Source organism: Rhinolophus sinicus, chromosome 5 (genome assembly GCF_057876585.1).
Source record: "Rhinolophus sinicus isolate RSI-liver-muscle chromosome 5, RSI-T2T, whole genome shotgun sequence".
NCBI classification, from domain to species: domain Eukaryota; kingdom Metazoa; phylum Chordata; class Mammalia; order Chiroptera; family Rhinolophidae; genus Rhinolophus; species Rhinolophus sinicus.
Genome location: NC_142505.1, coordinates 33,907,430 through 33,978,743, shown reverse-complemented (window position 1 = coordinate 33,978,743; position 71,314 = coordinate 33,907,430). Strand labels below are relative to the sequence as shown.

The window sequence follows — 71,314 nt, the reverse complement described above, 5'->3', positions numbered from 1 at the left end:
CTGCACATCCCGAGGTGAGGTCACCGTCTCCCTTGACCTTCACCACCACTGTCTCAGTCACCGGGGGCTTTGTGTCTTGTCTTTTCTTTCCTCACCAAGTATGCTTAGTTTGTCACCTCTTTCTAAAAGGAGGTAGACTGGAGAAGGACCAGAAAGAGAGGGAAGGGAACCAAACATGGCCTGCTCTGACATTCCTGTTCCCTGCCGCATTTCTGAAACCCAGGGCACACCACCAGGCAAAGCAGACCTGCCCCTCCATGGGGTAGTCTGAGCTTCATGGTGAGTCTCACTTGCCCCAGGGAATCCTGGAAAAACCAGGAGAGGGTGTGAGAAAGGCCAGGAGAAGACACCTTGTCTGAGACAGCAGGCAGTGAAACACCTGCTTGCTCATGGCTGTGGCTAGACCAGCCGTGGCTGTGTACCCAGACAGGTCTACCCACTTAACTATCAGCCTGCAAAGAAGTCAGGCCCCACTGCAGCTGGATCAGCTCAGCGGAGGCGAGACCTGACCATAGGCCTCAAGTCAGAGAACATGCTCAGACCCTCACGTCCTAGGATGATGTTCTCGTATCCCAGGCCTCTTTGACTGGGAAAGGTCTTTAGAAACCCGCGGTTGGTTTTTCCCAGAAAGCTGCCTGCAGGTACTTGGCAGTAAAAGGCTCTGTGTTCTAGTAAGGGTGGGCAGCCTAGCCTGGGTGCAATGTAGCACAGCTGACCTTTCACCCTCAGGCCTTCCCAGGATGCTCCTAGAGGCATCAGCAGCTCAAAAGCTCACTGACTGAAGTACTCGTGTCCCAGTGCATCTCATGGGATGCTATACACAGGTAACATTTGAGGGAATGCTGATCTATGCCAGTCCCCTCATTTTATAAATAGGGAAACTGAGGCCTGGGTCATACTGGTGGTAAAAGGCTGAGCTGGACATGAAAGTAGAACTTTGGTTCCAAAATTTCCCTGTGAACTCCCAGATGGTGGGCCTTTTCTCTCTTCACCCTTATATGCCCTCTGATGCCGGCACCCATGTGTACTCAATGATGAATTATAGGGACCTGCCCCAGAGTGGGGGCTTGAGAGGGGGATTCTAGAAGGAAGAAAAGGATAAAGGGGAGGCTTTGCCATAGAAGGAAGGTTGTTTTAGACTGTGTTCTCCCAGAAAAAGTAAGCAGTCCCTCTGAACCCCTCTAGCCCAGCAGAATTAATCAAGGACATTCCCGACCTTGAACTTTTAACGTGCTAGACAAGCATCTCCTACCTGGAGCTATTCATGATTAAGTGAGAGAGTACAATGGGACAGAGTACATACATATTTACAAGTGAAAGAGTATGGTTTTCTTAAATTTTTTTTCCTTATCTTTTTTTAATCAAAATAATTTTTTCTTCTTTTTTTCCTTGACTTTGCTCTATATTTTGGAATTGCTTTTTACACTCTTTGGTGGATAAAATAAATTCATGGTGTTAAGCTTCATTATCACAAACAAATTTTGGAGAGAAGCTTGACCCTTGATAATCAGTGTGGTAGTTTCAGAGAATCTCTTCATTTCTAAATTGAAAGCTCTGTCCAGGAGCAGCTCCCAGTCCCAAAAGGGCAAGGCCCCAGTGAGAGAGCAGCTGCCTGGCACCAAGGGGAATGCCCACGGTGGTATCATGCACATCTGTTTCTGTGCCTTCCCTTTGCCACATACCAAACTTCTTCCTCTCGTTGATGCCCTGCCATCGCTGAGTGCTCAGTGCCTGGCCCGGGGTCTGCAAGAGGTGTGGTGGAGCGTGAGAACAAACACAGCAAGGCTGGGCGAATGGCCAAGAGAAATGGTGAGGGTTCCCCAAGGGGGGTTTATGGGCATCCTGAGCATAACAGTGGACATGAAATAGCCTAAGGAAGGTGGAAAGAAGAAATGTAGACGAGAAGAAAATTAGCATGTGTTCAGAACCTTGTATCCTGTAATTTACCACATGCTTTCCCATAATATCTCTCTCTCTCTCTCTCTCTCTCTCTCTCTCTCTCTCTCTCTCTCTCTCATTCTTCATAGCCCTTTCCACTTCTGAATTTTAGATTATATATGCATCTATTGGTTTGTTTATTAACTGTCTCCCCCGGTAGAATATAAATTCCATGGTGACAGATTCTGTAGGTCACTGATGCTTTCCTAGCATCTAGAATGGAGCCTGGCACATAGTAATTTATAGTTTAATAAATGTTTGTTCAATGAGTGGATGAATAAAATCATCATCATAACAACTGTTTTTGAGAGGGATTACTACTCTCATTTCACAGACCGGTATGCTGAGGTCAGAGAGCCTACAACTTTACCCCAGATCAGACAATGACCAAGTCCAAAAACCAGGTCTTCTAACTTCTTTCCATGATGCAATAGCTGCCTTATGTCCAAACATTATATCATCTAGTCTATACCACACCATTACAAAGATAGAGCCTCATTCTTAGAGCAAGGAGTTTTGGTCTCGGAGAAGAAAAGTGATACTCAAGGTTGCTCAGCCAGCAACCACCAGAGTTCAGATTTGAACCCAGGACTTTCTGCCATCCTTCCCCACAAAGAGACAGAGTATAGTTCAGAGATACACTGAGAGAAACCAAGGCAGTGGTACTATTGCCCCAGATGGGGCCCAATGCAAGAGGCCTGGCCATTCCAGATTGGGCTGGGAGAGGCTCTGCAGCAGTGGGCAAGAGCATGCCAGTGGAACCTGAAGGTCTGGGGGAGTCCCTCAGCCCTGAGCCCCAGCCTTCTCATCTGCGAAATGAAGGCTTCACCTGGGTGAAGGCTAAAATCCTTCCAGTTCTCAGGTACTACTGTGTTTCCCCAAAAATAAGACCTAGCCGAACCATCAGCTCTAATGCGTCTTTTGGAGCAAAAATTAATATAAGACCCAGTATTATATTATATTACATTACATTATATTACATTACATTACATAACACTACACTACACTACACTACACTACACTACACTACATTATATTATATTATATTAGACCCGGTCTTATATTATAATAAAGACCCGGTCTTATAATAAAATAAGACCGGGTCTTATATTAATTTTTGCTCCAAAAGACACATTAGAGCTGATGGTCTGGCTCGGTCTTATTTTCGGGGAACACAGTAATACAATGACTCCTTTGTGACCCTTAGACCTTATCCAGAGAACTTGGGCACCAAATTCTATCTTCCCCTTTTTTCTGCATGTAATGGCAGGAGTATTCTGGTCCAAGATTCGCTCATCAGGACCTTTGTCATATAGGGCACAGTGGGTTTGGGGACGCTAAATCAGGGGCTAAGATTCACAGCAGCCAACATATGGAAACAACCTAAAGATCTATTTATGGATGAATGGATAAAGAAAATGTGCTCTATACATACAAAAAAAAGCAGGAAATCCTCCCACTTGCAACAATACAAATGGATGTGATGGTTAATTTTATATGTCAACTTGACTGAGTTAAGGGATGCCCAGATAGCTGGTAAAACATTATTTCTGTATGTGTCTGTCAGGGTGTTTCTGGAAGATATTAATATTTGATTCAGTAGACTGGGTAAAGACCTTGTCAGTGTGGGCAGGCATCATACAGTCCACTGAGAGCCCAACTGGAACAAAAAGGTAAATATTCCCTCTGCTCTTGAGCTGAGATGTTCATATTCACCTGCCCCCAGATATCAGAGCTCCTGGTTCTTGGGCCTATGGACTCCAGAATTTACACTAGTGGCCCTCTGGTTCTCAGCCCTTCAGAATTGGACTGAATTATGCCCCAGCTTTCTCAGTTCTCTACCTTGCAGATGGCAGATTGTGGGACTTCTCAGCCTCCATAACCTCCGTGAGGCAATTCCTACAATAAATATCCTTTTATATGTATCTATATGTGTGCTGTTGTTTCTGTTTCTCTGGAGAACCCTGACTAATGCAATGGACCTTGAGGTCATTATGCTAAGTGAAATAAGCCAAACACAGAAAGACAAATACTGCATGATCTCACTTATAGCCACAATCTGAAATAGTCAAACTCATAGAAGCAGAAAGTAGAATGGTGGTTGCCAGGGGTTGGGGGGAGGAGCTAATGGGAAGGTGATGGTCAAAAGGTATAAAGTTTCAGTTATGCAAGATAAGTAAGTTTTGGAGATCTGAAATACAGCATAGTGTTTACAGCCAAACAATACTACATTGTATACTTACAATTTTGTAAGAGGGTAGAGCTCATGTTAAGGGTTCTTACCACACACATCATCATCGTCATCGGCACCATCATCATCATAGAAGGGGCAGAAGGAAACTTTGGGTGGTGATGGATATATCTATGGCCTTAATGGTGGGGATGGTATCATGGAAATATACTTGTCCGCAAAACCATTGAGTTGTGTCCATTAAATATATATAAAACATTTTACATGTCAATCACATTTCAGCAAAGTGATTTAAAAAAACAATCAGGGTCTGAGAAGTGGGACCACAGTGGGGGCAAGGATGAGTGCTGAGTCAAGGGCTGATAGGGATCCCAGCAGAAAGGAAGGGGCGGCAGCCAGGGAGGTAACGCCTGGCTGAGGGGCTCTGGGTAAATGGTGACCTCCTCTCCTCTCTCAGGCTCTCTCCATGTCCCAGCAGGTAGCGCTTTCCTTCCCTTCCCTTTTGCTGTCATTCTCTCCTTATCACTCCACTGCACTGGACAGAATATAGATCCAAGTATATTCCTTTGGTTTATTAAAAGAGGCTTGCTAGTCCTTGCTCTCTAGTTCAGAAGTGATTTGGTTCTACATTTTTCTTTCAAGCCCACTATTGACCCACATGGTTTACTCTCCTGCATATGGACCTGTTGGCACTTTTCCCCTAGTGGGTCAGGATCCTTGGCAGGGAGGTGTCTCCCCAGCAGGGTCCCTGATGTCTAAGACCCCTGGGGACTGTGCTGCACAGTGTGAAGAGGCTGTCCCCCGACGGCGCTCAGCACAAGCCTCACACCCCTCGCCCCACCCTCATGAGCACAGTCTTGGACAGCGCCCTGCCGTGCTTCACCCCTCCTCCACTTGACCCCTATAATGAGTTTTGATTTTCACAAGAGTCTGGGGGTTAGGTGACTACACTGTGGACTGGTAGTCCTGAGCCAGTGCTATCTGTTGTGGTCTGTAACCCAGTGCCCAGCCCTCGCATGGGGTGCGAGGCAAATGTCCCTCTGAGCCTGCTTTCTGGACATCCATCTTCCACCAGGCCACAGAAGTCATCCTCCAGGGGGCAGACCCCCAGGCAGGCACACAGGCCTTGGTTTCAAAGCATGGAGCCAGGCATAGTGCCCCCACACCACAGTCGGCACTCTACCAGCTCTGTCCCTGCCTCCCTGCCCCAGAACAACTGGCCTTCCTGAGGTGACCATGAGACAGGTTAGTGAGTATGATTGTTAGGTAGATAGGTAGGTCCCTGGTAAAATAAACAAAGACAGCCATATCCTAAAACTTCAGGTTTTGAAATCACTCCTTTGCTCCAGGACATAATGTAACAAGGCCTTGAGGTTAATCATAAAATTCGTTTTGGCCTGACAAATGGAACAGATCTGATAGATAAGAGTGGGTTGCGTTGCTAATTCCTTTAAGATGGGCAAGCAGAACCAACCTGGTAGACGAATTTCATTAGAAGGCGCCTTCTTCAAATAATTCCCTTCTCCAAACCGTTCCCCTTCCCCAAACAGGCAAAGGGAAGGTATAAAGGTAGGAGCTTTTGCCTCAGTCACGGGCACCCCCCATTCGGGATCCCCTCCCGCTCAGGAGCTGCAACCTCTTCTCCTGCCTCTAATAAACTATCCTATTTTTAAAACTTTTTGCCTCTCCCTGGTCCGTGTTTCCATTCCTCAGCTTCACGAGACACGATCCCGGCCCACACTCAGAAACTGCCGGCAGATCCAACATCAGCTACATCAACCAGATGATAAAGTACCCAGGAGTAACCCAGCTCCAAACGGCATTCCAGAGCCTCCAGGAACTGGACCCTGAAGGACAGGAGAGTGAGGGCTGTGAGGCTTGGCACAAACAGGTCCCGTGGCTAGAAAAAGGAAACAGAGCTTCAGGTGTGCTGGTGTGGAGGAGAGGGGCTTCACAGAGGCCGCGGCTGTGGCACACGGGAGAAAGGGGACCTCAGAGTTGAGGTGTTCACAGGGCAGGAGGGAGTGCAGTTGTGCAGGGAAAGTGGCTAGCTTTAGAAAGGAGGGCCTGTCTGAAGAGTAATGGACTTGGAAGATGGGGCCAATGGGTGTAGACATTTTTCTTATAGGAAATGGTGCACCGTCTCCGGACTCCCACTCCTTCCTCCAGTCTTTCTAAGAACCCAGGTATAGCAAGAACTCATTTCCCAGCAATGACTTGTGTCCATGGATTTCACTGTTCTTACCATGTGCCCCATCACCCAGAAGCAGCAGGTTGATGGAACAGTGGAAGGGCCTGCTGAAGACACAGTGACAGCCCCAGCTGGGAGACGACATCCTCAATGAGAGGATGCAGCATGGGCTTTGACTTAGCACCTAATATATGATGCTCTTTTTCCCATGGCCAGGATTCATGGGTCTGGGATCAAGGAGCAGAAGTGGGGGTGACTCCTCTCACTTATTAGAGCTAATAACCCACTCTTGGAAATTTTGCTTCCCATACCCAGAGCTGTGCTGGTTTGGAGGTTTTAGTCCCCAGAGGACACAAACACTGATTCCATTGAACTGGAAGGTGGGACTGGTCATTTGAGGATCCTTGTGCCACTGAGCCAGCAGGTAGAAAAAAGGGTGACTCTACAGGCTAGGATGATTGATCCTGATTACCAAGGGAACTAGATTATTGCTACACAATGGTGGTGACAAGGAGGACTATATCTGGACCCTAAAAGATGCTCTAGGGTGCCTCTTAGCACATCCATGTCCAATAGTAAAACTCAATGGAAATTTTCAGCAACCAAAGAAAAGCAGAGCTATTGAGCACTCAGACCACCCAGGTGTGAAAGTTTGGGCCAGCCCACCAGGACAAGAACCACAGCCATCTGAGAACATGGAATGGTTCAGAGAATCAGGAAGTCATAAATATCAACTATAGCCTCACGACCAGCTATAGAAATGAGGGCCCTGGCAGCTATGCCTGTGTGTGTGTGTATTCCTCCATTCTTCATCCCATTTTTATTTTATGTAAGGATTTCTGTAGGACATTACCTGTAGAATTTGGTTTTTGGTTAGCAGATCATCAGGTGGGACTATGAAGGAATTAGAGAAATAATTTATACCACCCAGAGATAGATATTATGACTAGCGCCCATAGATGGATCCAATAATGATGGGACATTTTTGTCTCCCCATTTTGATGGAGGGTGAGAACATCTTTGTTTTTATGAAGGATGATTGCACCTTGTTGTACAGAAGCATAGAGTTGTGATTGTTGTATGGGAGTAAAATTATTTATAGAAGGGTATGTGTCAATGTTCAGTAGCCAAAAAATGACAGACCTGTGTTTGTCACTAAATGTTCGTCATCCATCTTTCTGCATTCTGCTCTGCCATGCTGGGATGAGTCCTCTGCAAACATCTTCCCTTGACGTGGTCCCCCAATTAGATTCTGCTAACAGGAAGTGTTAGATAGAGACAGACTTGCTCCTTCCTCTTTGCTTCCTGTCTCAGAAATGGCCCTTCACCCATGCAGCAGCCTTGGGGGTCCAGCCCCCACTTTCTTTCGAAACTTCTAGAACCAGCCTCATTGCAGCCTCCCTCAGAGGTCTGGGGAGACCTCTGGTAGGGCCCCTTCTTCAGAGCCCTGCTTCCCAGCTGCATGGGACCCACACCCCAACACTGAGGTTATGATAACCTCTATTTCTCTTTATTCTCCTGCCCAAGGGATGGTAACTGCTCCCTACCTACTATCTGTTAGGAGCCCATTCTCCCTGCATTTCTACACATCCTGTGATAGCTTTTGTTCAGGACTATCTTTACAAAGAGGTTTGCATAACAAACAGCTTTGGGAGCTACAGATACTGTCTCCCTTTGGGGCACAGGGCAGGTTTTCTGACCAGGATAATAGAGATAATGGCTCCCTCTGGGACAAAGTTTGCACAGGTGTTATGGGCTGATTTGTGTCCTCCCATAATTCATATGCTAAAGTCCTAACCCCCAGTACCTGGAATGTGACTGTGTTTAGAGCTAGGGTTTTTAAAGAGGTAATGAAAATAAGATGACTTGGGTGGGCACTAGTCCAAGAGGACTGGTGTCCTTATAAAAAGAGGAGACTAGGACACAGACACACACAGAGTGAAGACCATGTGAAGACACAGGGAGAAGACAGCCAGGAGAGAGGCTTCAGAAGAGACAACCCTACCGACACCTTGATCTTAGAATTCTAACCACCAAAACTGTGCGAAAATAAAGTTTTGTTCATAATATTCTCATTAAGCCACCCAGCCTATGGAGTTGTCACAGCAGCCCTGGCAAACTAAACCCCACAGGTTTGTTAGCAGCCCCCTTATAAGACTGGGATGCAGACCCACTGTGTGTGGAGCATCCATGGAAACCCACCTCTGCATCGCCCCCCACCCCGTGGGAGACCAGGGAAAGGGATACAAATATGAAGCTTGTGACGCCTGCTGTTGCTGTGAGTAATGAATTATCTAAATCCATTTAAGCTCGTTGTCTCCTCACAGGCAAATCTACAGATCTACAGCAAGCCAATCCGGCCGCTGCCAGCAGCCTCCTGCTTAGGAATCACTTGTCCACTTGACATTACCTCTAAATTACCTCATGTTGCCTTTTTGTGTTGTCAGCCCTCCAGCACCTGGGTTAGCAGTTCCCTATATTAATTCCCCTTTTGAAATACCCACTGTGGCTTCCCTTTGCCCAACTAAACACTGACTGGCATCCCACACCTGTGCTTTCTATTAGCACAAAAATCTCAGTCTACCCACTGATCCCATGAAGTCAACTGAGCGCCAGCTAGGTAAAGGAGCTGGTGAGGACCGAGAGCCAGCGGGGGCCCAGGCTCAGAAGCACACAGTGCTGTTCCTTCTGACGGCCCTGCAGGGAGGTGAGTGAGTGGTGAGCGGTGACACACAGGTTGGCACCCTGATCGGCACTGTCAGGAACGGGTCCAACAAGCGTCAAGGGTGGTGTTTTCATATTGTGGGTCACTATCCATTAAGTGGCCATCAAATCAACTAAATGCAGAATGTTCAAGCATTTAAAAAAAAATGAAATAGAAGAGAACAAAATAGCATAGAAAATAACCGAGTGTATTGCATATAGTGAATGCAAGTTTTATTTCATTAAACTTTTATATCGGGTGTGTGTGTGTGTGTGTGTGTGTGTGTGTGTGTGTGTGATTATACTACCTGGGTTGCAATATAAAATGCTTTTTTTTTGTTATAGATTGTGACCAAAGAGTTTAAAGAAACCACTGGCTTAGAGATCTTACTTTCTTATTATCTTTTCTTTTTAGAGATGTGGGAAAATCCCAACTGAATGTAAACATATTTTATTCTATCAGTCAAGTAAGTATGCAGTGAGCAGCTGTTCCTGTAGAGATTCAAAAAAAGTTGTGCCCGCCCCTAAGGAGTTTACATTGGGGCTAGGACAAGAAACAACATAGGAAAATACGGGAATATCCTCCTCAGTATAGGAAAGGGGGTACCCTGTAAGAGGGCAAGAATGGGGCTGGACACAAATCTGGATTTTTTATGTGACTCCTCTGATGCTACCCTCTTGACACTTTGACAGGTTATGTCAAAGTGTAAAACACTTTCTTAAAATCATCAATCAGGGTGCACGACAGACTCTTATAAAACCCTTACTCCATTCCTGACTCACCCCACCCAAGGGGGTGAGGGCTCAGGAATAGCATAAGGGTGTCTGTGTACTGTTCGTTTTTTGTGTTTTCTTTTTTTTTTAAGACTAATGGTTGGGTTTTAGGCTGAGTCAAAATGTCCTTGCATCAAAACAACTGCGTGTAAAACAGCTGCTGCAGTTGCAGTCAAAGTGGCTGCAGGAAAATTCCATGGACCTTCCTTGTGGGAGCCCCTCACACAAACTCTTATTTCTCCACTCTGCCAATTTGAGGTCAGTATGGCTTAAAAAGGGTGGCATTTGTATCAGCCCATCCCGGCCGCCCAGGCGAGAGCTAAGTAAACAGTAGTCCTGGGGAAGACCATTTCTTCACGAGGGCCCCGTGGTGGATTTTTCCAAGGGAATGAAAGGTTGTCTTTGTATAGAGCAGAGGGGAAAGAAAATCTGCTATTTCATGGTTGCCCATTCTCCATGACCTCATCAATGTTGACTTTCTCACCATTTCATCTCTCTTGGAGCTGGAGAAAAGGCAGGAAGGAGACTGGTGAACAGTGCCACCTTTGCTAAGAGAATGGTCAGGAAAGGCCAGGAAGTCACTGACTGCCACCCCTCATGCCAGGTGACAGGAGCTAAAGGAAGGAGGGGGGCAGTCGTTAGACCCTGAAACAAAGCTGCCTTGCCTTGGACGAGGTGTGCCCAGGTTTTAAAAGTCCACCAACCAGCCTTCGACTTTTCTGGACTGTATTATTTTTCTCAAGAGGAAGCAACATGGAAATGACACTTGCCCTGTAATTTGGGCACTTCCTGGAAAACCATAATTACCTATCACATTGTAATTACCCGCCACCGCTCTCTTCTATTTGAAACGCTTGCTTCCTTGAGTTCTATTCTTAAATTCTTTCCCCGCCCTGAAAAACAAGACAAAGCACTTTAAATGATTTCTTGATGAACACTTTTCTCCTCCAAGGACCTTTATATATTCCATGCTACCCCTTCAACATCTATTTTAATTTTAATATAAATGAAATTCTTTTTCTAAGTGACTGAAAGGAAAGGAGAAAGGAGTTATTTTCCCTGACTAGCAAAGAATAGAACTAAACGTCATCTCCGGAGTTTGTTTCTTCTTTAAAACGTCTAGAGGGAATTCTTCTTCAGGAAGAGCCAGCCTGGTGTAGCAGAAAAGGACATGCTGCTATCCAGATGTTTGACCTTGCCTGAGGCACCCATCTTTCCAAGGGTTGGTTTTCCAATTGGAAAAGATTAGATAAATCAGCATTTGCCCAATCTGACACCAGAGATTTGGGTGGCACAAGGGCAGGAATCAAATGACATGGAATCAGGCACTGAAAGAATTCTTTCCCTTGCAGTTATCTTTCAATGTTTACTGCAGTAGGGAAAGTCTCAGTTTGGGCCTTTGACGTCTAATAACTTAAATTTTCCTTCCGAACAGATTGTGCAGCCCTTCGGTCCAAGCCATCCACTGGCAATAACAGCTAGAATTTAATAACCTCATTTTGATTTTATTATTTTTTCTGATACCTTCAACTTAGTTTAACTATATCTAATTTTCTATGTATGGTAAAACTATAGTTTCCTTTTTAATGCGTACATTTTCATTAAAAAGAGTTTCTCATTTTAACATTGGGGATGCAGGGGAAGCAGGGGTTGGGGTAAGGAGTGCTCTTTAAGTAAATCTTAGGATTCATCTTTCCAGGTATTGGAAAAGACCAAGGAAATCTAAGGCACTTGCAAACTGAATTAAAAATGATCAATTCGAGTACGCACCCTGCAAATGAACTCTGACTTAACACTGCCTCGTTATCCATCCAGATACTCAGCAGAAATAAACTAAGTGCAGATAAATACCTCTGACTATTATCAGGAAATCAGAGGGGTTTGTTTTGTTTTCTTTTTCTCTTGTTTACTCAAAAAATGATGATGGTTTTCTTCCCTTCTTTTTCTTTTTTAAAAATTTCATACATTTAGTGACATTGGCACTATTCGCTCCACAAAAACGGAATCATGGTATATATACTGTCCTGCCTTTTGCTGTATTTATTTAAAAATACCTCTGGGAAGTTCCTCCAAGTCCACAGCTATAGCTCTAATTCATTTTTTTAGAAGCTATGCATAGCATGTTTATACCACTGTATGGATGTGTCACAATTCTTTCAACCATTCCTTTACTGCTGAACATTCTCACCGACTCTGAATCTTGTCCTTTGTCAAAATGCTGCTGTAAACATCCTCATGTATATATCTTTATCCATTCGTGGTTTAGTATCTAACGGATAGACCCTCAGGAGTGAGACTGCTGCTCAAAGAGGAACTGTATTTTAACTTTAACAGATGTTCATAGGTTATATTCCAAAAAGATCACATTTTCACCAGGGCTGTCTGATAGTACCTTTTTCCTGAATCTCCATCAGCAATCACTGCTATCTATACTTTATACATTTTTGTTGTCAAATGAGGAAAAAACATTATTTAATTTTTAGTTTAATTTGCATTTCCTTGATGGCTGTTTTTTTTTAAGCATCTTTTGTTTCTTGGCCATTCTAAATTTCTTTTTCATACCCTTTGCCCATTTTTTTATCAAAAAAATAAAGTTGTATTAAACATCATAAAATATGATTATTTAGGCATCTTTTATGAACATATAAGGTGAAAACAGGACACTTAAGTAAATGTTGTACTGATTTAATTAATATTTAAGAACTTGAACAGAGAATCCAACACAGAGATAGCATGTCTTCCTTTAAAATATGGTATCAATGCTAATACATACTGTTGAATGGGGAAAATATTCAGAGTGGCATAATGCTGTGTGCTAAGGGCAGATACAGAAGGTAATAAGAAAACTCACTTTTTGTACATAATCAGGTGAGTCACATCGTCACTATTGTAATTTTTGTGGATTTTAAAATTCAATAAGTAGGTGACAGACATTTCTGTATTTCAAATTCTGGCTAAAAATAGGGATAGGAAACATCGAGCTTGTAGTTGCATAGTGAGCTAATCTGACCTCTGAACAACATAATACATTCCAAACTATGTCTCAAAGTTCAGGAAAGTTCCACAGACTTGACCTAGGTAATTTGCACAATTCACCTTTTCACCACCTTTTGCCAATTTTTTTTTTTAAATTGAGTTATCTTTTACTTATCAATTTTAAAGAGCTCTTATCATATTATAGATATTAACCCTTTGGCCAATTCTCAGGCATTCTACTATTCTTTATAATCATTACAGTAATTTTATCCAATTCAAAAAATTCCTATGGAAACTTAAAACTTTAGATTTATATATTAATTTTAGAAGAATTGATAGTTTATTATAGTACTGCCTCCTCAAAGAAGAATATGTATTTCAATAAGATTTCAGAATTTTCTACAAATAGGCCTTGTGCTTTTCATGCTAAATTTATTCTAGGGCACCATAGATCTTTCTTTTGATACCCCTGTATTAAAGATTTTCCCTATTTGTATATCTAGGTGTTTAGTGCTAAAATTGGGAAAAGCTATTTTGAAATATATATCATCTATCAAGACACCTTCCAAATTATCCTATTATTCCCAGCAGGTTTTTTTTCTTGAAGTCTTTTGGATTTTCTGGGTGAACATGACCAGGGTAGAGGGGAGGGGAATGGCAGTTTTATTTCTCTTTTTCCAATGTTTATAGCAATTATTTACTATTCTTGTAATGTTAGATAGCAATGATGATAGCAAGCACCCCTGTCAAGTTCCTAATTTTAACTGAATTCTTTCAGTGTTTTACTATTTAGAATAACATTTCCTATGGATTTTGGCAAATACTCTGTTTCAATGTTTAAGGAGTTGCTTTCTATTTCAAGTTCACTATGATTTTTTGTTGCTTTTGAATATTACCAAGTCTTTGCAGTATCTATTAATATGATCCCATGATTTTTCTCCTTTACATACTGATGTAATAAATTATGGTGAATGGAGTTCCTGATATTTATTCCTGGAAAAAATTCCACTTGGTCAAAGTATATTATTCTTTTGATATTTTCCTGGGATCTATCTGTTACTTTCTTTATTTATTTGTTAGTAACATATGGATAGCTTCCTGTGTTGTAGGCATTGTTTAGATCTACAGCAATGAACAAAACACAAAATCCCTAATCTCATGAAGCTTACTTTTTAGCAAGCTGTTTAAAAACTTCAGTGACCTTCAATAACAAGCCATTTATTTCTTGCTCATAGGTCTGTGAGTTGTCTGTATTTAATTTTCTAGTATACATTTAAGCTTTTTATTAAAGAATATCACACTTATAGAAAATTGCACAAATCACAAGTAACTCAAATAATTACATCCCCAACACTCAAGTCAAGACAGAGAAGGAACAAGGGAACTTAGCTCACTGGTTTAACAACTTCTTACCTGCTGGTATGAAGTATAGGGGACCAGGTGTCTTCATCTGGCCCAGTGTCAGTCTTTCCCTGGGTCCACAGACCTCCCCAGGCTCCACCTTTTCTGAAACCTCGTTTCAAGGTCCCCAGTATTTGGCCAACGATGGAGGAGAACAACTCTCCCTCTTTCTTTTTTGACTGGAGAGAGGGAGGGAGGGAGGGAGGGAGGGAGGGAGGGAGGGAGGGAGGGAGGGAGGGAGAGAGAGAGAGAGATTCATTTGCAAGTGGATAGAAAGGAAACGACTTCAGGTTAACACATCCCCAGAATCACTTCTAAAATATTTTTTTTAAATAAACTTAAGTTTGAAAAGCAAGAGGCTTTATAGAAACATATTAAGTAAATAATAGTACAGGTGGCGCATACTATGACCGAAATCACAAAAGTGGTATGTGAATGACGAAGCCTGAGAACTAATGCAGCGGAAAAATGTTGAATTTCCCTTCCAACTCTGGTGTGTTATTACTCTGCATATAAGAATTACCCAAATATTCTTCTAACAGGGTGTTATGTGTTGTTTTAAAAGGCGGAGGGGGGGAAGGAGAGATTACAATCAAGATTATGACTTTCCCATGGTCAGACAAGTCATATTTATATATAATACATATGTATCATATGTATAGCATTGTCAACTTAAGAAACATCCGATATTAGTATCCAAATTATACTAAAAAAAAGTACTGTAACGGGGGTCTGCATAAGTAAATTATCCTATAATAAATTCTGTCATATTCTGAAAAAGAAGGAGAAGAAGAGGAAGAAGGAGCAGGAGGAGGAGGAAGAAAAGGAGGAGAAGAAAAAGAAGGAGAAGTAGTCCAAATCTATATAGAGTTTTAGTGAGTTTATTTGAGCCAAACTGACGACAATTGCTGGGAAGCAGTCTCAATGGATCAAGAAAATGCTCCAGAGAATGTCAGTTTTGCAGCCATTTGATTCCTTAGAATCAGAGGAGAAGCCTTAAGGGGGGTTACATGAAATCCATTGGTGGTAGATTAAGGGGGTGGGAGAAAGTAAAGCAGGGAAATCTCTGGGATTGGATAAAAAGTAAAACAGAGATACGTATTTCTTTTGGTGGGTACAGGATGGTTATTAATTAACATTTACAGTACATAGAGACGGTATGTGGGGAACAAGATAATAATGAGGGGTTCTGTGTCTCCTACTGTGGTGCAGTGGTCATGCCCTGAGGGGGCTGCATAAAGGGAATTACTCTGACATTCCAAAGGTATGTTATCTTAGATGCAAAGAGACCATAAACAGACTCACTTAAGGTAAAGATTGACCTTTGTCAAGGAAGCTATGGGCCAAGGATGTGAATACCAGCCATGACCCACTTTTAGTTAGAAATGTTTATGTTCAGACCATCCGATGTGGTTCATTTCAGTCTCTGTGTTTTTATGGCCCATCATAGAGCCCTGAGTTTGTCAGATTTAGTATATGGCCCCTTTTTCATACACAGCATGTAAACAGACAAACCTCAAAATTGAGGCAGATAATTAAAGAAAGCAAAGAGGCAGGAGTTATAACGTTTTAAATATAATCCAGTTGAGAGCTAGTGGCAAAGACACAGAACCCTGGGGTTATTGCGGAAAGGCAGGCCAGAAATTGTGACCATTAGCAGGGACTTCCTCTCACAGGGCACCCTCTGCATAGAGGGATCTGGACTAGCGAGGACCTGGAACCCAATCTGCCTTTACTACAGAGAGGAATATTTTCCAGTATAAGGGCCTCACACGTTTCTTTCGTTCTGTAGCATTTGTTATTACTCCTCCACACAGTGTGAGGGAGTGGGGGAAGGGAGGTCACTCTTAGAGGGCCCAAGGGCACATTCACACACCTCCTCTCAAAGTCACACACACACACACACCTTAAACATGCACAGCCCCAGGTCACCTAGCTGCCATTAGCTTTTAAACAACAAAGGGGTCTTGGCAAATCATACATTGGGTACCGCCTCCATTTGCAATGGACTTGCCCAACTGCTCAATGTCATCTAAGGATTAGGGCTGAATACTCCACCAAAGGGGCTCACAAAAGTGCCTCCCTGACCTCAGGAAAGCTTCAGGCCTCAGGGGATGGACAGAAAGGGGTGCTGTGGGTCACCTGCCTTGCCCCATTCAGGTACACTACGAGGAGTGCATGGTGCAAGTGGTGAAGTGAACACACTTGAAAAGGTGCTAAGCCCACCCACCTGGCCCCGCCCAGTGGCCGAGCCATTCCAAATCCAGCTGAGGACTTTCTTGGTGGCTGCCCTGCCTGAGACTCCCAGCACCATAGCTTATGATAGATATTGAGCTCATCATTCAAAACCAAACACAACTTTTTTCTGAAGTGGATTTGTGTGCCAGTGAACAAAGCCATTGTGCTCTCAATACTGTCTGGGTTCCGCACACCTGTGACCTTTTCAGGGACTCACCCGCCCAGAGCACCAGGTGAGTGAGTGAGTGAATGAGTGAGTGAGTGAGTGAATTAGTGAGTGAGTATATCACCAGCGGTTCTGACCCCGCCCCCACACAGACAGACCCTGACCCGGGGTTCTGGGCTCACGGGGTTCGGAGAGCCTGGCCTGCGTGGGACAATGGCCTGCTCGCCTGGCTGGCACGTGGCCTAGTGGGGGGAGGGGTTCGGAGAATTCGGTCATTGTTCGCGAGACTGGGCGGTCGCGGACTGCAGCCGGCGGGCTGCGATCTATTCACAGGGCAGCCGGGCGGCCGGCGCACCTGCCGGCGCCCCTCCCCTCCCCGCCCGCCATCTGTCGTCTGAGAGCCATTGTAAGCAGCCGCGCCTGGCGTCCTGGACGACACCCAAGGGGACCCGGGGCTTAGGCCAGGCGAGAGGCAAACAAGGAGGGTTTATTCCCACTCCCATTTGGAGGTGACCTTAAACAAAATAGCCCAGCCCGGGGGCATCCACCCTCCAGCTTTTGGCGCAGGGTTTCTTCGGGGGCCCCCTCTGGGACCTGGAGTCCCAGGGTCCGCAATCTGAGCCGAGCTTCCAGTTTGGGCTTCTGGGGGTTATCTGGGTTGGCGGAATCCGTCAGCCAGCAGATCCGGCCACAGGCCTCCCAGAAGAGCCCCCGAACCCGTTTCAAATGCAGATACTGGTTTTGTCTGCACTCTTATCCTTCGAGTTCACCCCAATTGTCGGGGCCTCTTGGGACACAGGGTTGAAAGAAGAATTTCTTTTCTGCAACTGCGAATGCAGCCCTTTCACGCCCCACCAGCCAGCCTGCTGCCCCAGCAGTCTTCACCCACATTTGTTTAATATTTCACATCTTCCTTTAATGTTACTGGAAGTTTCAAATGCTTTGCTATAAACCGACCAAAAAGAAAACAAACATACCAAAGAAAAACAAAACTATGGCCATTGTGGGAATTGCGAGTTTCCCTTTCAAACTATCCCTTATCCCTCAGACTTTAATCCACCCTCCCTCCTAAGCACCTCCTCAGGCCCAGCTTGTGGAGCTCACCCTCCCCCACCTCACTCCACCCTGCTGGTCTCCCACACACATCACCTCTTTTCATAGGAGAGAAACTGAAACCCAGACACTGCGGACAGACAGCTCTGTATTTAAAACAAAAGGCACCTGCCCTCAACTGGGGCTGCAATTACTAGCAGGCATGTCCATGCAAAGAGGGGTATCAGGGCTCAAGAGGGAAGATTGGGGACTGATCGTTTAGGTAATGCCTCTCCAGGCTGACAGCTTAGTCAGTGTGCATCTCTTGACCTGCTGCTAGGAAGGGGAGTGCTGGCACCCCAGAGGTCCAGACCGCAGAAAGCATGCGCACACAAGGAGGGCAGAATCCCATGCAGAATGGGGCTCTTCTTTAAAACTTTTAGCGCTTCCAGCTCATAATTCTCCGTCCACAGGAAGGCCTGCTGGGGTGAAATCAGACCAGGGAATGGAGAAGCTTTGATGATATACTGCACCTCAGGTCCCCTCCCTTGGACAGAACTAGAAACAGGAAAAATGTGCTTCTCTGAATCTCCTTTCCTGTGTCTCCTTCAACTCACAGATGGATTCTTTCTTTAGTGTGTTAATATTACTGATTATTCCTGGGCTCTGTGTGTGTGTGTGTGTGTGTGTGTGTGTGTGTGTGTGTGTGTGTGTGTGTAACACATACACATGGTACAGAATTCAAAAGGAACAAATGGTTATTCATTGGAAAACAAGTCTCCCTTCCACCCTGTTCCCAGAATGCCAGTTTGGTTTTCTGTTCCTGTTTGGCACCAAGAGGGCCTAGGCTTCCCTATCGGCCACTGAGCTCCTCCTATCTTGCCTCCAGCAGTGGGACCTGGCGCAAGATTCTCCTTTTCTCTGAACCTTGGCTGCCTCCTCAGTAAGACAAGGGTAAGATTACCTACTACGTGAGGTTGTTACGACCGTATGAGACAAAAAGTGTTCCGGGCCCCCTGAAGGGCTCATGGTCCCAAATTATCACTTTAGAAATAAAGCACTGTTCTTCACCTCACCTTGGCTAACAAGGTCCAAGGGGATAGGTATTGAAGAATTTGGATGAGAAAAGGAAAGATTTGGCAGCTGGGAGATTATAGGCTGTTTCCATGTGGAGGAGAGCTGGACTTAAGAAAAATGAGCTCAGGGGTGGCCGGATGGCTCAGTTGGTTAGAACGCGAGCTCTCAACAACAAGGTTGCCGGTTCAATTCCCACTTGGGATGGTGGGCTGTGCCCCCTGCAACTAAGGTTGAAAACTGCGACAGGACTTGAAGCTGAGCTGCGCCCTCCACAACTAGATTGAGGCACAACAACTTGGAGCTGATGGGACCTGGAGAAACACACTGTTCCCCAATTAAAAGAAGAAAAAAAAAAGTAAAGAAAAATAAGCACAAGAGGTTGAAGGGAGGCGTGTCAGTCAGGTTCTGCTGCATAACAAATAACCATAAAATACATATGACAAGAAGTATTTCTTGTTCAGAATCTGCAGGCCAGCAGCAGCTTTGCTTGAGGCTGTGGATTTGTGGGTTGTTCTGTTCCATTAGGTGAGGTTGTTCTGTTCTATGTGTCTTATTCTGGGGCTAGGTTGATGAGTCCGTAGGCTATGTTCTTCTGGCAATGACAGAAGCATGAGGTACCAAGTCAAACTACACAAGCATAATATCTGCTAACATCTTATTGACCAAAATAAGTCTTATGGCCCAATCCAAAGTCAAAGGGAGAAGATGTTTACTCTACCCACCATGAAATAGTAGCAAAGATATGCATTACCATGGAGTAAAGAATTGGGGTAATATTTCAATCACTTCTGTCTACATTCCCTTCCTAGGTAACACCCATCCCCATAGCCTTAAATACCAGGCATTTGCTAAAGATTCCTCAACTTACATTCCAGTCCACAGCTGTCCCCTAAGTTCCAAACATCCCTGACTTCCCACAACCTCCTCTGCCCCCAATATCTCCACTTGCATATCTCACACACTGCTCCCTGCCTCTACCCCAGATCTGACTTCAGCAGTGGTCCCTTCTTCTACCCTCTTGCTCAAACAAGAGGCAGAGGATCACCTTTCACCCATTTTTTGCCTTACCACCTCCCTACCATATTCAACCCATTAACAGAATGCTGCCACCAAAATGTGCCTCTTCCTGGTCCAAAACCCCCAGCATCTCCCACCTGGATGACAACCGTAGCTTCATAACTGCTGTCCCTGCTCTGCCTTTGCCCACTCCAGTCTTTTCTCAACACAGCAACAGAGTCATACTCATAAGCTGTAGATCAGATCATGTCACTCCTCTGCTTCTAACTCCTGATGGCAAACTCCAGAGAAAAGCAAAGTCCTTCTAATGCTCTACAAAGCCCTATATAACCTACCCTTACTCCTCCACCTCTCTGACGTCACTCCCTAGTACTCTGGCCCTCACATATCCTGCTGCAGGCACACTGCGCTCCGCACTGCTCTGCAAACACCATCAGGCACACACTGGCCTCAGGGCCTTTGCATTTTCTGTTCCCTCTACCTGGAACGCTTTTCCCCAAAATGTCTACACTGCTAGTGCTCTTGCTTCACCTTCCCAGGAAAGCTTCCCCTAGCCGTCTTATCCAGAACATCACCCTTTACCCAAACTTTCAGATCCCAATCCTTATTGCTATTAAACCAATAATACAATTTACTTGTTTATTTTGCTTATTTTCCATTTCTAGTAGGGGTAATGTATGCTCTGTGTATGAAGGCCATCCCCATTTGCCCAGGACTGTCCCTATTTTAGCAGTGAAATTACCATGTCCCAGGAAATCCCTGGAAAATTAAGATGGTAGATCACCCACAAGGGCAGGGATTTTTCTGTTTTGCTCACTATTTCTATTTCTAGTGTTTAAAACATTGCCTGACAGTCAATAAATAGTGGCTAAATGAATGAGTGAACAGCCAGAGTGATCATCTGAAAACTTGAATCAGATCACATTTCTTATGCTAAAAATATTTCAATGGCTCTACTTTGCACTTAAAGCAAACTCAACTCCTCACCATGGCCTATAAATTCTGCTGCCTGCATTATCTCATACCTTCTCTTCCTGCACCGTTCTTGAGCTCTGAGCAGTCTGACCCCCTGCCAGACTCCTCAAGTATACCAACCCTCTTCATATCTCTAGGCATTAGCTGTTGCTGTTTTCATGGCCTGGAATACCCTTCCCTTGGAGGCTCCTGCTCATCCTTCAAGTCTCAGTTCAAATGGGTTCTCTGAGGACTTCCCAGGCTGTCCTTCCTGAGAGGCTTTGTCTACCCTGTTTAACTCCTACATGCCACTCACCACTGTGATCGCTCTATTGGTTCGTGTGTTTGTTTATTACTTGTTTGTATAACACCATTGCCTAGAACATACTGAGTGTTCTTAAGTATCTCCTGCAGCAATGCTTTGTGATCAGGAAAGGAGGAAGGAGAGTTGGGAAGATTTCGTGCCCAGAGTGAGGAGCTCATTTCACTAGGAACCAAATGAGCTTTTTGAGCATAAAGGAATTCTTTGGACCTTCTCAAAGAAGAGAATAATTGTAATAAAAATAATATATACCATTTATTCAGCACTTAATATGGGCCAGGCACAGTGCTGAGCACCATATATACATCACATCATTTAATTCCACTCCAGCCTCATTATTACCTCCATTTTCAGGTAAGAGAACTAAGTGTAAAAGATGCTGTCTGTTGCTTACCTAATGTCCATTCTCCACATCCTCTTTGCTAGTAGAACCCAGGCTTTGTGTAGGATAAAACTATGTCTAGCCCTGGGTGATGGATCACAAAAATTTTGTTCCCTGTATTCCCAGACTCCCTTGCAGCTAGGAGTGACCATGTGGGCCTATTCTGGACAAGGTGAAGGAAGCAGGAGTCTTCTGGGGAGGAAGTATTCTGATAAATCTTCTGCTCCTCCCACATCCTTCTTCCTGCCTGCAAATGGTACATTGTCTGGAGCCCTAGCAGCCATCTCGTGACCATGAGAAAAAAAAAAAAAAATCAAATGTGAAAGCCATCAGGCTAAGCATAGCTGATCAAATACAAAGAAGTCCTTTGGTATTTTGGTCACATTGTTAACTAGCTAAACCAACACAAGCAACCACCTACATCTAGTCTTTTTGTTATATGAGTGAAATAAACCCCTATGTGTTTAAGCCACCATTAGCCAAATTCACTGTTACATGCAACTGAACACATTCCTAACTTTGAAGAGGCTCAAACCTAGAGAAGAATCCAGTTAGGAGATTGTGATTATGGAAGTCCAGCAGGGTAATGACTGAAGTTAAGTCCAGATTTTGTTGTGGTGATTGAAAATAAACAGATCCTGAAGACATTGCTCTTGAGACTACTTAAAAGAGAAAAGACAATACAAAAAGGTCGCATCCACTGCTGACCAGGATGTGATTGTGGAATTTCCAAAAGTGACAGAGGAAAATCTACAGGGAAGTTTAGGAGTAGAAGATGTAAGCTTTTGTCACATGAGAAGGTATAAAAGAACTAACATATTTTAGTTTCTATTATGCTCCAGGCACTATGTCAGAAGTTTTACATTACCAGCCCACATGGACTTCCCAATTGCCTTGTAATTAAGGAATTATCATCTCCACATTACAGAGGAGGAAACTGAAGCTCAGGGAGGAAGTAAAGAAAAATATAAAAGAGCTATAGATTCAAAGCAATCCCAATCAAAAGCTCAATCGGCATTTTTTAAAATAAATTGACAAGGTGATCCTAAAATTCAATGAAAATACAGACAACCTAGAATACCCAAAACAACCTTGATAAAGAGATTAAAATTTGGAGTACTAACTCCTGATTTCAGAAATTATTATAAAGTTACAGTAATATGACGCAAAGATAAACAAATCAGTGGAACAGAATAGAAAATCTAGAAATAAAACCATGTACATAAGAATTGATTTTTTTACAAAGGCACACAAGTAATGCAGTGGAGAAAGGGCAATCTTTTCAATAAATGGTGATGGAATAATTGAATACGTATATGCCAAGTAAAGAGTATGAAGGACGAGGATGAGGGAAGACCTTGGAGTCACTTCTTGCACTATTAAAAAAAATAAGTGGGGGTGGCCAGTTAGCTCAGTTGGTTAGAGCGTGGTGCTAATAACACCAAGGTTGCCGATTCGATCCCCACATGGGCCACTGTGAACTGCACCCTCCTTAAAAAAGAAAAAAAAATTAACTTCATAAAATTAAGATTATAGACCTTCATGTAAGAGCTAAAGCTATACAACTCTTAGAAGAAAACATAGGAGTAAGTCTTCATGGTCTTGTGTTTGTCATTGGTTTCTTAGATATAACATCAAAAGCACAATACATAAAAGATTAAATGAATAAATTGGACTTCATTGAATGTAGAACTTTTTTTCTTCAAAAGTCACTGTAAAAGCCGGAGAAGACAAGCCAATGGAAGAAAACATTGGCAAAGCATATGTCTGATAAAGGACTTGTATCCAGGATATATAAAGAGTTCTCAAACTCAACAATAAGAAAACAAATAACCCAATTTAGAAAGAGGGGATAATATGTTTGAACAGACGCTTCACAAGAAGATATACAATTGGCAATACACACATGAGAAGATGCTCAACAATAATAGTCATAAGGGAAATTCAAATTAAAATCACCATGAGATACCACTGCATGCCTATTGAAATGGCTAAAATTATACTGTTCATGCCAATGTTGGTGAGTACGTAGAGGAAGTTATACTCTCATGCATTGTGGGTAAGGATGTAAAATAGTACAACCACTTTGGAAAACAGTTTGACAGTTTCTTTAAAAGTTAGATATACACCTCCCAGATTAACCAGCCGTTCCTCTCCTAGGTGACTCTCCAAGAGAAAAGGAAATACATGCCCATACAAACACTTGTGCAAGAATGTTCATAGCCACTTTATCTATAATAGTCAAAGCTGGAAAAACACAAATGTCCATCAAAATACGAACAGATACACAAATTGGGGTATATGCATGTAATGGAATACTACCTAGCGATAAAAGGAAATGAACTATTGAGACACACAACCGCAGGGATGCTGAGTGAAAGAAGTCAGACAAAAAAAGAGTATATACTGAATTATTCCATTTATATAAAAATTTAGAATAGGCCAACTAATCTAGAGGAACAGAAAGCAGATCAGTTATTGCCTGGGTATGGGAGGGAGGAGCTGTAAAGGGGCACAAAGAAACTTTTGGGGTAACGGATCTGTTCACTGTTTTGATCATGGTGATGATCTCATGGGTGCATATATTAAGTCAAAGCTTAGCATATTGCTCAGTGTAGTTTATTATATGCCAATGATGCCTCAATAAAACTGGTTTTAAAAGATACCCAACAACACGCAGGGGGTCAGCAGAGAAGTCCTTGACAAATCTCCAAGGCTCCAGAGAGGAGCTCATTCCACTCACACAGGCTTCCCCCCGAGAAGGCCATAGTCTGTTGGCAGTAGCTATGTGTGTGAAAACTACAACTGAAATAGCTGGAATTCTTCATGTAAATTCCAGGAAATCCAGGAACTTCTGGATACCATATGAAAACATAAGAGGAAAAAGTGGCTCATTTTCTGAGAAAAATGAAGCATGTTTTATGGATTCATGAAGCCTCTGAAACACTACTACCAGATCAGCCCTTTCCTTGGTGTTTATTGGGGCTGGAGGTGGGTATGGGGAAAGCCCCTGTCTGCCTGCTCTTTTCAGCCCAGGTCTCATGCAGAGGCAGTTCCAGGACCCATCGAGGCTGGCAGGAGGGGATTATGGAGTTGAAACTCCTATAGGCATCTGGGGGGGTGGCGGGCAGGCAAGTACAAGGCTCCAGGCTGGCAGAAGTCCCAAACTCAGAGACACAGGAAGTTAGGCTGTTGGAGGATGGGTGGCAATGTGACACTGAGGGAGGTTGCATCACCCACAGCTTTCCCTGGTGCCCAGACTGAGATGGGGGTTGTTCCCAGCAAGGGCAAGCTCTCTCTGCAGGTAAAGGCGCGCGCGCGCGCGCGCACACACACACACACACACACACACACTTTTGCAGCTGCCCTGGCTATGGGCAAGGCAGCAAATCAATCACTCCAGTCCTCCTAACCAGATCAAGCTCTTTATTAGCAGAGCTTGTCACTCTACCAAGGCCTCAGTTGCATTATTCACTCCTTCCATCCAACAGACGAGTGTTTCCTGTGCATCAGGCAGGCACTCTTGTAGTCTCCAGGAATCCTGGCCCTTATGGAGCTTAGTGCTTATGGTTCAGGGGAGAAAACAGGCCATATGCAACACAAACAAATAAACATATGTCAGATGGATATAAGTGCAGTGGAGAACAGACCAAATGCAAGACAAACATACAATGTGTCAGATGGCTGTAAGTGCAACGAAGAAAAATAGAGGAGAGATAGTGGACAAGGAGAGAAAAAGGGATTGTGGGCGAAACTGGGAGAGAGAGGGGATGGCGTCACCCAGAGGTTCTAATGGACCCTGCCCTCTTCTCTCCTATGATGGTTTTTTTTCCCTGATCTTAGAACAAATCGCAAAGAGTCTGGGTTCTGTGGCTGAGCCACAGGACTCAGACAAGCATGAAATTTGTTGGTCCCCTAACAGCTGTATTCCAGACCCACTTATATTCCCAGAGGCTTCTTCTGGGTAGGAAGAAGGCATCACGGCAGCTGCCCCACCACATTGCCCCATCATAAGCTGTTGCTGCGGGCAGCTCATTCCTGGGCTCAGTGATGAGCTAACTACCCCAGAATTGAGTACTTTCCTCTTCTTTTCCAAGAACTAGTCCTGCGTAGGAGTTTAGTCCCTCCTAAACTTAGAAAGGTCCTGCCACTCAGTCTCTCATTCTTTTCTGAGCCATTACCACATACCTTCCATTTATTCAGGCCTATTTCTCTGCCCGTGATCATGACACACAAATTCCCATTTCTGTGCCTTTTCTTCTATGCTGCTCCTCACCTAGAATGCCCGCCTCCTATTCAAACAGTTCATACTCAAAGGTGAAGCTCTAATCTACCTATTTCCAGAAACCCACCCTGCCCATGTCAGCTCTATGAGTCCCTTTTTCTTGACGTCCAACATCACACCACATCGGAGCCTCATAATTGAGACAATGATGTTTCTGTTTCACTATTATCTCCCTACTTTCGGTCTGGTCCCACCAGCTGTTGCTCCTGTGCCTTTATTTCTTCTATATCCCTCATGCTGAGCACACAAAAAGTACACCACAGATATAACTAATTTCTCTCTTAAAAATAAGTCTTTGTGCAAATTTCCTTTTCTCTATCTGAGAAATGGAAATGGTTTGGAAAATTCCAGTATGGAAGCACTCAGCCTTATTCAAGTTGTACAAGTGGAAAAAATTGTGCTTTTCCCAAAATTAACAAATTCCCCAGCCTTTCCTCGGAAAGCAATTCACAAACCTCTGAGCCCAGTTTGTAAGCTCACCAGTTTCTTCATTTTTCTGAAGAATGAATTGTCCTCCCATTTGTATGTCATATACACACATGTAATTTTGGGTGAATAAGGAGGATGGAGTCAGAGTAGAAGTTAATCAATCTTGATATGAAGCATATGACAAGAAGAAAGTGGCAAACTCTTTAAGCCTATGTCCCCTGGCTTTCCAGTATACTAAGAAAACCATGTCTTATCAGCTGTATGCCCCTACCTGTCTCTCCCTCTCATTATCCAAACTCATTCATTCAACAAACACTAACTGAAAGTCCAATATGGTTGGCAATTTCTAAAATGGCTCCCAAAGACCCTGTTTCCTTGGTACTTACATTCTTGTTATAATCCCCTCCCCTTGAGTGTGCAGTGGACCTACTTACCTTGCTTCTAATGAAGAGAATACACTAAAAGTGATGAATATAACATCCAACATTAGTTTACAAAAGATGGTAATTTCCATCTTGCTCACACTCTCTCTGTGGTTCTTCTTGTTTACTCACTCTAATTAGGTCAGCTGCTATGCAGTGAGCTGCCCTGTGGAGAAACCCATGTACCAAAAACCAAAGGGCAGAGTCTGGCCAACAACCAGTAAGGAACTGAGGCCCTCAGTCCAACAGCCTGTGAGACACTGAATCCTGCCAACAACCACGTGAGCTTGAAGCACATCCTCCCCCATTCAAGTCTTCGAATGAAGCTGCAGCTGCAGCCAACATTGTGATTGCAGCCTGATGTGAGACATGCTGAGCCACAGGCCCCAGACAAGCTGCACCCAGAGTCCTGACCCACAATAACTGTAAGGTAATAAATGTTGTTTTTCAGCCACCACACGTTGGGTGCAATTTTTAGGAAGCAATAAATAACTCATCCACCAACTAAGCACTAAGCACTGTTCTTTGTCTTGGTATACAGCAGAGGGTAAAACATACACCTTGCGGCCTTCATATACTGGTAGCTGACAGTGCAGTGAGGGGAGAAAGATAATAAATAAAGCAGAGTGACAGAGAAAAACAAAGCGGTAAAGAGGAATGGAGAATCACCAGGGTTTTTGGTGGGTGGTGAGAGCGGGTGGCAGTAGTTGTAGATTTATTTATATGAGGTGGTTGGAAAGGCCTCCTGAGAAGGTGGCATCTGAGCAGAGAATGGCAAGTAAGAGCATGAGCCATAAGCTATCTAAGGGAAGAGTGTTCCAGACAGAGGGAAGAGTCTAGAATGAGTTTTTGTTTTGCTCAGCAAAATAAAATTTAGAGAAGGAAAAGCTTTCAGCTTCTCTCTTTAGCCTGTAGAAAAATAACTAAACACAGGCAGCCCACTAGAAATGCATTCCAACTTTCCTCCTGCTCCCAGAGAGAGCCAGAGTCCAGACAGAGGTAAGCTTTGTTTCTGTTTTGTTTGTTTCCTGTGTCCTCGATATAGGCAGTTACTCACTTTGGCAGATGGGGCTTCTGTGATTTGGGGGCGAGGAAGGAAGCTGCCTAATGTCTCTTCATCCTGCCCTCTACTCTGGTGTGGTTTTCCTGCTTGATGTGGAGGATAAGGTGTAGGGACTGGGCAGCTGGGGCCACAGGCCCAGAGAGCACTATCTGGAGAAGACTTGAACTGCCCTGACTCTGGGATCCACAGGGCCACCAACTCCCATTGGGCCAGACCCTCTCGGGTCTAAAAAATCCAGGCAGAGTCACTCTGACCAACGAGAGTTGGTTGGAGAAGGGGGCCTCACTTTCATCCTCACAGGCCTTAGGCTTATCTGAGGAATTCAACGGGAGAGCAACTTACAAAAGGTTTTTTTTAGTTTCCCTGTGAAGAAAGGAGGTCTGATAAAGTTATTCTACTGTGTGCAAAAGTAGAGGTTTGGGTAGACTCAGCAATTCTCCTTCCCCACACCACCTGCTCAGAGGGCGGCTGGACTCGGAGGCCCTGACACGATAGCTGCCCAGTGGAGAATGAGGATTTGTGAGAGGACATGCCAAGAGCAGCTCTCTTTCCGAAATGTGACCAGAGCCAGATCTGATCCTTTGGCCCAAGTCAGAATTGAATGACTGCCTCTGACTTCTGTCAAGCACTGGCTTTGCTGAATGCCTCTCACACCCAACAAACAGGGTGTGGACTTTCCATCAAGCCCATGTTGTCCAAAAGGACAACCCAGCTCAACATGAGCCTCACCTTGGCAGCGAAGAGTGTTCTGCTTCTCCACACACAGGGAGGAAGGAGAAAATAAAAGACCTTTTCCAATCAGTAAAAACAGGGAGCTATTGCCATCAGCAAACCCGCATTAAGGGGACTTATAGAGCAAAAGAAAAATGACCCCAAGTGGAAGCATGGAGATGAAGGAAGGAATAGAGAGCAAGAAAAAGGGTAACTATATGGGTAAATCTAAATGAATATTGATAATGCATAAGAAAATAATAATAATGCCTTGTGAGGTTTAAAAAATATATGGAATTAGAATACTTGACAACAAGAACAGAAAAAAATGGGAGGAAACTGAATGGATTTACTGTTCTAAAACCTTTACATTGTCCTAGAAGTGGTAAAAGTATAAGTTTACATTAAATTTTAATGTCAAGGGTACATATGGCAAACTCTACGTTGACCACCAAAAAAAAAACACACAAAAATTAAAGAATATATAATTAAAAAGCTAAATGGGATGAAAAAATAAAAAATACTTAGAAAGCAAGAAAGGAGGGGAAAAAAGGAACATAAAACAAGTGAAACAAATAATGAGATTTGAGTAAATGTAAACCCAAATATATTAGAAATTTCATTAAATATAAATGGGCTAAATGCTCCAATTAAAACCAAAGATTGTCAGATTGGATTTTTTAAAAAGGAATGCTGACTTGGGGGATTGGCGGGGGTGGGGGTGGGGGGGCGGGCATGCATTCTTTAGTCTGGCTTTCTTTGGGTTTAACCCTCTTACTTGTTGGAAGGCTGATTTGTTAGCTGAAGCTACAGTGGTCATCTTACAACCATGAGGCTGAGGTAGGAGTGAATGAGGTGATGATACTGCTAAGATGACACTGATGCAAACACCCTGGCTCTTAACCACTGGGAGGTACTGTTTCTCTCTCCCCTCCCTTCATTTTTCCCTTCCTGAATCTTTAGTCCTCTCTCTTTCTTCTTGCTTTCTTCTTTTCCCCTTTCCCTTTCTTCTTGGTATTCATGGGTCCAATAAGTACTTATAAGTCAGCTATTATGTGCTGGACACTATGCTTGGCACTGAGAATAGGCAGTGAAGAAAGACATAGTCAAGTTTATATTCAATTGGGGGTAGAGTGACAAAAAGAAAATAATCAAACACATAAATAAATAAAGTATTAATTAGTAATGAAATAGCTTGTTGCTATAGAGAACAAGAGTCATGTGACAGAGTATCTGCAGAGCAGCGTGTGTGTGTGTGTGTGTGTGTGTGTGTGTGTGTGTGTGTGTGTGTGTGTTTTAAATTGCGTGGTCAGGGATGGCGTCTCTGAGGAGACATCATCTGAGATCAGAATGAAGGAAGCGAAGGAACCAACCAACCAGGTGCAGATGTGGAGCCAGAGTGCTCCAAGTGGACCGGGGGTTGAGGAAGGAAATTCCTGCAAATGGACACAAGGAAATTTTTTAAACACATGAAAATGATCTAAACCTTTATCGTGGCTGGGGTTATACAACTGTATGCCATTACCAAAATACATCAAAATGGCTGGATTTTGTTATCTATTATGTATACTTTTATATTGAATTATATATCTTACTATGTAGATGCGACTTTGTCCAAAAATAATAAATGCACTGCCTGACTCCATGGTCCTTGCCTCTCCGTCTTCCTGCCCTCTTCTCCCTAGAGCCCTTGTCCTTCTGGGTCTTCCCACTGAGCTCAGAGGAAACGCTCCCTGTGTCTCTCCAGGGTCACTCCTTGGTTCCTGTGCCAGATTCCATGTCTCCTCCAACACCAGCCACTTTGGATTTGGACTGGGGCTGTGAAGGGCCTGCTAAAAGAGTATAAAAATGAAGGCAGGACAGCCAAGACTCGCTGGGCCTTCGACAAAGTTTAGGCAGGGACTAGCCTAAATAGGGGCTGCATTTTCACTGTCGTCAACTCTGGAGTCATCTTGTTTTACCACAATGATGGGCTCTATACTCCAATTTGTCCGCTGTCTGGTACCTTTGAAGACCGGTCTAATTTCTTCCCTGTCCTCACTTATATGGGTGCCTTAAACAAAATATCTGGTTTCCTTCCTGCCAGAATTTTCAGATTCTTCATACAAGTTGATGCCATTGTGAACCTCGAAGGGAGGTTCCTTGGAGTCTCCTTGAACACAGGTTTTGTGGAGCACCACACACAACACACCCTGAGAGCCTCTCTACAAAACAAGGTAGACGTTATCATCTCTCAAGTGACTCTCCAGCTCCCTGCCCAGTCCAACAACAGAACCTTTCCAATGGGGATGAAAGGCCAGACGCCCTGCCCTCAGGAGAAAGCAAAAGGTGGGCCTGGGAGAGGCAGTGTTCTCCCCTCCACTCTCTCCTATGAATGCACGAAGAGGAAAGGAATCTAAGACTGGAAGCAAAGGCAGCTCTAGGCCAGCTTTCTCCTAGATACCCAGGTTTTGGGAAGACAGGGTGGTGTCTGAAGGTGTCTTACACCGCCTGGAACTGTGGGCTCAGCCCTTAGGCCTCTAAAACTCCAAGTCTCCAGTCTTCCTTTCCAAGGTTCTGACTGCATCTTTGGAGTACTAGAGTACCAGAGTACCATGTGTCATCCAGAGTACTACCGTCCCAGAAGCATCTCCACCCTAGCCTTATCCTTGGCGGATGTATGGGAACCCAGCCCACAGCAGGGAAAGCAAGCCCTAAAGTCGTAGAACCAGCTGAACAACTCTGAGCTTGCCAGCTTCCTGCCCCAAGTGCCCACACCAGCCCTGACAAGGTCTAGAATGAGCTACCTGAGCTAGAAAAACCAAGAGGAGGCTGAGTCTGTCTAAACAAGGAGGAGAAAACAGTTTCTTCACCGTGGCTCCACCCCAAATCTGCCTACTGGACAGGAAAGAGATGAAAGGAAAAAGCCTAATACCTCAGCGAAAGAAGGTAGGAGCGGAAAGAACAGGAAAGTATGGCAATAAAATTCTGGAAAATGGAGAGCGGAAAGGTAAAATTATAACTTTCTCTCCACTGCTGAGTGCCTGGGAAGGGGAAGAAGCAAGTTCGGCAGAGCCTCGGGCACTCGTAGCAAGTGGAGCCACCAGACACCTCCAAGACAGGGGCATGGGTGAAGCTGAAAGCAGGTGGGGTAGTTTAAAACTTTATGAAGAAGAGCACACTCTGAGATCCCCACCCCTCACAACATGAAAAGATCAGTACCTATTCCTTACCACTTCCCTCTCCCATCCCACTGCCAAGCTAGAGCGTTACCATCTGGAGAGACTGAAGGTAGTGGTGGTAGTGGTGGGGTCTGGCATAGCCCACTCCCCCAATGCCTTTTGCTTCCCTTCCTTGTTCTGCTCTCAACATGCTGGAAGCCAGGCTTCCAGCCTCTAGGCAGGAGATTCAGAGGGGATTCTTCTCTGGGACACTGACTTGTCCAAGGGAAATGACCTTCATATTCTGCTATTTGTAGTTCCCCAACATCAGGGCCAGGAACCTATCCCATCATTTTTCTGTGAGACCCACCAAGAAACTAGCTCTGCACTCACATGGGGCTCCTGTCAGCTGTGAAATGCCACCCTCTTAAATAGGACTATACAGCCAAGAACCAAAGTCATCTGAGGGAAGCCTTAACTACGAAAAACAGAGAACAAAACAAACAAACAGAAAAAATGAACTCCAAGGAAACAGAGATAATGTGGAGATTGGAATAAGAAAAGAATTTTCATTGCAATTACTACTCTCAGGGGGATAAGAGGAGCTAATTAATTTGTGAGACAAGAAGATGGTGTTATAAAAGGGAACACAGGATAAGGAATAGCTCTTGAAAGTTAAAGATGATAGCAAAAACCTAGAAGTATTGAAATATAAAGTGGTGGAAGTTTCCCCAAGAAGTGAAAGATAACAGGAAGAAAAGAACTTAAAAATTACAGAATCACTTTGGGAGCTCTAACATCCAAATAACTGGAATTCCAAAAAAAGAAAACAGTGAAATTTCAGGAGAAAAGTAACCATGAAATCCTATGAGAAAATTTCCCAGCACTTGGGGACATGAAGTGCTAGATTGAAGGGCCCATCAAGGGCCCAGAACAAAGGACAAAAACATATCAAGTCACATCACTCAGAAAGTCCAGGACATCAGACACGCAGAGAAAATCCTAAAATCTTTCAGAGAGAGAGAAAATAACATATATCCAGGGATCGGGAATCAGAACCACATCATTTTTTTCTCAATGGCAACACTAGAAGCAAGATGACAATGAAGCAACCCTTTCAAAATACAGAAGGAGAATTATTTCTACCCTAGAATTTTATACCCAGCCAACTATGAATAGTGTATGAGCGTAAAGGGACTCTAAGACACAAAAGACTCTTTTGTTTCTAATTTGCCTCCCACAGATCCATTCTTAGGAAGCTACTAGAAGACGAAAACAAGGAATCTAGTAGACGGGAAAACAAAGAGAAGAGAAACGGGGGAAGGGCCCTCAGTGGAGATGAAGGAAGATCTCAAGATGAAAGCTGTTTGGTGGGGCCAGAGAGAAAGCTGTCTCAGCTTCCCAGGAGGGATGCCACCAAGACCAAAATGGACCTGATAGCACACCAACATGTCTACATGCATGGAGTGGAATTTTAGGGTTCTGCCGGTTGTCCATTTGGGCACAAGTTAATGATAAATATATAGCACACCAAGAAAATTTTTAAAAATGAGACAAATATTTAACCCCAATAAAAACAATAGTATAAGAAAGGAAGCGTAATCATGGCACAGTGTGTGATTCAGCTATTAACAGTATTTGCATACTTACAATAATATAAACATTGCATAGTGATCTAACCAAAAAAATGTCATATAGCCATATCAAGAGAATGGAGGAAGAGAAGTGTGCGTGCGTGTGTGTGTGTGTGTGTGTGTGTGTGTGTGTAAAAGAGCTCTATCCTAATCTGTCATAGTAGGAAGTAGGTAGATAATACCTAAAGCAGAAACACCATGAAATAGAAGAAGAGTATTTTTCAGAAATTTAGGTGTAAATAAAAAAATATGCAGAAGACTTGAAAGTGGTTGTTTCTTGGGAATGGAACTTGGTGGGGAGAACAGGGCACTGCTTTTTACATTGTAGTATGATTTGATTTTGTTAATCTTTTCTCTTTTTATTGAGCTATACTGTTCCCCCTGCATCACACTCGCTCCGAGCTCCTGCTAAGCCAGCGCCCCACGACGCAGTCTCCTTCCAGTGGCCATCATGATCATCTACCTGGATCTCATCAGTCATGATGAGATGTTCTCCCACAACTACCAAAATCCAGGAGATCATGGTCCGACAGTGCCTAGAGCTGGAGGGAAAGATGGTCAGGAGGGTAACATTGATGAGGGTAACATTGATGACTCGCTCATTGGTGGAAATGCCTCCGCTGAAGACTCTGAGGGCGAAAGAACAGGAAAGCACAGTAGTCTCTGGTGTTGATAATTGTCATGAACCATCATTTGCAGGAAACCAGCTTCACAAAAGAAGCCTACAAGAAGTACATCAAAGACTCCATGAAATCAATCACAGGGAAACTTGAAACACAGAGACCAAAAAAGAGTAAAACCTTTTGTGACAGGAGATGCAGAACAAATCAAGCACTTTCTTGCTAATTCCAAAAACTACCAGTTCTTTATTGGGGAAAACCCAAATCCAGATGGTGTGGTTGCTCTGCTGGACTACTGTGAGGATAGTGTGACCTCATATATGATTTTCTTTGAGGATGGTTTAGAGTTGAAAAAAAAAAATGCTAACAGAGTTGGTGGTTTGGATCCATCACTTATCATAACTGGGGGCTGCTTTACATCCACACACCAAAACTGGGACAAACAGGACTGATGTTACCTTGAGCTCATCATTTATTTTGACCTTGATTTATTTGCAGCTGAGGCATTGTTTTTAAGAAAAACGTTCAGGTAGGTTGTCTAAAAATAAAATGCATTTAAACTAAAAAAAAATTTTTTTAATATAATAAAATAAGACCACTCAGGAGAGGCTGAAATGGGAGGAAAGTCAGAAACACAACGGGAGCCATTAGTTCATTCTGGGGGGCCTGGGAGACATCTGTTCCCTGGATGAAACCGTGTCCCAAACATGCCCCTTCTACCCCTCTCAGGAACCCAAGACCCACCTTGGGAGCCCTGGGAGGAGTTGACCCAGCTGTGGGGATGAGACTCACTAGGGGGCACTCTTTCATCACACTGGCCCTGACCCAGCAGCCACCAAAACCTGCCCTGGGCTCTTCTCTACAATAAACCGTGCAAACCAAGGGCCTCCTTCACATTCTCTGCAGCCTCTTGCTAAGAGCAGAGGGTCTTTCCAAGCACAATGGCACATTCACCAAATCAGTACTCACTCGGTACATGGAAGCTGTGCAGAAAAGGCAGGTGTCTGGGGTCACATTAATATTGTAAACCAATCTTCCCTTCTTTACTACCTCAAATATGCCAGATCCTAGCATTGGAACTTCCATCCCAATGTCTAGGATTTCCTGTGAATTTGCTACCTGCTCCAGATTCTGGTGGGCTTCCTATTCCCCATAACCTATCAAAGGAAGTGTCCAGGGAAAACTGGGAGGATTTTGCAACTAGCAGTCTTTCTTTGATATTGCCATCGTGGCCCTGGAGCGCCTCCTTCAACAATCAACCATTTGGGAAATAAGAAGACCATTCCCTTTCCAGCTCTATAGGAAGGAGCTGCTAGGGTCCAGCTCAGAACTCACCTTCATATTCCTGTTGGGTACAGTGAGACGCAGCTGCAGGGCCAGGCCTGATCCCAGGTCCAGGCTAAGGAGGGATGAGGGTGTGGGTGCCTGGATCCCTTGCTAAGCCCTGTACACATCTACGATGCAGCCACACCCCTGGGAGCTGTACTTTCCAGAGCAAAGGCATCAAGCCTGGCTTACTCTGAGAATTGGGTCACCTCTGCATCTTTCCTGAACGGGATTCCAGACCCAGCCAGCCACATTGTCATCTGGGAAGAATCATTACCTGCAGGAGGAAAGATCAAGGTGGATGGAGAGAGACAAAGCTGGAAGGAAGAAAACCTTAGCTCACTAGGCAAACCTTCTTCCCCTACTTTAAGTGAAGACGGTGTATGTGCTAGCAGGCTGCCCAGCCCAGTGCCTACCTGTGCACACCTGCCTTCAGCACACCTGAGCTGTGGTGACCCTCTCACCCAACTACCCTGCAAAGCTAGCTATGGCTGCTAGTTGAGGCAGGCTCCTCTGAGGCCTCGGACCCTGCCCTGCCAAGGAGGCCCTACCCTCCATCCTCCTTGCAGAGAAGAGGAAAAAGGAGAAGAAAAGTGTGTGTATGAATTTCCCATTCAGGTTTCGGGATCCCTCTCCCGCTTCTGTTGCTCTGGGACACAGAGGTGAGTAGCCACGAGGGCCTATTTATGTCTGCAGCAGACTTGCTCACTGCAAGATGCATCTCCTTGACTCTAGCTGCCTGGGGCCTGCCCCTTTCTGCAACCATCTCAAGAATGTGTTTGTCAAACGTTTTGTCAGGTGTCCCCTAAACGCCCCAAAGACAGAACTGTACCATGTGACCTTTCCCCTTATTTTGCAACCCCAGAGTGCACATGCCCACACTCACTCTCACACCTCCACTAAGTGTTTCCAAGAAGAATGCTGTCCACAGGGTAAGGCCATCTGGGGACCTCTTCTCTCTTCCTTTTCATTTCTCAAATTCCTACCTAGTGTGTCTAGCTGACACAGTGGCATATTGATCATAGCTTCTCTTTGTAACATGGTCCTTGGATGGCCAAATATCCCTTGGCTTGACACAAATGACTTATTTTTTCATTTGTCTCAGGGCTGGTCACTATTTGAAATGCAATATTTGGCTTCCAAGTAAATTACACACATATACACAAATTTGGGGGGAGGGCCTTATTAAAAATTAACAATGTCCCTGGATAGTAAATAGCTCTTTGAACTTACAAAGTTTTCTTGTCCCTGGTCCCCTCCAGTGGATTTGGGAATTGCAAACTCCATGGTGAGGGGAGGAGGAGATGACCTGCTTAAGGGTGGAAGTCGGCCCTGACTCTCAACTTGGATAGCAGCCTGACTCCACCCCCCCACCCCCACCCCCCACACACACACTGGGAGGTGTTGGGAGGCCCAGTGTGGTTAGGGCTCAGAAATGGCACACAGAGCTGTGGGGGGAAGAGGACAGCAGATGGGGAAGCTGTGTCAGAGCGCGCTTTCTGAAGAATGGGTTTCCATCAGCACAGATGGACCAGCCTAGTGGGAAGGTGGGGGAAGAAAGGTCCTAAAGGCAGAGGAGAAAATCCCATCCAGAGGAGAAACAGCAGGAGCAACAAAAGTGGACATAAGGGAGGGCCCCTGGCTGGCAGGGGTGTAGGAGGAAATGAAGAGACTGAAACGGAGAGAAGGCAGATGGAGAGAGGTGGGCTCCCAGAGCCTCCCCTGTCCCACGAAGGAGCCTGGATTCTGGTGGCTGTGACAAGGTTTTGAGAATGAGAAACTGCAGCCCAGTGATTACCTGGCTTCATCACTTACTCTCTGTGTGACCCTGGGCAAGCTAATTAACCTCTCTGAGCCCGGTGTCCTCATTTATAACACAGGGATGGTAACAGAGCTCCCTGGGAGGATGACTGGGAGGGTTGAATAAGAGATGACGAGGTGAAAAGCGGGTGGTGGCACCCCGTGCGATCTGCGTAAAGGGGTGCTGATCACTACTTTCTGTTAGAGTTGGACAGTGCGCCTGGCGGAGGATGATTCAGTCAGTTAGGTGGGTCAAATTAACCAGAACATTTTCCAACCCAGATTCACACTTCCTGTGGAGGCAGGTCCTTAAAAAGCTGGTGAAGGTGTTTGTAAACAATAAAAGTGCATTTCAAAGGTCGCCGCTGCCGGTGAAAGCCGTGGGGCTTAGAGAAGACGCTCGTGCAGGAAGCACAGTCATTTCTTCGGCAGAGGCACGGTCCAAACTAAGCAGATAGGGACAATTGTGCAGTGCTCCCTACCCCTGTACACACACACACAAACACACACAGTCCCCACCCTCACTCCCAGCCTTCTCCTGCAGTAACGCCCAGAATTCCTCAGGGACAATAGATGTACATCCCTCGGTGTCGTTCTGTCCAAAGGATGAAGGGGTGAGAGGAAGGCGCGGAGGGGGCTGGGACGATAATGCTGAGTTGGATTAATTTGTCCCCAGCAGCTCTGAAGGCAAATCGTGGCGGGAGTGGGGTAGGCGGGGAGCGGGGCGGGGAGGGGCACAGCGCGTCCTGGAGGGCCCTGGCAGCGAAGGAACGGAGCTCCGGTGTCCGCCCGGCTCCTGGCCCGCAGCGCCGCCTCCCCGGAGGAAGGCGGGGGCCAGGAGGAGGGAGCGGGAGGAGGCGTAGGACCGAGGAGGGCGGCGCGCTGAGAGGTTATTTGTGGTTCGCTTTGATCCCGAGGGGGAACCTGAAACTCACATTCCTGGCATAGCAGCCGCCTCCGGCGGGGGCCGACCCTGGGGCTGCGCGCTGGACCCCGAGCGGCCAGAGCGTCGGCGACACCGCCGAGTACACACCTCCGCTGCTGAGCGGAGCGGAGCCTGGCCGGGTCGTCGGGTCTGACCGAGCCGAGCACCCCGCGGGCCGCAGCGGTAAGGAAGGCTACTCGGCGCTCGGGGAATGTGTGGGGCTGGCAGAGACGCGCTGAAGCCCGAACTCCGGCGCAGCGGGTCTTCCTGGAGCCGGAGCCGGGTGGACCCAGCGTCCTCAGGGCACAGTGCACCCTTTCCAGGCAGCTGCAAAGGCGGGCAAGGGCCACTCCGCTCGGGGTGCGCCGCGCCGCCTGCCTGGGGTGGGGGGTCCTTGAAGGACCACGGGTCGCCTGGGGGGCAGTCGCTAGAGAAAGCTCGGTTCCTGTTTTGGTCGCGGGTCGGGGAGAGGGGCGCGGAATAGTGCAGGAGGTGCCGCTTCGAATTCAAGTCGTAGGACCTGGGGGGGGGGGCTGATCTGGTTAGGTGGGGGTTACAGGTGTCTTTGCTCCCAACTAGCCCAAGATTCCTCTTTGTCTTCCTTGGAAAATACTCTCTGGAGCCACGAACTGGCTCTCACTTAGAAAGAATGCAGCCTGCCGTCCAGCCCGGTGACGTCAGCGCAGGAGCATTCGGAAAACAAAGAGGGCTGGCGAGGGAGAGAAGGAGGCGGACCCGCGACACTTAAAGACCTCCTTGGGTCACCGGCTACCGCGGCCCGCTCTCTGGGCGCACCAGCAGCCCCCCAGTGCTCGAGGTCCGCGGGGAGTGCGTGTAGCACGGGATCTCTGGCTGCGGCGTGATCAGACTTAGAGACAGACCCTCACTCCGGTGTTTAGGCGAGTGAGCCCAAGCAAAAGCCAGAGATGCGTGCTTGCTTAGGAAGGTGGGGGTTCAGAGAGCCCGGCGCGCTAGCCCAGCCGAGGTGCACCGCAGGGGTGGGGGTGGGGTGGGGGAATGCAGATTGTAGTAGCCGCTCAGCCGAAAGGATGTGCATGGGCGGGTCTTAATCGCCACACACACTGGGGAAGAGGCCTCGAGGAGGTGTTCCCTGTTCCCAGGCACCCTGTTTGGGGAAGGTGGCCAGGAATGTTTCCGGAAAGGTCTGCAGTCCCCGCTCCTCCTCGGCGGGAGTCAGCCCGACAGTGATGAATTTAGAGAATGCCCCTCGGATGAAACTCTAGGGCAAATTGATTCCTGTTTGTGTTGCCTCTGGTAGCTCTGGAGTCATGCATCCCCACTCCTCTCGTGTGTAGGGGGAGGGGACAGCATGATAGAGTGCCAGGAAGGATGAGGACAAAGAAGCCCTCCAGATTCATCTCCCACTCCTCAGCTCTGAGCACCTGGGAGGAGGGAGTGGATTGGGAATGGCTGCTCTGTCAATCTGCCAAACCCAAACTGCAGCAGCGCACTGGGGCTAGTTTTGTGAGAGAGGAAGGGCCACATTCCTCCCACACCCCTCCCCCCATATACACGGGACCTGTGGAGGTGTGGGTTTTCTTTGGCTTTCCCTGAATCTGTTTGGAGGTTTGTGTTGGAGGAGGCTGTGGAAAGGAAGCCTGGTGAGGCAGGCAGCCTTCCAGGCATGAGCCACTGGGAGCCCAAGGTCGGAAGGGAACACCATCCTCAGGAGATGTTATCTGCCAGCACTCACGTCCCCCAGGTCCCTGCAACCAAGAGCCTCCCCCTTGCTCCCTAACTCCTCCATTTGGCTCAAGTGGCTATTACTAATGTCAAGAAGGTGCTGAGTGTCCCTCTGCTATGGGGCTGGAGGATGATAGGGGGCTTTCCCAAGCAGTGGGGGTGGGGGTAAATTGTAAACTCAAAGACACCATCCATCCTTTCTTCCTTTCTTTTTCCTGGAGTGCCAGTGCAGATCCTGTCAACACAGACTATGACTGACCCACAAATCTTAATGGGTGGCACCTTTTTGCCTCATCTCACAAAACCATTGTCCTATTGTAGCCTCTCTTTCGTCCCTTATTCACCAATTCAGATGCATTTTCTCCTACTTCCCATTCACCTTGCAGAGTAACTGCCAAGGTCATCCCATGACAGGGAAGGCTTGGCAGGGTAAAGGGTGTTGAGTGAGCTGTGCCAATGCTGGGGCTCAGACATGCTTCATTCTAGAGGGTACTGGGTGCTGTTTGCCTAGGGCTTCTACTGGGCTGAACTGCCAATAAACTGGGCTCCTGTCCACCCCTGGATGGGACAGTTCAGTGGTTAGATTTGAACTAGGCCTGCCCTAGAGTCTCTCATCAGGCTTTTGATAGGTGACCAACTGCAGGAGGCTGTGGTTCCTTATTGATTACTTTCTAGGGACTGGTGTCTTTCTCTAGGCATAGTAAGTCTCCATGAATATGATTATAATGGCAATCCATTGTCAAGGATTTATAGTGCACCAGGATCTCAACAGCCACTGCTGCTTTTAATTTCAACTCCAGGAGGCAAGCATTCTTTTCACTTTTCTGATGAAGAAACTGAGGCTCAGAGGTTATGTAACTTGCCTTGATCAGTAGGGGGCAGCACTGGCAGTTGAACTCAGCCTTGTGTGGCACTCTAAACCGTCCTCTTTACCATTATGCTGTAATGGAAAGTTCCCCCCTTTTCCATGTGCTCCCACTGATGGCTCTTCTTTCTTTTTCCTCCCAGGTGCCCTGGGGCCACGTGCCGCTGGCCATTGTCCAGACGGGTGTGTGCAAGCCAAGGAAGCATGAGGACGCTGGAAGACTCCTCTGGGACAGTCCTGCATCGCCTCATCCAGGAGCAGCTACGCTATGGCAACTTGACTGAGACACGCACACTGCTGGCCATTCAGCAGCAGGCCCTGCGGGGTGGGGCTGGAGCTGGGGGCACAGGGAGCCCCCAGGCCTCCCTGGAGATCTTGCCACCGGAGGACAGCCAGGTGCTGCAACAGGCCACAAGGCAGGAGCCCCAGGGCCAGGAGCACCACGGCGGTGAGACCCACTTGGCAGAGAACACCCTCTACCGGCTGTGCCCACAGCCCAGCAAAAGCGAGGAGCTGCCCACCTATGAGGAGGCAAAAGCCCACTTACAATACTATGGGGCCCAGCAGGCGGGGCTGCGGCCACATGTTAGTGACCGGGATCCCCGTGGCGCCCCTGGAGGCAATCGAAGACAGGATGAAGCCCTGCGGGAGCTGAGGCATGGGCACGTGCGCTCCCTGAGTGAACGGCTCCTGCAGCTGTCCCTGGAGAGGAACGGTGCACGGGCCCCCAGTCACATGAGCTCCTCCCACAGCTTCCCGCAGTTGGCCCGAAACCAGCAGGGTCCCCCACCCCGGGGCCCTTCTGCCGAAGGTCCGGAGCCCCGTGGACCTCCACCTCAGTACCCGCATGTTGTGCTAGCTCATGAGACCACCACTGCTGTCACCGACCCACGGTACCGCACCCGAGGCAGCCCGCACCTCCAGCATGCTGAAGTCAGGTAACTGCCCACTACGCTCTTTCAAACTCTTGACTTCCTTCCAGGGTGGAGAACCTCCACACAGTCCCTTATATCTGGGCTGGCAAGCCCCAGAGGAAAGGGGGAGCTAATGCCTGAAGGAGACAGCGACTTAGCCAAGGTCACATGAGAATTTAGTGGCACACCTTGCTTTCATTCGGAGATGGACACCATGTCTCATGAGCTGTAGCAGTCAAGTAACTGGGGTGTCCAGAGGGTATGAATTACAGCAGGGGATTTAAAGTTAGGTTTCAGAAAGAACTTGCTAAAGACAGGGTTGGGAATCATTGCCACAGTGTTTCCAAGTTAAGTAGGAAGAAGGTGGGATCACCTTCTCTGGAGATTTTTAAGAATAAGTGGACAGTTTGCTTTCTGTGATTATTGGGAGGCATTCCCAACTGGAGGCAGAAAGGACCTGTGGCCTCCTTAGACATCTTTCCCCATATCTCTTTCTATTATTCATTTATTTTCATGTTTTTCCATGTGCTCCAAGTGGCTGGAGCCTGTAAGGGGAGAGGATTCTGGATCCAGGCGAGCCCCTTTCTGTGGAGGCTTGGGAGAGGCTGCAGGGGAGACTCAGAGTTTGATTCTGAAAATGAAGGAATGGAGGATGTGATTTGGCTTACCTTTTTAAAAAATCCCTTCTGGCTGCTTATAGAGAATGGATCCCAAGGGGCAAGAATGGAGGCAGGGAGATCAGGGGAGGCAGGAAGCCCAAAGAGTTTGCAGACATATGGGTTCCTAGAAATGAAGCTGACACAGGCTTTTCATTTTATATGCTCCGTGTCTCCCCCGACAGGGGTCCAGGAAACCCCACAAGAGGGGCCTGAGGATTTGCAGACTCCCTTCAGCTGGTGGCTCAAGGTCAAAGTCTGGTTCTCTTCATGCCTGCTGAGTCTTCACTTAGTCACCCACTTTCCCACCATTTGGCCTTTCCTTGCTCTGGAGAAATGAGTGACTGGAGGGGGTTGGTAAGCAGGAGCCAGAGGCTTGTGGGTTCTCTCCAACCTCCACCTCCCAGGCCCCCTCCTTATCTCCTTTCTCAGGGCTGGGTCAGGGAGAGTTTCGGAAGCTGAGTCGTGGTTTCTTCTTTGGGACCAGCCTTATTGAACCCTGTCAGGAAAAGATAATATCATGGAAAGGAAGTAGACTGTTTGCAGGAGAACAAAAAGGAGAGGGAGGGGGAGGGGAAGGGAGAGCAAGTGTGAAGGGAAAGGAGACTATTCTTTCTCGGAGCTAAGTCATCCCCAAAGAATGCCAGTTGTGTCTGCCTGGCCCAGTGCAGGGGGAGCAAGTTCATGAAGCAACCCTGAGAATGCCACAATTAGCAGTGCAGGGAGAGTTTGGACATTCCAGTGGGGACCCTCTGCTCAGCTCTCACTGGAAGCTCTACCTTAGGAAGTAAGAGAAACACATCTGCCCGGCCTCTTCTTTGGGCTGAACTGATGAGGATTGTTTGTTGGGACCTGGGGACAGGGACTTTTCTTTCAGCCTAGGGTCCTAAGAAGAACGGGAGCAAGGCTTCAGGGGAGGGATCAAGGGGAAGATGGGCATGAGTGCTGAGATGATGGACCCAGAAGTGGAATTAAATTTTCATGGGGTTTCGTGGGGTTCCTGGTAAAACTGAGGTAGTCTGTTCTTTTACACTTGGAGTCACAGGGCCCCAGAAAGGGTTTATGACCCTCTGTGCCTCTTGCTGTTTGCTTCTTCTCTTGACACGGGCCCCTGAGTCTGGTATTACACCAGTGCTAGAGGCCATTAGAACATTGTCCCTAAAATCAGGCTATTGCAGTGGGTTAGAGGTGGCCCCTATACCCAAGAAAATCCAGTGTTTGGGTCTCACGTTTACTATTTAAACAGAGAGTAAGCTATGGTCATCGTTAGAAGAAATGGTGGATAGGCCACCATTATGGTAGCACCTGCTATAGACCCAGCATGCCGCCAGGTCTCATGTGGCCCTGGCAAACCCCCTTGAGGCTAGAGACTCTTACCTTCATGATTTAGCAGAGCCATGCTGGCACCTTGGGGATTTGAATTCCTATTTTGTCTGACTCTGGAGCTCAGACTATTACCCCGACATCTGTCTCATGCTCTAACCTAAGCCACAGTCTTCTAAAAATGTTTCTGCAAGGAGTGCTAGGACCAAAATAGGAGGGAGAAAACGTGAGTGTTTTGCACGGGCAGGTGCCAAAGCACTGCCTGAAATTGGAGGCTCATGACAGAGACGGGTAGCTGCTGGGGCTCAGCCACCAAGTGGCCCGGGGACCTGGAAGGCTATGTGCTCAGTCATGATTGATGTGGCCTCTAGACCCAAAAAAGAACCTGCTTTTGATCAGAAGGATCAAGTGTGCATTTTTTTAAGACGCCTTATTTAAGCACTGGTTGTTTAGGAGGTCCAGGACTGTTCAGGCTGATCCCCAAGGCCTTGGCCACAGCGAAGCTGGGCATGAAACAAGCTTCCTGATGTAGAGCCCCTCTAGCCCCAGTCTCCTAGACCTTGTGCATCTTACACAGACACCATGTGGAAGTGGCCTTCCCCACTGTGGGGAGGCTGAGTTGACCTGTCTTTCCAATATGCCCAGGAGGGCTGGGCCAATTCAGGACTGCTCTAGGGTGAGTCTGTGCAGTCTCTGAGCACTGTTTCTTCTGTTCCCCAGGATCCTGCAGGCACAGGTGCCTCCTGTGTTCCTCCAGCAGCAGCAGCAGTACCAGTACCTGCAGCAGCCCCTGGAGCACCCCCCACCCCCACACCCAGCTGCTCTTGGCCATGGCCCCCTAGGCTCCTTCAATCCACCTGGGGTAGAGGGGCCAGCAAGTACCCAGGCCTCCAGTGCCCACCTGGCCCAGATGGAGACTGTGCTGAGAGAGAATGCCAGGCTGCAGAGGGACAACGAGAGGCTACAGAGAGAGCTCGAGAGCTCAGCGGAGAAGGCTGGCCGCATGGAGAAGGTAGGCCCTGCTGGAGCCTCTAGGGGAAAGGGGAAGAAGGGACCCCGAAGGGCTGACTGGCGAGTAGGCAGTCGAAAGAGAGGCAGAGGAGTCTGAAAGCTTGTCTGGCTGGGCTTTTCACCTATCCCTCTGGTCCCCACCCCCTCATCACTCTTACACCCGCCCAGGCTGACTCCAGACAGCTGGGGAGCAGCCGTTGAGGCCGACAGAGCAGGTCTGGAGCATGAGCAGTTGCTGGCCAGTGGTGATTAGAAAGAGCCCATTCACCAGCTCCCTGCACACTCGCACCCTTCCCCTGCACACACCCCCTCCCGTGGACACCTCCCACAGAGAGCCCTTTGTGTCCCCCACACAACAGCAAGTCTGTTCTAGGCCAGCCCTGGCCAAAGAGAAAGCCCCTCCTCTTGGAAAAAACGAGCGACTTATTAGAATCACAGGCCAGCTAGGAGCACGTGCGGAACCTGCCCGCAGCCAAGTAGGAGGGGCAGGCTGGCCCTCTTTGTGGATGGCGATGGCCAGAGGATCAAATACTCCAGGCAGAGGTGGCTCAGGCTAGGGTCTGGGACCTCATTCTTTAGTGAAGGTTTACCGCTGAGTGTTCAGCTTTAGCAGGTGGCCTCAAGACTCCTGTGGCTGTCCTGTGGTGTCCAAGATAGGTCAAACCTCAGAACATGGCTGGAATTTTTTTGTGCCCACTCAGGGCCCACTGGGCTAAGATTTCTCAGCAGAAGCCAGACCAAAGTAAAATGCTTCTTTCTGGACATGGGCACAAGAAAGCTATATTTAGTCACCCTGGAGGCAGCTTCTTCCAGAATACCCTTGCTTGCTGATCTACCTCCAGAGGCTACAAGCTTCTGACCCTCCTACTGTTGCCACCTGGATTTCTTGCCCTGGGTTTTTAATCCTCTCCTCTCTCACCTCTGATGGAGAGCAGATAAGCCTGGGCACGTGGAGGGGGACTTTGAAGCCACACAGCCCCTGGGAGCTCTCCCCTTCCTTCAGCTCTTCTGTCTACCTCTTGCAGCTGGAAAGTGAAATCCAGCGGCTCTCTGAGGCCCACGAGAGCCTGACGAGAGCCTCGTCCAAGCGGGAGGCCCTAGAGAAGACCATGCGGAACAAGATGGATAGTGAAATGAGGAGGCTGCAGGACTTCAACCGGGATCTTAGAGGTGAGAGCAGGTCACCCAGGTGGAGGGGCGGGAGCGCCTGCAGAGGCTTGATTCCTCTGTTTTAGGGAACTATTCAGAATCTGTCCTCTGCAAAAAGAACTATAACTGACTCAAAGGGGGCCAGGCTGATACCTCTTGGGGGCCACTCTAATAGATGCGTGTCTCTGCGTTCTGGACCTTGGAGCCTCTCATGGAGCTTTCACCTGTGTGGCCCTCCTCCTAGGCCCTGAGCTGACCCCATCCCCAGCTTAGAGGATACAGCCCCACAGATAGGCCTCCAGGGCATACCCAGGCAAGCAGCATCTTCTGATACTCAAATATCTTTCCTTAAAACATCTTTCCTTTATTTCAAACAGAGAGATTGGAATCTGCAAACCGCCGCCTGGCAAGCAAGACGCAGGAGGCCCAGGCAGGCAGTCAGGACATGGTGGCCAAGCTGCTTGCTCAGAGTAAGTAGGGGTCTCACTGAGGAGCCCGGACAGATGTGTGGGTGGTGGGACCATGGCAGCCCCTCTGAACAGGGAGGATTGGCCTTGTCAAAACAGTGCTTTGAGCACAGGTCTACTGAACGCCTGCTATGTACCAGCATATACTGAACTGGCTTCTGAAGGAAAATAACATCTGGTTCTCTCTTTATTGGAGATATCAGTGGACACAAGAGGGACAGGTGGGGAGCAGTGGTTTGCTGAGCTGTGGTGCTGGCTACGAGTGTAGTGTCCTTCAGAAGCAGAGGTCACTGGGCAGTGGGGAGTCAGGATAGCCCTGGAGACATATGAAAGAGAAGGAAGAGTGAGTTTCCCAGGGAGGTATAGGCAACAAAAAGGTTAGGGGTGCCCAATGAGCAGGTGGGAAGCTAGGGAGCATGATGGAGCTGGGCCATGACAAGGCGGCCAAGTGGGGCCACCTGCAGGCCTCAAAAATGGGCTCCTGGAGCTTAGCCAACAGGTCCGGTCTAAAGAAAGGTTTGGGAGGCTTCTCTAAAGGAGGTGGTCAAAGCCTCTTTAAAGAGTGGCTGAGCTCGTCATTGGCTAGTCCATTTAGTCATTCATTTGTTCATCAGCAGAACTGTGCTAAGTACCCGGCAGGTGTTGAGCAGAGGACGAGAGGAAGCCCAGGAAGACATCATGGCGAGGAGGTGAAAAGAGAGGGGGTAAGCTTGAGGAAGGAGCAGGGTCTAACCACAGAGTCAAGGAAACAGGGTGCCCTGGCCCTGGAAACTAGTGACTGGGAGCTTCCCAGTGGCCAGAGAAGGAGGCTTTGTGGGGAGGGCAAGGCTGGAGAGCAGGCCACAGGTGAAGAAACAGCTGGAAGGCTCAAGGGGAAGGGTGGGGGGGAGAGGGGGGACAAAGGAAACCCTGAGCTCAGCAGCAGGAAACTAACAATCAGAAGAGACAAAGAGAGGCTGTTATTTATTGAACTCCTACTACCGTATATGCTCTTGCTATGTGCTATAGCGATATTTGGGGTCTGTGCAGAGAAGTGGAATGGGGGTGGCTGGTGTCTGGGTGAGGGTGGCCTTGAAGAACGAGTCAAAGAACCCATCAGGAAATCTGTGGGTGGCACAGCTAGCAGGGTGTGTCCAGAAATGGTGGAGCAGCTTCAGGACTGAGATCTGTCTGGCAGCACCTCCTTCTTCCTCAAAGAGGGCTCAGAGCCCTGGACCTGGACTGTGCTGCCCACGGCAGGGAATGGGGGAGACTGAAGGGGTTGGGGCTGAGGTGGGTAGGCCAGGAGGTAGGCTAGCCTGGACTGGCTGGGTAGGGTGAGGTGGCAATGACTTGAGGTCTCTGGGAGAGAGGAAGAAAGGGCAGGGGGGCAGGAATCTGGAGAGGACCGGTTGCTGGGAGGAGGCAGAATGGGGTGTCCTGTAGGAAAGGCCCGACTTCTGGGGCCAAAGAAAGGAAGTCACAGGAGAGTTTCTGGGAGCCTAGAGTTTCTGGGGGGCCCGGCCTGGAGGCGTTTCCGCTCCCTGGGGAGCGAGCGCCAGGCTGTTCTTGGCTCCTCACTGGAGCCAGTAATCTTGCAGCCGCGGGTGACCTGGATGCCTGGCATTCCAGAGCCGCTGGGCTGTTCAGCTCCAGCCTGCCCCCCGCCGCTCCCTCCCTGCTTGGCCCAGCGCCCTTGGACTGCTGCTGCTTTGGGAGGAAAGAGTGAACACAAAGGGAGACTGGGGCTTGCGGGTGGGGGGGGGCTCACTTTCTCTAGGGGAAAGGCACATCCCCCTGATCCTTCCACAGCTCGCCCTGCCTTCCTGCTCCCTCCTTACACCCTATCTCAGGCTCTTTCTTCATTGTGCTCAGACAGCTCACCTCCCAGACAGATAGGTCCATGGTTTTATCCTGGTGGCTAAGGATGGACAAAGCCTGAGGACTCCCAGCGCCTGCCAGGGCCTTACAGGTTGTGCAAGGTGACAGGAAGCTACTAGAAGCAAGAGCTCAGGAAAGAAAGCCAAGCAGCTCTTCCTTGCCCCATTATAGCCATGGGGAAAACAGAGTTCTCCGGGAAAATATCTCTGGTTGACCTCACTTTTTCCCCACCCTGGGTCAGTCAACACTGGTAGGAAAGTATGCCTTATCACCATCAGGTTTTCCCACTAGGCAGGCCATACAGACCCCCAACTCCGGCCGCTCTGATCAGGCCCTACCTTCCCTGGGCATCTGGCCTTGAATCCTGAGGCCTGATTCTTCTAGCTCTGTCCCCCTTGGGCAGTTTCTTCTCTCCTGGGCTGGAATACCATTATGATATAAGACTGGGATGAGACGCAGGCTTCCTGCAAGGTTTCTAAGCTGTGGCTCCCCACAGGGGGTGGTCATTTTCTCTAGGTCCAAACTCGCAGTCTGCTGTTCGCGCCTGTCTCCACCCCACTTACTGAATGGTGAGACAGCCCAGTATGAACTGCTCAATTTCAATAATATTGAGCTTCCCCGTCTTTTCCCTCCACACCAAGGAATGAGGTGCTCAGCCTTCAAAAGTCCAGAGGGAGACAGAGCTGACCTGGGTCACCTGTGTCCTCCCTCTTCTGCCTCAGTGCCCTGAGTACATGATTCCTCCCTTCTGCCTGCCCAGGTCCCAAGCCTTCAGTCTTCTCTTCTGGAACCTGTACTGTCCTGTATGATAGGTACTTAGCCTCATGGGGCTCAAAGATCAAAATTAATTAAAATTAAATAAAGTGAAGAATTAGTTTCTCCCTTGCGTAGCTACATTTCAAGTGTTCAATAGCCACACGTGCCAAGTGGCGGCTGCTCTGGAGACAGTGCTTCCGAGTTCATCAGGCAGACCCCAGAGCCCCAGGCCCTCTTCTGTCCTCCAGCAAGGCTGGCAGTCGACACCGTGGGGGACCAACCTGGGATTCCCAAGGGGATTGGTGTGGGAGGCGGATTTAAGTCTAGAGCATCGGATGCAGGACTTGGTGGTCTGCCTCAGGCCTTGCTGGCCCAACTATATGGCAAGGGTCTCTGAGCTCTGAGCAGAATTCCCCTGGGCAGCTAACAACACAGTTTAAAAGTCAGGAGAGCTGGTACCTCAGACACAAATCTTTGGATGACAGTCCTTAGCATTGTGCTCCGCAATTTGCATTTCTTTATGAGCCTTGTTGCCCACATCTCAGTGGTCTCCCCAGGCCATGGAAGGTAATTTCACACTAAAGCTGGCGGGGTGGGGTGGGGTGGGGGGAGGCCGTAGAATGAGCCCTGGAGCCCACTTTGGGAGACCTGGATTTGATTTAGGGCCTTACCCCAGAGCCAGAAGCAGCTTGCTCCTTTGGAGCCAGCCCGAGCTGGGTTTCCATCCTGGCAGCACTGTTCACTTCCTCTGTTTCCTCCCTGTAGGTTGGGGGTCACAAATCTACCTTGAGGGGCTGTTATTGGAAGCTTCAGTGGAATAGGAAGTGTAGATGCCTGGCTTGTGGTGTCACAAATGGTGGCTCTTGTCCCTGTTCCTTCGCTGTGTCACTTGAATGATGACCATGTCACAGTCCAGCTGAGCCTCCACCTTCTCACCTGTGAATGGGCATCACTGTTCCTGTCTGGCCAGTCTCAGGTGTCATCACGAGGCTCAAGGGAAATTGTGAATATGTTTTAGAAATGATGACACCTGGCATAAGTGGACAGTGTTTGTGGGGCTGTGCCATGGCAAGTCCCTGTCCCAGGAGAGGAACAGTATAGCCGTCATCACTGTAAGGACCCTGGTCTGGCACTGCTATATACTCGTAACTAAACCTGAGCCTCAGTTTTCTTGCCCAGAAATGGGGTTGATAATGGTTATAATAACTCCTGGGGTTGTTGAAAGCACACGATGCAATCATGCTCATGCAGTGGTCAGCACAGTGGGGGCTCAGGGGGACCAGCTAGGGTGTTCGCTGTCACCGACTGAGCCTCTCTCTCTCTCTCTCTCTCTCTCTCTCTCTCTCTCCCTCTCCCTGCAGGCTATGAGCAGCAGCAGGAGCAGGAGAAGCTGGAGCGGGAGATAGCACTGCTGCGCGGTGCCATTGAGGACCAGCGTCGGCGTGCGGAGCTGCTGGAGCAGGCTCTGAGCAATGCGCAGGGCCGGGCTGCGCGAGCTGAGGACGAGCTGCGTAAGAAGCAGGCCTATGTGGAGAAAGTGGAGCGGCTGCAGCAGGCGCTCGGGCAGCTGCAGGCTGCATGCGAGAAGCGTGAGCAGTTAGAGCTACGTCTGCGCACGCGCCTAGAGCAGGAACTCAAGGCCCTGCGTGCACAGCAGGTGAGCTGGGAAGCCCTGTGGAAGTGGCAGAGCTAGGGCAGCACCTGAGGAGGCCAGTTCTGAAGCCCCTGGGAGCTCTTGCACAGATCCAGGCTGAGCAACCCCCCCCCCTTGGAAAGCAAGGGTGATCTCTGTTCCACCCTTGTGGCAAGGCCCCTCCTAGCCATCAGTCTCCGCAGAGGCTCTGCCACTTGGCCATGTGCCAATCTCAGGGACTCAAAACTTGGGCTTCTGTCCTCAGGAGCAGCTGGGGTTGGCATCCTTGGTCTCTAGAGCCTTGATGTAAAAGACTAGCCAGCTCTTGTGTTTCCCCAAGATCAAGAGGGAAGATGATCGCCCAGATCCTAAATTTTTATCCTCACTTTGGACTGTGTAAATAACTCTGGTGTGTACGAACCCGATAGCGTTCTCGCTGTACTACCCCGATAGCGTTCTCGCTGTACTACCCTTCCCACAGAGATAGGGTGACCGAACCGCCTGATATGCCCAGCTCTGTCCTACTTTACACCTGTTTTCTCAGTGTCATTATTAAGAGCACCACTTCCCCATTTGGAAGATAATATATGGCCACCTGTGCAGAGGCAGACCTGATCGTTCCTGTGCCCTGGTCCACAGGATTCAGGGCATGGATGTGAGGACCCATGCCATCTTCTTCGTCTCTGAGTGGAAGCAGGGTTGGGGGAGAGCGGGCTGTGAATGGCTGAATGAGCACAGGCATAGTGTAGGGGCAAGAACCAGTGGCCTCCACACTCCAACCTCCATCCTTGACCACAGTGCCCCTTGCTTTGCAGAGACAGGCTGGCATCCCTGGTGGTAGCAGTGGCAGTGGTGGGTCTCCGGAGCTCAGCGCCCTGCGGCTATCAGAGCAACTGCGAGAGAAGGAGGAGCAGATCCTGGCCCTGGAGGCCGACATGACCAAGTGGGAACAGAAGTATTTGGAGGAACGTGCCATGAGGCAGTTTGCCATGGATGCAGCCGCCACAGCTGCCGCCCAGCGCGATACCACTCTCATCCGACACTCCCCCCAGCCCTCACCCAGCAGCAGCTTTAACGAGGGCCTGCTCGCCGGAGGCCACAGGCATCAGGAGATGGAAAGCAGGTTCGGCAATGCAGGCCAGGCTGAGGCTCCTGAGGTGGGGGAAGGGGTAACAATGTCCAGTCTCTGCCATGTCCTTACTCTCTGATAAACAGGCCCCTCTTCCCACATGGCTCAGCACTCCTTCCTGTTTCTGAGCTGTCCCTGTGTGTTTTGCAACCAAGCACTGTACACATGTTCTTTCCCAGAAATATCAACTGAGGCCTTGATTTGCCCAGAAGACCCTGGCTGTGGAGGTGCTGGATGCCATCCAAGGCTCGGGGCCTCTACCTGCTCCCCTTCCCTTGTGTAAATCAGAGACTAAGACTTTCCCACTGAGTCTACACCATGTATCACCCAGAAGGAATGTGGACTAGGTCCCTGGCTTGGGGGTAGCTAGTATTTTCTCTCTCAAAATAATCCCGGAGACCCCTCAAGATTTCATTTGACCAGTGTCTAAAAGCACAAGCACATCAGCTCATTTGATTGAGCTCAGTTGATTGTCAGCAACTGTGGGGTATTGCCCCCCAGGATGGGGGTTGTGCCATTGCTATCATCAGATAAGTCCAGAACCCACCCCTTGATGACCTGCCTTTGCTGATATAAGGGGTGGTTTCCAGAGCATCAAAATTCAGAGCTGTGATGACATTTTTGAAGGCCTCCTGGCCCTGCTACAAAGAGGAGCCCGACTGGCTGTAGGGAGGGCTTTCCCTCTAACTTTACCAGGTGGGAAGTGTGGAGGCCACTGGATCTGTGGGTCTAACGGTGTGGGCATGGCCTTTCCCCTCAGGTTAAAGGTGCTCCATGCCCAGATCCTGGAGAAGGATGCAGTGATCAAGGTCCTCCAGCAGCGCTCCAGGAAAGACCCTGGCAAGGCCACCCAGGGCTCCCTGCGACCTGCTAAATCCGTGCCATCTATCTTTGCGGCTGCAGCAGCAGGGACCCAGGGCTGGCAAGGGCTCTCCTCTAGTGAGCGGCAAGTGGATGCCCCTGCCTGGCTGGCTACAGGTGAGCAGGGGCTGGTGGGTGGCATAGGTAGAGTGGGAGGTTGCTCCCAGGCCTTTCCTCCCAGAACTGAGGCTCGGAGTAGCCAGGGCTTCCTGACTCTTGCCCTGAGAGCCAGCTTATATTCTGGCTCCAATGATCCTGCAGCCCACAGCTGTTTCCACAGTGTAAAGAGGGGTGCTGTAGCTGCCCCCATCTCCATAAATTCCACCACCCTCAGTCCCAGCCACTTAGCATCTAAGTAAAAATAAAGCTTTCTGAGCAGATGCACCTTCTAGGCAAGCCCTTTCCACTCCTCCTTCTAAGCAGATGCCATAGAAATTTGCGAGTCCCGCTAATTTTAAGATTTAATCTACAAAGAAGGGTTCTCCCACTCGAAATGTTTGGAAACCAATCCTTATCGTTGTTCCCATTTGGGAACAGGAGCATTTAGTCTTCATCAAAGTTCTTGCAAACCAAGAGCGACCCACACCACCATGTGCCCCCAATAGGTACAGTTAACTTGGGGTGTTCTTCAGGAGGAAATAACTCAACCTCCTGCCTTTCCAGCAGAAAGGGCCCCTGCGGAGGAGCCAGTGGCCACCCCTCCCCTCCCTGCGCATGCCAAACATGGGAGCAGAGATGGGAGCACCCAGACTGATGGGCCCCCGGACAGCGCTGCTGCCTGCCTGGCACAGGAGCCTGACAGCCTTCTGGGGTGCAGCAGTGGCCAGAGGACAGCCTCACTGGGTAAGTCCACACGTGCCCGGGCTGCTGGGCTGGGCAAGGCTGAGGGAGCCCTGGGGTGTGAACTGGAGCACCAGGCCCTTCCCAGACCGCTCCTATTCATTGCCCCCACTCCATAGGGAGCCCTGCACAGAGACAGGCAAGCAGGGTGTGTGGCCACCTCAATGGGAACAGGAGGGCCGGTTGGATGCACGAATAGAGGAACGGAAAACCCTGATTACAGACAGATCAAGTTCAGAAAGAAAGCAACCACATGGGAGGCACGTTATCTACTCTTTCCTAGTCTTCCTAACATATTTAATTGCCAATTTAAATATCTAAGATAATGGAGATTGGCATGTTATCCTGATGGCATGCTCAAGTTAGAAGACTTTGTTTAAAAAGAGTCCGGAAAGGAGAAATTTGAGAAGATGCCATTTAAATTTTTTGCTCCCTTTTCACATTAGCCTTTGCATATTTGCTTGTGCCTCACATCTCAGAAAACCACAGGCATGAAAAGAATGCTGCAGCCTTCCTCCCTTGGGGCTCCCCACCCTCCCTCCAAGCCCTCTGAGGAGTTCAAAGTCATGAACAAATGCATCTTCCACACTAGAGGGTGGTGGTCTGGGTGGACAGCTGAGAGGGAGCAGAGCTGTGCTTGGTTGGCCAAGACATGGGAACCTGGATACCTGGGCAGCTGAGATGGGAAAAGCAGGTGAAGAAAGAAATGTCCTATGTTCAAAACATTCCAGGATTTAAAAGAGCAAGCAATCTGGAAATGCTCACTGGTGTGTGCCTGTACTCTTGTCTCTCTCCAGACTCTGTTGCTGCATCCCGAGTCCAGGATTTGTCGGACATGGTGGAGATACTGATCTGAAGGAGGGGACTCGGAACCATTCCCTGCACTCCTCTGCCACTCAGCCATTCCAGCAGCCCCCTGCAACTGCTGCTGCCCCATGTTCCCCCACCGGGCACTCATTCCCATTGACTGTCTGGCCCCAGGAGCATTGGAGATTGGAGGGATGCCACAGGGGAGAGGGTTGCTGTGCGAGCACTTGCACCCCAGAAGACCCTGCTTCTTAGCCCCACATCCCTCCCGGACCTATGTGGGATGAAGATTCAGCCTTTAGCTGCTGCCTGAGGCTAGCTGCTGGGGTAACAATGGAAGGCCCAAAAGAGAGCTGAGCCCCCTTTGCAACCGCAGTTGGCACTCAGACAGGGAGGGAGGGGATATGTTGGTTTAGGAGGCTGATTTCCAAGGATAGCTGCCTGCGGACACGTGGTAGGCTGGTTCAGTAACCAACTCGGCCATGGTGTTCTCCTCTGCTTAAGCGTGGTCCCAGCCAAGCTCATCTGCTCCTCAGCTACTCACTGCCTCCTAGGGATCACTAAGACTAGCATGTTTGGGGGGCTGTTGAAGGTATTAGTCCTGCAGAAGCCACAGCCTCAACCCCTCACTTGGAGTGGGTGGAGCTATTTAAGTGGACTGGGACCTGCTGGGCAGTTTGTATATAATTCCCTTTCTGTGGAACAGAAGATTGGAGCATGCTGCTTCGGACTTGTCCCCCATTCTGTGCTCTCATCCCTGCTGCCATGAGTCCTGTGACTTCTGACTAGCCTCCTAGTTATCTCCCTTCTCAAGTTCTTGGCCCGTGGATTTTGATACTGGTTGATCCATAGGATATTGGCTGTCTTTTCCTCCCATGTTGAGCCCTGCTTTAAATGCCCATGGGACCTCCCCCTCCATCCCCAGCCTCTTGAAGTGGCTCAACAGTTCCTGTCCCTGGGACATCCTGTCAGTTTTGTTACAAACCCTGAGCCACGTGAAATGAGCCAGCACACACAGACATTGCCATGGTGGGCTTCCCAGCACCAATTGAACAAAAGCGGAGAAATTGCCTTGTTCTCATCCGAGTCTTTGTTCTCACCTGGAGGGATTGAGAGAGGGAGCTATGCTGGTGAAAACTAGTCAACGAGCTACAAGATGTGACTCCAGTGGTTCTTTGGAGGGAGCCTCCATCACAAAACAGCACCCATGAGGCTGGCTCCTCAAGCTACCCGTGCCCAGCGCCCTGAAGCAGGACCAGTGCTTGGAATTAGAGTGGAGCATCCACATGGCAGCCTGCCAGCAGCAGTGACTTTGACTTCTGGTCTTAAAGAGCCCCCCAACCCCCCAAGAGTAATTGGAGGGTTTTAGCAGTTTGTCTTGACTGTTTTTAGTTCTCCTTGAATATTTGTGTTTTTTTCCTTTCCTGTTTTTAAGTTCTGTATGTGTTATTTTATTCCCATGGTTCCTTTTTGAACATTTGCATTTGCTGGACAATTGCATATTTTTTTAAATCCTCCTACCCCTCTTAAAGCTGAAAAATACATTTGGTTCATGTGCATTGTTTACAAAGCAAAAAGAAAAAAGATAAAAAAAGGCAAAAAAATATTGTGAAAGAAAAAAAAAACAACTTAATATATTTTGGATTAATATTTGGTATTTCTTTTAAAGTATTTTTGTGCTGTGAACGTTTTCTGCCAAAGACCATGATGTGTGTCTGTATGTTTAAGTTATCGTAAATATTTAAAATGTAAACATGGCTGTTTTGTTATGCCACCCTGTACCAGGATTGCTGCTGCATTCCACTGGGTATAACAGTATTTTAATAAAAAAGAAATAATTAAAAGTGGTGTCTTTGCACAGGTGAGAGACTGCAGTAAGAGGGAAAGCAAAGGGTGAGGATTTGGGGGGGCCACCCGTGTCCTAGTCCCTGGCCACTCAGCACTGAACTACTACCACTCCTATGCATCTTGGTTCTTAAATGTTGGCCAGAGTATATCCATAAACAGCCAGTCCAGGGTCCCTGCCATTTCTCACACTGAGGAGTGAAGGGTGCCAGTTTTAATTTTCCGACTGGGATACTAGCAGGCAAGGTAGATCCATCCTTATTTGCAAGGTTAGGATGACACACAGTACGATCTCCAAGAATCCACAACAATTGCTGGGAATTTTGGGAGGCTGCATGAAGGAGAGTTGGAAGGATGATGTACTTGGCTTTCTTTCCACTTTCACGGAGAACAGTCTCTGCAGGTTGGGAGGGTCTGGCAGATGGGCAGCCTCCCCAGGTAGCTTTGTCCTACCTGGTTTGGGCCACCCACTGGTTACTCCAGAGGAGTGGGTGTCCACAGGTGGCTTTATCCTTCACCCACTCCAATCTTCCCTGCACCCGCCACCTAGCAGAGGGAGTCCTTGTCTGGGACCCTCCAAGAGACAGGGCACCATGCGTGCCCTCTGCCTGGAGATGTGTGTGGCACATTCTTGGGCGCTGCCTAGCTCCCTTGCTGTGCCATCACCACTCTTGCCCTATGCCCAGGAAAGTATGTCACTACAATCCATGAAAGTGAAAACCATTCTTAATCTCAGGTGCTCTCATACCACAAATAGTACCTGCCTCCGCGGGCCAGTCAGCACACCGAGAATCTGGGCTGGCAGTTGGAGGCTGACCACGAGGCATCAGGCAGCCAGACAGGTTGTGGGCACCTGATGGAAATAACCACCCCCTGCAGCTGTGGGGGAAGGATTTTCAGGGCAGGTATGGGGACTCAGCAACCATGTTGGTGACTAACCAAGTACTGTGTTTCCCTGAAAATAAGACCTAACTAGAAACTAAGCCCTAGCATGACTTTTCAGGATGATATCCCCTGAACATAAGCCCTAATGTGTCTTTTGGAGCAAAACTTAATATAAGACCCAGTCTTACTTTTGGGGAAACACGGTAGGATCCTAGAGAACATGTCTTCCTGAACCAGACTACCTGCCCACAAGAAAATGGAGTCACTAGGAACATGGAAGGACCTTTTCTTGCAGCTTTGCAGATGGTGATGGACCTCAGCGGGTGGGGAGCTCTCCATTCAGGATTCCCCACCCAGCATAATGCAGAGGCCACAAACACGACCTTGTGGCCACGCCCCCACCCCAGCCCTCTCCAGCGTGCTTCTGTCATCTGGGCAGCATCCATGCCCATCTTACTCCTACCAGGCCCTGGACTGGTGTTTGCTCTGTGGGTAGGTTGCTCTAGGATGCAGGCTTGGTCCTCGGAGTTGGCCTGAATAGCAGAGCTCTGCTCCCACTGCTCTCCCCTTGGATATACCAGCCCATTTGCTAAGATGTGGTGTCCGGACAAAACAGCAGTGACTGTGGCAGGGCGTTTTAAAACCCAGCTTAGCAAAGAGGTTCCTGTTCACCTCTACCTGTCCCCTCAAAAGAGCCATGGGTGAGCAGCTCAGACCCAGGTACAATAAGCTCAGACAAGAGCGCGTTCCCATCCCCAGCAGCTTTGAGCAGGGGCTGTCAAAGCATCTGTGCCTCTTTCAGGAACTAGTCTGTCAGGAGGCACTTTACTATTTCCTTGGCACAGATGAGGAGAATGAAGAAGTCAACCTAAGCGTGCCCAACCCATGTGTGTGCGTGTGTATGTGTGTATGTGTGTATGAACATGTGTGCCAGAGCACGTGTCACAGAGAAAGAGGTGAGGGGTGCCACCATCTTCTGGCTGATGTCCTGGCAGGGCACTGGGGCTCTCCAGCCACATGGTCACCAGTCAGTCTGAGGAGCCATTTCTTCCCAGCGCACTTTGTAATTCAGCCTAACAAAGCTCCGGAACTGGTAGAGGAATGGGTGAAGCTGCAGGCAGGGGTGAGGGAGCTGGAGGGGGTGAGGTGAGAGGTAGTGGGGGTTAGACAGGCCCTAGGAAGGAAAGTGTTTGCCCATGTGCCCAGGCACCCGTGATGAAGGGGCCTGGGCCACGAGGGGGCCAATCCCTGGGTCTCACAGGTGGCTCTGCTGGGCCCTTTGGAGGCCAAGTTGCTCTGCCAGGGACAGCCCAGTGCTTTCACTAACAGGGCTGGGGGTATGGCTCAGGAGAGGCCCCACACTGCCACTGCCCCCGAGGACCAGAAGCCTACCTGTAAGTGTCCAAACCCTCTCCTCTCTCCCTCCTCCTGATGAATCAGTAACACTTCCTGGCTCTAGCATGTGTTAAGCTCAGACGACTTGGACAAAAGTGACAATGGGAGTAGCATGTGGGGGCCGAGTCTCCCAGTAATGACTGAGGCCACTCCACTGCCTCCAGGGACTCCAGCTGGACAGGAAGCTTGTTTGCAGTGCCAGTATCTCATCTCCTAGCTCAGTGAGGACCAGGCCAGGAGGCAGTGGTCCCTGAACAGCCCTTGCTGTGTATGACTGATGCCCAGAAACCCCAGTACCAACCAGTGTCTTTATGAACCTGCCACACCGGATCAAACACACAAGAAAAGCACCATAGGCCCCAGCGTCCTTTTTTTAAAATTGACATATAATTCTCATACTATTAAATCTACTCTTTTAAACTGTACAATTCAGTGGTGCTTTATGTCACAACAACCATTTTAAGTCAGTGGTCAACCATGGGTCATCACCAAATACCCCACCAGTGAGCAATATGGACAAAGTGGAATTTGATCTGGTGCATTCGTACTATCAGCTCCTATTTCTCAGGAGGACACTTTCACTTTCTATAGCCGACAGTTTCCTTCCACCCTACGTCCTCTTGGCCGCAAAGGGAACACTCTCTGCTCTGGGCCAGAGCCTTCCACCATCTTACCCCAGGGCTGCCAAGACAGAGGTCCTGGCCTGAGGTTTAGGAAGGAGGCCTGGAAGCCCTGAACCCACAGGTACCCACTGTCTGCTTAAGGTTTTCCAAAGTCAAGGAGCATTGGCAGGGGTGGCTTTCCCAGTTTTGTGGGACCTGAAGCTTATAAGATTTGGGGGACTCCCTTTAAGAAAAAGATTGCAAAATGGCAAATACAAAATTAGGTCTAGAGTGTTGGAAGGGGCTTGTGACAGCAAGCACCTGGAGGCATAAGCTTCATTCACTTCACAGTAGATCTGCATCCGGGCACTGGGCGGCATTGTAGCTCCCCAAAGGAATAAGTGGCTTCGATTGTGGCAGGGATACATTCTCCTCTTTGAGGACTTGTCAGCTTTCGATTCTGGGCAGGCCAAATGTCACCAACTGTCCTCAGATAAATGCCTCCTGTAAGTCCAAAGGCTCCTACCTGGGGCACATTCCAGGTGTGGTTGAGCAACAATGTGGACATTTCCCTGCACAGGTTTGCCTCTCCTTGCATCAATTTGGCCTTCTTTTTCTAGGAGGCCCTGCCCAGTCTCTCCTCTGCAGCCTTTACTTGCTCAACACAGTGTGCTGTGGAAATCCCCATAGCATGTTGCATTGGCATCAAAAATACCAAAATCTCAACCATAGAGTGACTGCCTGCACAAAGCATAGCGAAGGTTTGTCCTGAAAACTACAGTAACCATCTTTAACTTAAAATAAGGAAAAATAGTTCTCCACCCCAGAGACTTTTCTCTAAGGTTTGGGTCCTCTGCTCTGCAAGGCTGACTTCTCTTCACTCTGTCCTACTTTTCTTTAAGTGGCCTTGTCATCTCTTCATTCTCTCATTCATTCATTTACTTGTGTTACAGATGTTTAGTGAGCGCCTGCCATACATGGCAGGCTTTGAGGGTACGAAGATGAAGAAGGCAAATTACCTGTCCAAACACCTTTCTGTTCCTATCATCTGTTTATCTGGGTACCCCACACTGAGCCAAGCATAGGGGTGCTCATAAGTGTTGGTTAAATGAGTATTCTTTTTTTTTTTTAAACTATTTATTTATTTATTTATTTATTTATTTATTTATTATTTTTAAATTGGGGAACAGTGTGTTTCTCCAGGGCCCATCAGCTCCAAGTCGTTGTGCTTCAATCTAGTTATGGAGGGTGCAGCTCAGCTCCAAGTCCAGTTGCCGTTTTCAACCTTTAGTTGCAGGGAGCGCAGCCCACCATCCCATGGGGGAATTGAACTGGCAACCTTGTTGTTGAGAGCGCGCGCTCTAACCAACTGGGCCATCCCGCTGCCCTAAATGAGTATTCTTTACAAGAACTAGGCCCGTGTCTCCTTTCCTGGCTCTGGCTTCCATCACCTTCCCATGCACAGCCAGCCATACAAAGGACGGATGGATGATGCCAAGAGGACTGTGGGCTCTCTGACCTCCTGGCCTTTGCACGTGCCATTTCTTTTCTCTAGAATGCCTTTCTCATTTCATTTCTCCTCTCTTGGCCTATTTAATTCAAAACTCATCTATCAAAATCCAGCTGGAATGTCACTTCCTCCTTGCAGCCTCCCCTCTCCAACTTCCTTTATGTTCTCCAAGACTGTGAGAGGGAGGAGAGGTGAGACTCAGCAGAGGGAACCCTTGTTAGCAGACATTAGTCTGTGGCTCTGCTTGGTTGAGAGGGAGCAGGTAAGAAGATACAACTGACCTTTTCAATTATACAAAGGTTACTCCTGGTCCCTGTGCTAGAGTCACCAGTGGCCCTGAACACTGTCAGGACAGTAGCTCCTTAGGGTATTTCTCCCCTCCTCCTTGGTTAGACCCCTACAATTCACTGGCAGTGGAGGAGAACAAAAGAGATTATGTGGGTGGGGTCTCGAGGTTAAAGAAGGAGAAGCTAAGCCTGAGGGCTTGGGTCGAGGTGGGGAGGAGTGGCCGAGCACGCAGCTGTGGGTGTGTGAACCCAGAACCAGCCCTGCCGGATGGCTGGCCCATGAGGCAGGCCCAGGCGCTGCCTGCCACGTGGGCCTCAGCCAGCCCTAACCGTGGGAACAGATGATGGAGCCAAACTCCCTCTACCCCCAAGAGAACAGCTCCTGCGTGGCCTTGGCAGCCCTGGGCTCCCTCTGGGCACAGACCAGGGGTAAAGGCAGGGTGAAACACTTTTTATCAGGGCAGCAGTTCTCAGCCATGTCCTGTAGCACTTGAGTCCCAAGAAAAACTCACAGAGATTCAGAGCAAGAGCACTGTGCCCACAGCCAGACAGGGATGGGGGACAGGGAGCATTTGCTGCCCTCCCATCCCACGTCCAGCTGGTGCTGCTTCACCCTCTCAGACCAACTCTTCCACATTCTGCCAATCAACAAATACCCACTAAGCTCCCACTGTGTGCCAGACACTATTCTAGGTGCTGGGGAGATTGGGAGGAACAAGGCAGACAAAAATCCTGCCCTGTGGAGTTTGCATTCAAGCAGCAGAAGACAAACAGGAAACTGAATACTTTTTATGGTATGTTAGAACGATGATTCTTGAACCCTCTGTGGTGAAAACTAGTTCATTTTTTCCTGATCTGCATTTAGAGTTCTCGGCAACGGGAAATTGCTATAGATTCTATAATATCTATAGTTTTTATTTTTATATTATTATTATTATTTGTATCTATAGTTTGTAAATGCTTACTCTCAATTTCTGCACTCATGTGTGTCGTGGTGCTGGGCCACACTGTGTGAGAAAGTAATAAGATCTTTGGGGGAAAAGAGGAGGGCAAGAGAGACGAGGAGTTTAAAGCAAGGTGGTGGGGCCGGGAAGCAGGTTGCAATTTTAAAAGGGTGGTGACTGAGAAGGTGACATTTGAGCAAAGATTTGAAGGAGGTGAGGGAGTGGGCCACATGTGTATCGGAGGAAGGTGTGTTCCAGATAAAAGCATTAATAAAAGGAGAGTTTTACAAACTTGGACTTGGGCTGGTTGAAGCCTTCTAGAGGGCTGAGGGGTGGGGGGCAGGAAGTGAGGGAGCATTGTAAGGGGGGTAAATTGGGGATCTGTGGGCAGAGAGGGCCCAAGGATGACCTCCCTGAATCCTACCGGGCCTGCAGCTCCCTGAGGTGGCTCATGCACCCTGGGTGGGCCTGGGCTAATCCATACCCCCTCAGAGCTCCACGCAGCATCTCAAAGCCAGGCAGGGCCTCCCTGGAACCACTGTGATCCGAAATGCGAGCACAGCTTCCCTCCTTTCAGAACCATCTTCTTTCATGAGCCAGCCTTCGACGCGTGATACAAGCGCACCCAGAACTCCGAACACAGGACATTCTCTTGGTAAAAAGACATTGTCTGCCATGCACAGTCCATCTGCCTCTAGCTGTGGACAGAAGAAGTGCTTCTAGCTCAGGAGGTTTGAGACCTGTTCCTGCGCGTGCACACACACACACACACACACACACACACACACACACACACTCCCTTGGGGACCTGCACCCACACCAACACATACCTCCAGAAGCACATACATGCTAGTTTCTACTAGGAGCAAACAGTGAGTGGCAGACAGATGGATGGGACGAAGTTCACTCATACATCCACGTAGCCCCCTCCAACACAACTCCAAAGGAGTAAGCAGCAGGCTGGTCCCCTCACCAAAGGCCTTCAGGAGGGCAAGGCTGGGGTGGGGTCAGGTTTGGGCAGATGTCAGAGCTTCTGGGTGCTGACTCAAGGCCAGCAGCAGACAGCCTGTGCATTCCTGACAAGTAGGTCACCATGATGAGAAGTGCTGGCCTATATGCAGGGCCCTACTAAGGTTGACTGGAAAAGATGTAGGGAAAACCCAGGGGTCATTGGGTTGCAGTGTTAAATAGGTGTTGCCTTTCATTCCAGCAAGGGAGAGCGTGTGTCAGGGGCAAGTGCTTTTGCTGGGTGCAGTGCATCTTGAGAAAGGAGGTGGGTAATGGCTAAGAGAGGCTCAGCATGGGAAGGATGGGAGGCAAGTAGACAAATCACTGATACTGCTATTTTTGAGCACAGGTGGGGCTGGCGCTGTGCTGGGTGTTCCTCATGTATTATGTTGCAGGATACAGCCCTGCAAGTTAGATAGGCTTGCCACCATTTTACGGATGAGGAAACTAAGGCTCAGAGGGCTTAAATAAGTCACTTTAGGTCCCCAACTAATAAGGGCAGAACTAGGATTTGGGTCAAAACCTGTCTGACTCCAGAGCTCAGACTCTTTCGAAGCTCCACGTGGAAGATAAAAGTTGAATTTAAATTGTCACAGCCAAGAGGAGTCTAAGGAGACAAGACAACTAAATGTATTATGGTGTCCTAGATGGGATCCTGGAACAGAAAAAGGACATTAGGGAAAAACTGAGGCTCTCTGAACAAAGCATACACTTTAGTTAATGATAATGTATCCATGTTGGCTCATTAATTGTGGCATACGAATTAAGATATCAATAACAGGAAAACTGGGTACAAGGTACACAGGAACTTTGTATTATCTTCGTAATAAGTTTGCAATCTAAAACTGTCCTAAAATAAAAAGTTGATTAAAAATGGGAAAAAAAAAAAAAACAAAAAATGTGCATTTTTGCCAGGAGCAGAAGGCAGCAGATAACTTATATTCCAAGATGCAGCCTGTACCGAAGACCTAAAGAGGCAAGGCTTCTGGAAAGTGCCTCACCTCCTTTTCTCAAAATGAGAGGCCACTTTGGACTTTGTACTATTGAGTTCCCATCACCTGCACAACTTGAAATAGACATTAATTGCAGAGCTATTATGGGTAAAGCCACCAGAATCCCCTTCCGAAATGGGGCAAAGGGCACAGTGAAGGCAGGCAGAGCCCAACGGAAAGAAGGTCACGGTGCTCTGGGGCTCTGCAAACTGGCATGAATTGCTGAGGCTGCAGCCAGGAGGTCTTGCTGGGTCTGCCTTCTCCTCCATGACAATGTGACCTGGCCAAGCTGATGTCTCTCCATTTTCTCAACTTTTCCCACTCAAATGTGACTTTCAGAGTATAAGCCTGACACTTTTTATGTTGAAATTATTCCTAGGCATTTTATTCCTTTTGATACCGCTATAAATATCATTGTTTTCTTGATTTAAACTTAGGATTGTTTATTGCTAGTATACAGAAATAAGATTGATTTTGTGTATTGATTTTTGTCTTGCCACCTTGATGAACTTGTTTATTATTAATCCTAATCATTTTTTAGTGGATTCCTTAGGAATTTCTACATACAAAATTATGTCATCTATAAATAAAGATACTAGTTTTACTTCTTCCTTTCCAATCTGGATGCCTTGTAATTAATTTCTTGCCCAATTGCTCTGGTTACAACTTCCAATACAATGACGAATAGAACTAGTGACAACACATAGCCTTGTCTTGTTCCTGATCTTAGGGGGAAAATATTCACGTTTTCACCATTAGGTATGTTACCTGTGGGTTTTTGTAGATGTCTTTTTATTGAATTGAGGGAGTTTCCTTCTGTTCCTGGTTTGCTGAGTGTTTTCATCATGAAAGAGTGTTGGATTTTATCAAATGCTTTTTTTCTGCGACTGTTGAAATGATCATGTGTTTTTCATTAAATCTATTAAAATGACGAATTTGATTTATAGGTGTTAAACTAACCTCGCATTCCTGGGATAAATCCCACTTGGTCATGGTATAGAATCTTTTTTAATATGGATTCATTTTGCTAGTATTTCACTGAGAATTTTTCCCACAGGAATATGAGGCCACATCTGCCCTGCTCACTGCAGTATCCCCAGTACCTCCAGCAGTGCCAGGTGCAATGAGTACTCAGTGAGCCCCAACAACTGAATTTAAAAAAAATGAATCTATAAAACACAGGAGCTCATGAGCCTCCAAAGAGCTTGTGGTAGAAGTAACGACCATTCCATTATTACAAATGTCTGAGTGTGCATAAACCAAAGAGGCAGGGGAGATTATGAAAAATCCAAACTTAGAATGAAGCCCTTTCCAGGTGAAGGGACATTGGGCATCTTGATCCAGCAGTCAAGGATATCTCACCTCAGGGCCCAGACTCAGGAGGAAGAAGGTTATGGGGACTTGAAGTCCTCCTTCCACATGCAGCTCACCCCAGCCTGGTGAAACATGGCAAGCTTTCAGGCTGGTGACACACACTCTAAGGCTCCTGAGAGCAAACACAAGACAAATGAATGGGTGTATTGTGGACAGCAGGGTCCTGTCCACTGTAGTCTGCGTGGGTATTTCTGGATGCTGTGGCAGCAAAGCCTGTCCTGACCTTAATATGACTTCTGAGCAGGTTTTGAAGCTCATCCTGAAACCAGGGCTGGTAAGCTAACCCTCCAGGAGCTGGCATGAGGGTTAAATGAGATGTATGAAGAGCCCTTAGTATGATGCCTGGCATAGAGTAAGTGCTCAGTAAATGGGGACATAGTTACTTTTATGGCAATTTTTATTATTGTTAAGCTTATTCTAGAAGGAAGTCCACTGACAGCCAGACTTCTTGTGTAGCTTCATTTTATTCATAACTTTAAAAATCCCTCAGTCGATGCTACTTGGACCAACCCAAGACTCAAAGAGCATGAGGTATCCCTACCCACCACTCCTCCCGCCCCAGTCCGTCAGAAGCAACCACCAGGGCTCCACCCTTACCTTCTACCTGGCTACAGGTGAAGACTTACTCAGAACAAACAGGAAAGAAAGTTTCCCCTCGTCTCTCTGGGCAAGGAAAGCTGCCCTTCCTTTTGCCCTGTCCATCCCCCCACCACGTCAGGCTGGCTTTTGACTCCCACAGTAAGAACAGTGCAGTCACAACACAAAAGGATGCCACGGGAAGAAAGCTGGGGCGATGGCCCCTGCCTGCCAGCTCTAAGAGTGGATCCCAGGTTTATCTCTCCCCCTGTGGTGGGAATTCATCTCTGGATTCTGGCATCAGGCCTCAGCTCCTTATCTCTTCCATACCAGCCGTATCAGAGCAATTCAGTGAATCCATCAAGAATGTATTTTGCTGCCCTTTGAGCAACCACAGTGCTCGCAGAGCTGACCTTGGGCCCTTCCCTTCTGGGAAGGGGATCGCAGAGGGAGCTAAGCCAGGGCTCTGGCCTGAAATGCCCCAAGACCAGGACTAGGTGTGCTGAGTGGGGTTGCTCTCAGCCAAGGTGAGAACTGAGCCCCCTCTGTGGGACCACATCCCAGGTCACCTCCCAGACCTTACTGATGGTGTGGATTCCCGGGTGGTCTCAGCCACTGTTGACCGAGACCTTGAGGAAATGGAAAAAGAACAGTAGGAAAGTAGAGGGAGAACCGAAGCATCAGGGGAATCTGAGGTATGGAGGGGTGAAAGAGAGTGGAGCCTGGAAAAGCCACAGGGTCTGGCGATGAAGAGACCACAAGTGACTATTTGGAGCAAACTTTCAGAGAGAAGGTCTCAAGGTTGTCTGTACAAGGATGTCTGTACAGCATTGTTTATAACAGTGAACAATTAAAAGTAAGTTCAAGGTCCAGCTACAGAAGATAGATAAATCATGATTCAGCCACGTACAGGTAAAAAACTGACAGCTAGGGGTGGGTAGGAAGGGATGAGTAGGCACAACATAAAGGATTTTTAGGGCAATGAAACTGCTCTATATGATAATGATAATGGTGGATACACATCATGATACATTTTTCAAAACTCACAGAATGTACAACACCCGTATATAAACTATGGACTTAGGGCGATTATGATGTAACAGTGCAGGTTCATCAGCTGTAACAGATACACCACTCTGGTGAGTGGTGTTGATAATTGGGGAGGCTGTGTATGGGGTGGGGGCAGGGTATACATGGTAAATTTCTCTCCCTTCCTCTCAATTTTACTGTGAACCTAAAACTGTTCTAAAATAATAAAGTCTTAAAGAAGAAGAAAAAAGACAGCTCACAGGCTTTGTTTGGCTTCTAAGAAGAATGGGGTTATTTGTCAACATTAAAAAGACTGAGAAATTTTATGGAAAATAAAATCCAGATGTCCAGCTTCTCTTGAACACCAGAAACTGGCAATTCTAGGCCCTCATTTCCACTTGACAAGGCTTTGGCTGGAGTAAGAAGCAGCTGCTCCCTTCAAATGAGGAAGTCCCTCCAGGTGGCCAAGGTTTCTACAAGCCAAAGTCAACCATGCCATTTCATACAGTTTCTATCAGCTTTGGGTGTAGGTCTCTTGTTCATGCTATTCCCTGTGTCTGGAACATTCTTCCTTAACCCCATCCCTGTGCCCTGCTAATTCCTTTTGATCCTGAAGGAATTATCTTAAATGTCACCTCTCCAAAGAAGACTTCCCTCACTATCCCAAACTGAATTAGGTCACTCTGTTTTATGTTCTCATAGCATCCTTGTAAAACTCTTCACTGCTGTCACAGGAGAAGTATTTGTGACAACTCTCCCTTACAGAAGAATTCCACTTAATAAATTCAGAAGGAATGAGGAAATACAAAATCACCATGAGAATATCAGATCTCTATAGGAAAGATCCATCCATGAATATTAAACTTAGTGGGCAAAAGTTTAAGAAGAAACATGATATTGGCATAGTCTCAAAATATTCTTCCCCAAACAAAATTTTTGTTAATTATAAAGGAAAATATGGTAACTTAACCATGGAGAAACCCAGCAGATTTCACCTTAACTAAGTGACCAAGGTTAACATCTCCAAAAATAAGATTTTGACATCATAGATGTTCTGATATCATGCACTGAGAAGGGCATGCCACCTCTGTGGCATCCTTTCCGATAATGTATAACCTCAATCTAATCGTGAGAAAACATCAGACAAACCCAAGGTAAGGGACCTTCTTCAGAGTAACTGACCAGTTCTCTTAAAAAAGTCTCAAAGTCATGAAAGATTAAAAAGCTATCACAGATTGGAGGACATTAAGAAACATGACTACTAAACATAATATGAGACACTGGATTAGATCCTGGAACAGAAAATTATATATATATATATGGAAAAGAAAGTCTGTACTGAATAACATTGCACCAATGTTGATTTTTTCGTTTTCAGAATTGTAAAATAGTTGTGGGAGATGTTAACATCAGAGAAAGCTGGGTAAAGGGTATATGAGAACTCTGAATCATATGTGCAACTCTTCTGTAAATCTAAAATGGTCTCAAAATAGAAAATCAAAGAAGTATTTGTGCAATTTTTGGCTTGATGCATGTGTTCCCTGTCTGGCTATAATCTTCACGAGAACAGAGGCTGTAAATGCACTGTCTTTTTATCACTGCATCCTGGAGTTCTGTAAAATGTCTGCCACATAGTGGGTGGTCAGCAAATATGTGCTGAGTAAATAGACTCATCGTCATCGACACAGAAAAAGTCCATGGCATATTACTAAGTGAAAAACATGGGTCACAAAATGGCACATCTAGTAGTATGTCAGTATTTGTACGAATGAAGACACCAGGGTTTATAAGCCAATGCTGACTATGACTGTCTCGGAAAGATAAAGTTATGGGAAGTTTTTCTCCTTTTTCTTTTGTTATATTTTGTAAGCATATTTAAAGGTTCACAAACTGCTTTTATGGGCAGAAAAAAGTGTGTGTGCGCGCACGCGTGCACACACACACACACGCATGCACCACACCTTCATTTGAAAGCCGTAATGAGCATCATGCCTGGTGGAGCTGGAGCCAGACCTTGAGGGCTGGGCAGAAGGTGCGTGTGTCTGAGCCCCGGGAGATGGTGACCCAGCTGCATGGTGACTACAGCCAGTGTGGGGAAGAGGTGCCAAAAGGGTGAGTGAATCCCCTCTGCTGCTCAGCTTCTGCATTTAGCCAGTCAGCACTCTCTGAGCAAAACTTTTGAACCAGTGTATTCATTTCCTAGGGATGCCATAACAAATTACAATAAACCGGGTAGCTTAAAACACCAGAAATGTATTCTCTCACTGTTCTGGAGGCTAGAAATCTGAAATCAAGGTGGTAGCAGAGAGATGCTCCCTCCAAAGGCACTAGGGGAGAATCCTTCTTTGCCTCATCCTGGCTCCTGGTAGCTCTTGGTAATCCTTGCATTCCTTGGTTTATAGCAGTATCACCCACCCCCCAATCTCTGCTGCCATCAGTGCATGACCTCCTTTCCTGTCCCCTCTATATGGCTGTATCCAAATCTGTCTCTTCTTTCTCTTGCAGAGACATCATATTTAGGGCCCACTCTAATCCAGTATGACCTCATCTTAACTTGATTACATCAGAAAAGACCTTATTTCCAGATAAGGTCACAATTCACAGGTACTAAGGGTCAGGACTCAAACACATCTTTTTGGGACACACAACCCACTACAACTAGGAACTGCCCTGTACTATTAGCTGTTACTGTAGAACACACTGCTGCTTCAAAACTTAGCATCTTAAAACAATAATTTTATTTGCTCACTATTCTCTGAGTCAGCAATTTGGGCTGGGCTCAGCTGGAAGATTCTTCTGCTAGTCTTACCTGGGTCATTAGTGTGGCTACAGTCTTCTAGTGGCTCTATTGAGTCCAGAAAGTCGAAGATGGCCTTATTCACATGTCTGACTTTTGGTGCTGGTGGTAGTAAGTCAGGTGAGCCTCAATTGCAATGACACTTGTCTACTCTGTGTGACATCCACCAGCTAGCCCAAGCATGTTTACACACAGCTTGGAAGATTCTAAGAGGACAAGAACAAAAGCCACAGGGCCTCTTGAGGATGAGGCTGCTGCCTTGTAGCGGTCAAAGCAGCCCAAATTTAAGGGGTAGTAAAATAGACGCCACCTCTTCATGGAAGAAGCAGCAGAGTCACACTGCAAAGGGACAAACACATAGGGAGGGAGGAGCTACTGAAGCCAACTTTGCAAACAATTTACCATAGGTCCCAAATTCTGGGAGGATAAGACAAACAGATGCAGGCCTTGCCCTTAAGAAGCAAGTATAGCAGCTGACCACGATGCACTGAAGAAAGTGCCATGTTAAGCACAGGAGAAACCAGTGTGTGTAGGGGGAGGTAGTAAGAGGTGAAAACTGAGCAGCCCACTTGCCCTCTAAATCCCAGGCAAAGCCCTCTCGTCTTAGTCTTGTTCTGGATAATGACCCCCACGTCCTGGGCCCCTTATGGCTCCAATCACAAGCTCAGATAATCAGTCCTGCAAATCACAGTCTAACCCTAAAGCAAGAATGACATGATCTCCAATCCCCAAAGAAGCAGCTACATCTTCATATACAATGCTGACATCGGTGAGAGAAGATTTTCAAATAAGAGAGTTGGTGCAGAAATGGGCTTGGAGTTGACCCTTGACCCCTCTTCCCTCCCTTTCAGGCAAACACTTGCCCTTTTCTCCAGTGACTGCCCAGGAGAGGTCTAACTGCCCACATTTATGTGGGAGGAAAGCCTCCCAGGGCACACATCTCATCTGCCATACGGAGGTGGAATCCTGGCTACCTATAGTGTGACCTCGAGCCTGTTTCCTCATCTGTCAAATGTGGGCACATAGGCTTTTGTAAGAGCAGATGAGGCTGATTTGCAAACACTCCAGAAGCTGCACGTCGTCTGTAAGGACATGTGTTGCTCTTGCCTCATTTATTTATCCATTCATTTACTCGTGCAATGTTTAATTTTATTTTGTCTGCCCAGAGCAGTGCCCACCTCCTAGGATCTGCTTCTCGCCGTTCTCCAACCATGTGCTTTGAATGGGAACTGCCATCTTCTTACATACCTTCCTCATACTTCTTAGTCCAAGGATGGACCACTGACTCAAGGAGGGTCACTCAGCATTCATATTTTAAAATATGAGAATATAAAGAGGTGACCTAGTTTGTCCATAGGTTTGGAGCCAGAAAGCTCTGGAGCAGTGTGGGCCTTGCCATCAGATGGGCGAGCACACTACAGCAGCCTGCAGGTCGAGAAAGGAATTGCTGGGGAGAGGCTATTACCGAGGGATCCTCAGTGACTTAATTAAGAGGGTGACATCTGGACCCACTTAGCAGTGCACTGCGCTGGCAGAGAGGAGGTGGGGCCTGTGGGGCTACAGCGAGGAACGAGGTGGGGGTCTGAGCCACTCCTCTACTGGAGCAGCAAGTGCAGGATGAGCAGGACTTAGCTGAGTGCTGGGGTGGCCTTTGAGTCCCAAGCACTTGCGGCGGAGGGACACAGAGCAATTGACCAGGTGGAGAAGAGGGAGAGGTGAGGCTGCAGAGGAAGTCAGACCACATCACCAAGGCCTCCTAAGCCCAGGCCAGAGTTGAATGCCATCCTGATTGCCTAGAGGGCACCAGGGCAGGATTGGGGGCAGGGAGTGGCAAAGCCAGTTTTGCAGATTAGGAGGTGCTGCAGACTCACTCTGCCAGCCAGCCATTCCCACTCCAAGGCCCAGTGCTATGCGCCCTGCTATTTGGCAGCTCTGGCCTCAAGCTCCCAACAGTGACCTATAGGAGGGGTGAGGGAGGCAGCCAGGGGCTGGGGCATGCAAGTTGCCCACAGGCAGCTCCACGCCTGGGGGCACCCACCCCAGCAGGTTCCCTGAGGGGCAGTGACCAAGGGAGGGATTGGGCCCAGGCCTGCCCCAACCCAGAATCTCTGGCCATGGGAGGAAGCACGATGGTCAGGCTTCGGGCATCACCCAGAATGGAGTCCTCTTTGGCAGCCCATTGGCTCCTAGAGGCGCTGGGCCTGACCCAGACTTCTTCCCCATTCTGCCTGGCTCTCCCAGCCCTGGCTTCCCATTGGGCAGGGCTGGTAGAGTTAGAAGGCTCCAGGTCCCATTCCAGGCCTTGCCTTCACCTGTGCCTGCATGTATTGCTGCCCACCTCCCACCTCAGGCTTAAGGAGGGGCCCACCTGGGCCTTT

At 47.7% G+C, this 71,314-nt stretch overlaps 1 protein-coding gene across 2 annotated transcripts; it reads left to right on the top strand.

Moving 5' to 3' along the window:
• Positions 1–37,688: 37,688 nt before the first annotated feature.
• Positions 37,689–55,536, top strand: AMOTL2 (angiomotin like 2). 2 transcript variants are annotated; one of them, XM_019748256.3, is made up of 10 exons: positions 37,689–37,900; positions 40,430–41,224; positions 43,900–44,191; positions 45,216–45,360; positions 45,717–45,809; positions 49,784–50,079; positions 50,871–51,178; positions 51,945–52,162; positions 52,709–52,888; positions 53,683–55,162. In XM_019748256.3, exons 2-10 carry the CDS (start codon positions 40,491–40,493, stop codon positions 53,739–53,741), a joined length of 2,325 nt encoding a protein of 774 aa, XP_019603815.3. In that variant the 5' UTR covers positions 37,689–37,900; positions 40,430–40,490; the 3' UTR covers positions 53,742–55,162. The 2 variants fall into 2 exon arrangements, with proteins under 2 accessions (XP_019603815.3, XP_019603825.3); XM_019748266.3 differs by having other exon boundaries at positions 37,728–37,900; positions 52,712–52,888; positions 53,683–55,536.
• The last annotated feature ends 15,778 nt before the right edge of the window (positions 55,537–71,314 follow it).

Excerpts from the sequence above, each read along its gene's own strand:
- AMOTL2 (XM_019748256.3), top strand. The coding sequence starts at position 40,491 with ATGAGGACGCTGGAAGACTCCTCTGGGACAGTCCTGCATCGCCTCATC. Across the intron at positions 45,361-45,716 it reads CTTCAACCGGGATCTTAGAG|AGAGATTGGAATCTGCAAAC; the intron begins GTGAGAGCAGGT and ends TATTTCAAACAG. Across the intron at positions 52,889-53,682 it reads CCAGAGGACAGCCTCACTGG|ACTCTGTTGCTGCATCCCGA; the intron begins GTAAGTCCACAC and ends GTCTCTCTCCAG.